The sequence below is a fragment of the Columba livia genome, chromosome 3 (genome assembly GCF_036013475.1).
Source record: "Columba livia isolate bColLiv1 breed racing homer chromosome 3, bColLiv1.pat.W.v2, whole genome shotgun sequence".
NCBI classification, from domain to species: domain Eukaryota; kingdom Metazoa; phylum Chordata; class Aves; order Columbiformes; family Columbidae; genus Columba; species Columba livia.
The window spans coordinates 14,997,571-15,069,659 of record NC_088604.1 but is presented as its reverse complement, the minus strand read 5'-3'; the positions used below and the strand labels follow the sequence as shown (position 1 = coordinate 15,069,659).

The window sequence follows — 72,089 nt, the reverse complement described above, 5'->3', positions numbered from 1 at the left end:
GAAAGGGGGAAGAAATTAGCTTTTGAGCCCACATATTTCACCTTGTTAAGGTGAGAGAAGTGATGGATGGTATGTTGAGTAAAGAGCTTGAATGAAAGGAAAAAACAGAAGACCTTAAAGACATGGAGAAGCCTGTTTCAAAGGCATCACTACAGAGTTGAATCACATGAACAGGAAAAATTGGAATAGGAAGGTAGAACAAAGGCAGAAGTACTATCTGCCACAGTCCTTAGAAGACAGCAACAGGTAGATTCACTCAGGATGTCATTAGGGAAAAACAGTTACTGAAGTAGAAAGAACACTGCAGAGTACAGAGAAATCCTGGGAAGTGACTTCTCTCACATCCAAACTTTTTAAACTAAAGACTTCACATTCAGATGTGAACAGTCAGATATCTCACACTCAGATTTCTCTTATACTTCTGCAAGATCCATTTCTGCAAATTAATTTCTATTGAGTTGTAGCTTATATCTACATGTGCCATGACCACATCATGATCTTTGGTCCAAGACAGCTGTTCAGGGATAGAGTGGAACACATAGATGATCATGTTTGACTTCTGTCAGCAATACATCCTCAACACGACAGGTCTGAATTCCCAGCTGTATCATATTTTTTTAGAAGGGAAAATAAATGCCTTCAAGTCCCTAATTTAAGTTATTCCATTGACTACTTTCCCTCATGAACAAAACTTCATTATACTTTCGTAAATCTGAACTTGTCAATTTTTTTCCTAGTCGTCTATTGCCAGAAATCTCTTCCACATTAGGTTCTCATAAGACACAGTAATCAATTTTTTTTTTGTTAAATGAGGGAAGCAAGAGATTTAAATCTTCCACTGTGATTTTAAAGTAAAAACAAACCAACAAACAAGCAAAAATTACTAGCTCTTTATGAGTGACTTTTTTGATCCATGACTGATGCATAGGTGCAAGAACTGAGCTAGAACTACAAACAAATTATTATCTCTTTTTTTAAGTACTGAGATCATCTATAAGGCCCTGACAGCTCCTATCCTTCAGTAGAAACGCAATCTGATAATATCAGGAAGGGCGTAAGGTCTGAAGACAAGAATCAAGTAAATGGAAGAGAAAAGTATGAAGTGGAAAAATGGCAACATTGGAAAAGACCAGGGAAAACATTAGATACAATCAATGGGTAGTGAAGCATATCTGCAAGTCAAGGCAGTCGATAGAACAGCAAATAGAGAACAAAGAAAATGGCTCAAAATACCATGTAGAAGTGATGTGCAGCTGAAATAAGGTAGGTACAACATTAGAGTGCTGTGTCAGTCTGTTCTAAAAGTACTGTCATATTTAAATAACACAAACTGCACCAGAAGTGAGGACTTAAGGAGAAGAGCATTGCTGGTGGGGGCAAGACTTTGGAGGGTGCACACATCTGCTGGATGGCAGAATTTTGTTACTATAATACAAAACAAAAAACTATTCCACTTAATACTGTTTCTGTCTGGTTTTCAAGCATATTTCAGGTCTCCTTGCTTCCCGAGTTCTTATGTATATTCCAGTGATAGATTTGAATATTGTAAATAAAAAAAAAAAAAAAAAGAAAAAAAAAAAAGGCTTTTAAATGACTGCCCTCTTGCCAGAGAGCAAAATTATTAATGAAGAATTCCAAGAGATGGTCTCTGAGGCATTCTGCTTACCATTCAAAAGGAAGCTGGGAAGAGAGGGTGTAAACAAGTGTATTGCTACCCTTCTTTGAGCAAAACATTCACTGTGTGTTCATTTCAGATTTCCCTCCTTCCCAGGGCCTGATCTTTACAATGGCTCAGATGGCAAAACTAAAGCCTAAGAGTTCTTCACAGTCTCAACTGCTCATGGAGCTTCCCAGAGAAGCTCATCTGTCATGGTGTAAGGCTGTCTAGCAGAGACTATGCTTCAAGCACTTGTGTATTCTGATACAATAAAAGTGAACTCCACTTATTTGCATATGGCAGCAAAAATCCTTCAAAGTGAAATGTTGGACCCACTGAAATCAGACCTCAGCCTTTTTTCTCTCTCAAAGGGCCTCTCCTCTGAGGTCCAGCCACAGTGCAGAGTCATCCTGGGTGCCTACAGCTCTGCAGCTTCTACAGCAAAGCTATGAACCCAAAGGCTGATTGCTACTAGGGCCAGCTAAGCTAAGCTCTACAGCTAGCTGAGTTGCAGCTTTCTGGGATGAACTCCTAGAGCAGACTGTGCAGTATGTGTGCACCTACCTCCATGGGCTGTAAAGACAGCCCTGAGCTGCCTTGGCAGCACTTGCTCTCCCACTATAGCCTAACTACTAGGGGGTCATTCAGCCTACTCAAGACTCAAGTCACTCTTACCTTAAGGTCTTCTACCTGCAAACACCACACAGCATGGAAAAAAGCAGTAAGTAGTTGAAAACTATAAAAGAATAGGAAGAAAGGAGAAGTCTTAGAGAGTTCAGAGTTGGAGATACAGAGCCTTTGGAAGACTAAAACAAGCTTGGTCAGGAGAGAAGGACCGTGACAGGATGAGCTTCTCTTGGGTGAGGTGTACTATCTTTGCTCTGATCCCACACTGCTCTCCTTCTCGACTTCTCCTAAAGGGTTCTCCTGTACTCAGCTAGATCTTTCAATCACTTCCATAGCTCTTTCCTGTCCTCAGTCCTCTTCCTCTTGAACTTGTTGTATACTGATCTTTTTAGGGACATACTCAACCTATAGGAAATCCAGGACCCAACCCAGAGTAATCTTAGCTGGTTTCAGAGCCCTCTCTTTGGCTACTCAACTGTGCCTAGCCCTCCTTCCCACTCTACTCGGGGAGTATTTCCAGAAATACCTGCTCTTAGGAGGACGATGTTTTTAAATCACATTAGCTATTTTCAGCTAGTCAGGGCCTACTCTACTTAAAAGTATATTGCACCTGCTGGTATTTAAGGTATCTTTAAAAAAGGAAACAAAGCACTAATACATGCCTCTGCCCATCTGTTCTTACCTCCACATGGACTCACGGACCATTTAGCATCTCTTTCTGACAGAACAGTAAGAAGTTATCTTGTTATGACAGAAGATTAAAAGGAACTAGATCATACTTGGAGGCTCTCTTTCACAGGAAAACATTTTTAACACTGTAACAAAAGTCTCCAGTCAGCAAAATTTGTGAGCAGCAGTTTATATTTCTGTAATGGTACTTTCCTAGGTCTGGATTCCGTCTCTTCATATTTTTGTTCTGTTTGGTTTAGCTGATCCCGGTTACATAACTGTTCTCTTTATTCAGTAAACTTAAAGGTCAGTATAACATAATGTCAAAATCAGGATTATAACACGTGAAGGGGCAACATAACAAACTAATGTGCTTTGAGCTAGTGAGCCCATGTGATGTGGCTGACTAGTTCCTTCCCACTTCCTATCTGTAATTGTCCTGTGACTTGCAGCTCACTGGTATTATACAAGATGGAACAGAAGTATCCATGCCACTGCTGAGAGTTAATGCTTTGAGACGCCACTAGTTCCCAAGAAAGGAATGTTTTTCAGATTACTGGAAACTGTGGAAACAAGGTATGTAACAAAAATACAAGGGAAAAAACAAGGAACAATGGTTGCTAGGAAATTCATTAGAATCAACAGGCACGGTCATGCTCTTTCAGCCCTCAAAAATGTATCTGAATGAAGTACTGGATGTCTTCCAAGATAAAGTAATAGTAACAAGGTAGTACAAGCATATATCTCCCATACATTGTGGAGCCCGCTTCTACTGTATGTGTTACAGGACATCCAAGTACAAAAAATAACAAAGCTGACTGTATATTTTTAAAGAAGTAGAACAGTAAAAAGTCAGTGAAGAAGTTCCCAAGTACCACAAGAAACTCTCATGTCCTTTAGACAAATGATGAAGTTTCAAGAACTAAAAATGCAAACAATAACACTCTATATGAATTTAAGAATCTTCACCTGAAAGGAAAAGTATCAGGATAATGGGTAATTTCCCAGTTCTTCAAAATGATCAATCCTGTATGATTTGCAGTTTCGCACAGGAAAATATACATTGGCTTATGAAAAGGAGATACCCATTGTTTTAAGTAGCATGTTGCTATTTAACTTCTCCTGTTCACTTCTAGTCATCTGCAAATTTAGTCTAAGTTCACATTAATTTTGGCACATGCCTTTCAGACTTCTTAGAGTTCACTGGAATTTGCATATGTGTTTGAAAGTTTTGCAGTATTAAGAAATAAAGCAGATTAGAGAAGCTATATTTCTTTCTATGAGTTTTACAGTTCTAGACAAATTAGTAACAACTCATTTGCCATTGAAATTTTAGAGATGGCCATGAGCAAACATGAGCATGGTAAGATAAGACAGAGAACAGATCTTAGGCAGACCAAACTCTAAAGATAAACTCAATCATCATCCTTGTTACACACTTTTTTTGGTAAAAATATCAGAAACATTTTTCCATGAGTAAAGCAACATCCATATCTCAGCACAGACACAACGCTGTCACATTACACTCTCGAAATCATTGCTATTAATCTGGTTTAACATCACACCTCCTATCTTTAATAAACAGAAAAGTTTGTCACTTTGTCCACAGAAGGTCATATTCCAAAACCACTCAATTTTGCATGTGTTAAAGATAAATTCATAGTGAATGAAATCCTATTTTAACATATCACATGAGTGGACAGAATCACAGCTCTTCCACAGTAGGGACAGCATTTTTGTTGACTATGATTTCCAAAAGCTTGACTGAAAGCTGAGCTAAATCATCTGGTAGTAGGCCTGTTTTGTTATTTATTCTGGTGTGTAATATATTTGCTTAAGCTAATGATTTGAAAAACTATAATGCATTGTCTGTCTGTGATTTTTTTAATGAATCAGCCCCAGATCATAGCTCTTGTTTTTGTTCTTTCTTATCAGTGAGAGATGGAGTCAATGGAGGGAGATGATGACAATAAGCTCTCTAGAACATACCAAGCTGTATGATTCAGCAGTGTCTTAACAGACTGTAATTAAAAGGCAGCCAGACACACATTTTCAATAATGTGAAGGAAAGTGTTTTCTAATTGCTGTTTTTTTTTTCCAGTTGAAATATACTTGCTTAACCTATAGTGCAATCCATCCCTTCCTACTATTATGTGACATCAGTGAATACGAAGGTTTATTCAAACTCTGTACTATACTCCTCCGACCATTTTGTACAAGGAAGCTCCAAAGCATGTGTTAGCATTTTGAAGAATTGTCTCAGACAGTCTACACAGTCATTTTCAGTATCTTTACTAAAAATTCAGAAGGAATGGACAAATCCATTTGAAATTAGGTCTGAGAGCATTTAATAATTATAGAAGAGAATCAAGAGAATCAAGTCCCATGTGGAGTATATGCATCTATTTACACCTCTCTATGTAGACAGAGTGGTTTATTCTCACATACCCTTGCAATGATACCTTTACATAGAGCCTACTCACAGTTCATATCAACTCTGAAGCATTTGGCACCATGTTGTATTATATTTAATGTGAATACTTACATTAAGGAAGGCTATACCAGGAATACAGAACAGTAGTGTAAAAGCATTGCTTTCTTTCAGTTTCTCTCCCTTCTTAGTTTGCTATCACCATATTACTCTGTGCAACACAACACTAATTTATATTAAATTTTAACTTTGCATTCTGTAGAGCATAATTGAGTCTTTTTTTTTTTTTTTTTCTCTCTATTGTTTTTATTTTGCTGATTCCAAATGATCCAGTTGCTGCTCAATCTTGGGAAGATGTCATTAATGTGTGAAGGGTTTTTTTCATTCACGAGTATTTGTACACATTAATACATTTAGGTTTGGACTTGGTCTAATGTTCCAGAACCACACTTTTTATGACCTTTGCTGAAAGAATTCTGTTGGCTGAATTAACCGAAGAATGCTTGTACTGCTGCTGATTCAGGGGATCTTGCATTTTCAGCCACTTTTCAGCGAAGGCCTGGGAAATGGTTTCTAGATAGAGATTAGGACCTGAAATTAAACCAATAAAGGGCAATCAGCACAAAGAGAAATATAACGTTTTAGTGATTTTTTTCCTCACAAGTATAAAATAAACATTCCTTTTAAACAAAGGGATTCTATCAGCTGTAACTTAAACATGTAGAATAACCATACATAGTAAAAAAAATAAAAAGGTGAAGAGTTACCCAAGGAGGAAGATAATTCAACATTGGTACTTTGACCTGCATTGATAGTACTTAGGTTTCAACAACAGCCTAATAGAGGCTTCTATTTTCTAGATACTTTGTCTTCAAGATGATTTTACCGAGGAAACCATGATGGAGCTATAAAGTCTTAGTAAACATTATTCCCATTATTAAATTTTTCCTGTGGTCAGTGTTGACTGAATAAAGCCTCAGGTTGTGGAGGAGCCTGCACAGAAAAAAAAATATTGCCGCAGCTTATTTTGTTCCTAACTAATGGGGGGTAAGAGAGCTCATCTGTATGATGAGTCTACTTAGCTAGTGATGTTCAGGTCTAGGCTTTATTAAAAAAGCCTCGGGCTGTGGAGCTGTAACAGGTAGATTAGGTGAACAGACCTCTGCTTGGTTTCTGGTGCCTACTTTGTTTGCAGTCAGCAATAAATATTAAAGATCATCCTGGCAGACCACACAAAAAGCCTCAGGACATATCTACAGTGGGGATTTGTTCTTTTTGCAGTTGTTGGTAACCACCCTGCAGAGCTGCTGCACCAACACTGTCCTTAGGCTTGACAGGCAGGGCTGGAGCATGAAAAAAGGTAACTTCACACTGGCTGCAGGCAGAAGAGCAAAACCACTGCTTGTTTTATACATAATGGGTCTGTCTGGGGCTGTGTGCCTACAGACACAGAAGAAAATGACAACCTGCACATGCAAACAGGGACAGGAACCCAAACTGGATTTCTGTACCCATTGATATAGATTTACCTCTTGATTCACAGTTTTCCTGGCCCTTCTTCTGCACACCTTCGAAATACTGAGAGTATCTAATTCTGAAAGCAGGCTTGGTCCTGCTCCTCATGAAATCATTACAGTTGTTGCTACTAACATTGATAGGTGCAGGACTGGACCTGTAGCTCATGTTTCCTGAAATATTAGCTAGACCATGAGTTGCAGAATGCTACATGGTATCCCTGCCAATCCTCATCCCTCCAGGAGGTGCTTAAGTGGAAAAGAAATCAGCCTGGCACCCCGATCTGCATTAGCTTACTTGTGGTTAAGGGACTTCATAGACTTTAATTGAATGAAGTCTATAAATACCTACAATTTCTTGCACTTGGAATTGAAAAGGTGACTTGAAAAGGATTTTGCTTTAGTTTTGAGATTCTATTTGCCTTCTTCCTGGCTTCTTTAAGAACATCACAGTGAAAATGCCAAAATTTGTATTGTGTTTTTAGATTATGAGAGTTGACTGGTCTTCACATTTTTTTTATGTACAGGGAAGAATCTTCTAACTGTCTTACAGAAAGAGCACTAGCTCCCACAATTTAACAGCTGAAGGCTCAGGATACACACTGACTTCCTTCCTCCAAAGTACTACTGAATTAAAATAGATGTGAACAAGGGCACCAAAAGGTGAAGAAGCAAGAAATCTTCCCACTACTCTTTGTATTCCTAAATGCAGTTGAAAGCATTCCTCCCTTGGACAGCCTTTTCTTCTACCCTGTGTGAGTAAGTTAGGTGGAGTAAACATGTCTGTGCAGTGACGATACAAAGAGAGCCATGTATCATTTCATCCCAAGGGAATAAGCATCTGGTGCATCACAGATTTGCCAGAAATTATGCTGGGAGTCACAATACTATGTTTTTTAACCTTGTTTGACTTAAAACTGTTTTGTAATCAGTGTAATAGAAAGGTACCGCTGAGACACAGGGATTAGCTGTAGAGAAGAAAAACAGTAGTACACATGGCTCTTTGATGTATTTCTGTTTGAATTAGAAAGTGCCACTTCAACAGCTCAGAGAGCTGGGTGTAAAATCTCAGCTTAGCAATCATACTGTCCAGCACTTGAACTTCTTGCAAAGCATTGTTGAAGTCAGAAAGAAACAGACTCTGAGCAATTTAGAAGTGCAATAAAGGATTCAGTATGTAATAAATCACAAGAAACATGGATCATATAGGTGGCTACAGCTATCAGTAATGTCAAGCATGTGAGTAGAAACCATTTAGTACTGAAAAATAAATGTTTAATAAAAGACATTCAATGAAAGAACGTCTGTTCTTTAATTAGAAAGTGGAAGGGAATTGCAGCGAATACTACATATGACTTTAGGCTTTCCTTTTGTGTGATTCTTTTGAATTCTGGCTTACGAACACAGGCAGAATGATCATGGAGACCTTCTGTCTGTGGAATATAAACTGTGATTTATCACCCTAGAAGAACAGCCACTGTAGAAATGCCTGTTTCAACATTGTTAAAAGCTGAACATATTTGGCAGTGGAGTAAAGAATTAGGAATTCTTTAAAACCCATCTTTTGATCCAAACTTGTGTTGTAAATAACACAGCAGCTGCAAAGGATTATCAATTTCTACCATTAACTTGGTAGGCAGAGGCTTTTCTCTCTATGAAAACTTGCTGAGTTGATTTCCTAAGAGCAAATAAAAGCAAACTATATGCTTTTTATTATTATTATTTTAGTGGATCTGATCCTACACATATTAGACTAGCAAATCCTTCTTAAATAATAGAAGTTTTTCAAAAATTTGAGTTACAGATTCGTTGCTAAGTGTAGACTGAATGGTTCCTTTCTGCTGACAGTCAAGTTGCATGCCATCAGCATTCCATGGAAAAAGAGAAAGTGTTTCATTTGCAGTTTTACAAGTTAAGTTTTAAGGAGAGAACATGGCCCAAAACTCTCCACTTTGTGCCACATAAATTCAGAGAAATCAGGTGGTCTGTCTGAGAAAAGGGCTGATGAGGCTAATTTTGGAAAGCTGCTTTCAGCTGCATCAGAGAGAAAGATCCAGAAGTTTAACTTAAGCAGAAAACCGAAGAACTGTACTTCCTCAGGTACAAGCCAGTGACCAGTTCAGCTGTGGCCAGTTCTGTTTCTGTCCATATTCAGCTGCATCTCTTTCTTGCAGTGCCAAGCAACTCAATTCCTGGTTCATGGTTCAGACTACAAAGAAATACAACTCTTTTCTCTCTTCTAAGGGACTGTTCTTTCCTTCTAGCAAAGGCAGAGCCTTCACTTTACCTCAGAACCTTAGTGTTCAACTAAACAAGCAGAGTTCTTTTGCTCCAAGAAGGGATTAAAAGCCACACCATTGCTCACTAGGAAAGGACGCTCGCCACCCAACTGTATGTGGGTGCATAGCAGACATCTCTCTCCTCATCAGTTTGATACTCTGTGGGCCTGTATTCATTAAAGATAATTGAGTAAAATTACTTTTCAGTGTGAAGACATGAACTTATTTTTCCAAAAGTATGAAACAAATTGTTCTTGGAGCAAGGACTACAAACCAGGCTGTCTCCATTTTCTCAGTAACCCGGGCTATTGACCATACACTTGGAGAAGCTAACTGCACTGAACGTGAGAAGATGATTCTTTTTTTCGCCTATGGTATCTTCAACCTCTGTCATGGTCAGGCACTGATGAAGCTACTTCATGATCCATTGAAATTTCTAGGAATTAACCACTTCATACATTAAATTTGCCCCCTCCCCTTTTCACGAGCCAACAGTTTTGCTTATAAGTCAAATCTTTTTAACTGTCAGGATCATCAAATTACCTCATAAAACATGAGGGTTTGGGCGGAAAGCCTGCAGGCACTCTCCTGGCAAGATTGAGTCCTTCCCATGCCCAGTAATGAGGACAGCCAGGTACAATAATATGCTGAAACCATACAGGAAATGTAATTGCTGCTAAGAAAGGTTTGCCCTACTCCTGGCAGCAATCAGAGGTGAAATAGATCCTTTTTGTTTCTACAGAAATTCAAAGACTGCCTACACAGAGAGAACGCTGGGTCTCAGCAGAGAATTAACAGGAACTGTAAATCTAAGGAATATAAGGAGCTTGGTTTTCTTCTTTTCTGAGACCCAGGGAACAAAGTAATCAGCAAATATTTGGTATATTTGAGACAACAAATAACAAGATGTCTCTTTTTCCTTTGATATGTCACAAAAAAACTTTGCCCTTCTTAACATTTTCCAACACATTATTCTAATTCTGGCTTCTATGATTTTACCCTGAACTCTCACTACTCAATAAAGCCAACTTTCTCCTGCTACATTACTATTTTGTAGCACATGTACCTTGCTATCTGCATCCACAATAATATTGAGGTAGTTGGGGTGGATGGTTTGTCCATTAGTAGAAAAGGATAATCTTTCTCTCTCTCTCTCTAAGCTGCTTTGGGTCCAGTCTAAGCATTTTAAAATGTATCTGGATCAAATGGTGTCTGAAATCTAGATCTCAATGAACAAGCTCCGTGTGACAAAAATCCCTTTTTGTCAGGAGTAGAGGCTAGACATGGTGTGTCACCCATTTGGTTTGCCATCAGTGGACAAAGCCAAGGCATGTGTTAAAGTAAATTGGTAGATCCAGTTAGATATGCTAGTATGATTTTTCCAACAATTTTGTTGACTCACTGCGATTCAAGAGCACTATATGCAGCTGGGCAGAAAAACAAATGCAAGGAATATCCTATAGCCTACGTAAAGATGAGATACCACAACACTTATCCCTTGACTTTTCTGATTATCAGCTGGAGATCAGAGAGGTCACCCTTCCTATTTCCCTTTCTTTCAAGGTAAATCAAGTGAGGTTATGCCAGTTTTCACCTGATGTGGATTTGGCTCGCTGAATCTGAGACAAATGGCTTCAGCCTTGGCAGCTATAGTAAATACTGTTTCATGTTAGTTATGTATACCTCACACACTTAGCTCTAACTTACTGTAAATAGAAGGAAGAGTGCCTTGTTGTTGAATAATTTATTACATATTAAATATGGCCTAAGGCAATAGAGTTTTCAAGTTCCACAAAGGCCTTATATATTTCCTGCTGTTATAATTATGTAAAGGAAATACTGACAGTCTGAATTATGAAGTATAGATTATCCATTCAGCAACAGTTCAAAGATATATTGTTTGTGAGGGTAGTGAACAAAGACAGGGGATTTCAAACATCGTGTGTGCTCTTATGGTAGGTACAGTATCTACTTGAATACCTCCTTGTTGTGTAGCAAAGCTGCAGAACATGAAGAGACCTTTAGTTACCCCAAGAAATGGGCCTGGCTGACACTACTGACTCATATCCCCTTTAGAAAAAGTTTGGGTCTTTTTTCTTTTTGTTTGTTTCCTAGTCTCATTTTATCTTTTTTTTTTTTCATGTTTAATGAGACATAAAAATACCTTTAGTTTATTGAGCATCTTTCATCCGAGTAGCTCAAAGAATACCACATTAAGCCTCACAAAACCTCTGTGAGAAACGCAAGAGGCACCCAGAGATTTTTTTTTCTTGCCATAATGTGTATGTATCTCTAAAGTGGAGGGTAGTAACTCTTCTGAGAAGGACTGTATCTTACCATTAGTCTCAAACTGAATATTACATTGATCTCATCCTTCAGGGTGCATGACTGACCCTCAGTTAAGAGAAACACTTGTGCTTAAATTAGAAGTGAAGATTTATTTAACATACTCAAAATTCCAGGTGATTAAAAGCTTACTTTTATATCTCAAAGAGGAATACTTTTTAGGAAATCAGGATCAATGGATTCTGAAGTCTCAGTAAGACCTGAATCAAATAACAGTTGAGATGGATAGCATTTCAACTATGGAGAAATTTTAAGAAGAATACATTGCAATTCTGAAATTACTTCCATCATAGTTCAATATGCATTATAAAACTTATGAAGTACATTATCTTATCTCTGTTTTAACAATGGGGAAGCTATGCATAAACAGATTATATGATTTGATATGATAGGCTGGCAGCAAATTGGCATGGTACAAACAGGAAAACTGTGTTGGCTTCCTGGCCAACCTTTCACATTGGGTTGTACTTCCTCTCATGTACTTTTTAGAGAGACTTATATGCTCCCTTTTGAACCTAGGCAAATATATCCAGTGATTTTAATGCTGCAAACTCTGATTTGGGGTTATTAAAAAAAAAAAAAAAAAGTCATCAGACAGAAGTCAAAGTTATTTTGAAAATTATGAACATGTAGGATTATCTCTTGATTATTCAAGACCTATTTTTTGTGTATTTATGTTTCTTTGCTTTTTAAAATAAATATTTAATGGAAGGCTTTCAGAAAACCCACACTTTTGGTAGGAAATTTGCTAACTTTTCCAAATCCTCCCAAAACATTCCTGGCCAAATGGAATTAAGAAACTTTCTTATGATACTTTTAAGTGATGCATCATGATATCTGTAGAGATGATGCATGAAAAGAATTATGCATTTCAGAGGATGGAAAAAGAAATTCGACAATCAATGACATGCCAACATTTTAACACAAAAACTACTTGTGCTGAGTGACATTCATTATCTGAATGCCAGATCAAATGCACTTGTTCTATATATGGCATAGATATACCATTAGTCATGCAGTCATGGAACTTCACCCTTGCTATAACACTGTATGAAAGAAAAACAGGCTAGGAAAGCAATTTCAGCTGTTATAATGAGGGTAAGTTTGATTAAGTTTAACTGAATCAGGAGTACAGTCACTGGGAGGGGAGAGTGAGAGAAAGCATTCTTGGTACCTGTGAAAAATAGCAAAACAAAGTGTGATTGGACTAAATATCAGATTTAGGGAAGAGGGCTTGATTTGCCCATATAGTCTCTCTGTTCTTCCTTGTTCTTAAGCATTATGTTTTAGTATTTAATTATATTGATCATGTACTACTTTTTTTTTTTTAATTCTGCAGAATCACTGCCTCATTTAGTGGGTGGTACTCAGTAAACAAGGCAGCTGTTCAATATTCCTTTTTATCCACTTTATTCACTGTGTGTGGTCTCATGCCTTATTTAGTTCACACAATCCCAAATCGGCCTTGGGTCTGGAATTATTCACCAAATAGTATGTGATTATGCAATTAAAGACTGTATCAAAACACACAAAAGAGTAGAATTAGGATTGCACACAGTAGAATTTGTTAGTTGAATTCCCTACATTTTGAGTGCTTGATTTTTCAACCTCAATAATCTTCTTTCAGTAGTTTTGTTTTTATTTTTGTTAACCTTCGGAGGAAAAGTCTGTGGTGGACCTTTGTAAGCCTCAGCTACTAGAACTGCAAAGTTGTGGCCTAAGTTGTGAATGGTTTGCTGTGTGGAGCTAAAAAGCTTTAATTCTCAGCGTATCCCCAGAAAAGCCTCAGGACTTTCTCTGCTGGGTCATTGCCTGATGCAGCAGTATCATTCTTTCCTATGCTATTCTCCTAACGGAGCCTCCGGAGAAACAACCTCACCTTTGCTGGAGGAATAAAAAAGGCTCATTGTAGATCCTACCTAATATAACACCGTGCCTTACGCAAGAAAACCCACAAGGGTCTGGAGAGAGATGACGCATTCCGTTCAACAGGCCACAGCCAGATGGCGACGCCTTGAGTACGATGGCACCCCTGATCACAAACTACAAACTGTGCCTGTGGGTTTCTGGGGCCATTCCTTCTTCCTCACTCAATGAACAAAGCATGTAAGCTGGCCCTCTATGATATTAGTGATAGAAGACCTATCCTATCACCTACTTAATTTCCCCCATGGTTTTCACACATTTTCACCTTATTCCCACGGATAAGAGATCTCAGTGTTAGCAAGGCTGTTTTTTCATGCTGTTTTGTTTTTCCTCTTCATTTAATCCAAGTCTAATTATACCCAAGTAAGTCTAATTATATCTTCTAATAACAGACTAAGTAATTTCCAACCCTTTTTGGCTTTTACCCTGTTCAAATATTTAAAAGCAGGGCCAGAATCTCCTCTCACTTCTACCAGGCTATGTCAGCGAGTAAAATTTAGTTTAGACCAATGGACCTGCAGACTCACAGTAGTAGCAACATGGTGTGAGAAGAGGGCAGTGTCTCATACACTAAGACAATCCTAGGATACAATCACTTAGGTAATTCAGGCCTAAATTGATTCAATTGGGCGATTTTCCATAACCCTAAGGCTTTGTGGGAGAGAGGAGGTGGGAGTAGAAGGATTAACTCATCAAATGGTAAACTGATTAATTTGAATTTCAGGTGCAGAGGCTTTGGTAAATGAATGCACAGAGGACTCCCAGAGCCCACTCAGAAGCACCAGGTTGTGTGTGCTAGAGCAGGCTGTTAATTAATTATTGTCTCATATGCTGTGTGGACTGTTAAACCACAGTTACTCTTGCACCAGGGTAAAGCTGGAAATGCCACCCTTGTTCTTGCTTTACATGACCTGGTGTAAGACACAGATGAATGTTCATCTAAGTTGTGAAAATTAGCCTGTGCTCTGGCTGCTACTCACATCTTCTATTCCTCTTTATGTTGGCTTTCTTCCTACATGTATTGCAAAATCCAGTGTGCTCCACTTACCAGCACTGTCTCCTCTTCCTCCTGTCTCACTTCAAGCTGTGAATAAACAAAGACAGCTGGATTTTTTGCCACTTTACACATTAAACAACTGGGTAAATTTGCTCCAAAACCACCCACCCAACACCACACCTCTCCAGTGGTCTGGACCTGTTCCCACAGAAGGAAATCTAAGTAATCCCATTAACCAGTATCTAATATGAAATATCCCATACCAAAGTTGAAAAGATAAACTAATATTAAAGGAACCTTTCAGTTGAATACAAGCTGAAATTCTTGTTTTGAAGTAAACAAGCAGAACAGCTGAAGTTCTCATTTCCTACCATTGCAGGGGAAGCTTACCCTACAAATTTATTAGGAAATTACATCTTTGGAATAGGATGTTGAAAAAAAATCTATAAATATAATTTTAGTCAATATTCAAAGATTTCTAGATGTATCATAGGAGTTCCTTTGAGGTTTCATAAAGATTGGTCTTCAAGCATCAATATCACAGAATTGTTGAAAAATATAATATGAAAATATATTAAAAATACAGCATTTCCACTTTTATCTTTCACTCAGACTGAAATGCTTTACAATATACAGTTAAGTTATTACATGTCTAAATTCCAATTAATTGTACACAGTTTAATTTAACACAGTTTTTAAAGAATTGTGGACTTTGTATATTTTCTTTTTTAAGTACTTTTGTTAGAGGGATTCATAAGAGGAATGTCTGTTTTAATATAGATTTGTGTTCCTGACTGTTCTCTGCAGACTTGGAGTTGACTGTTCTTTCACTGAGAATTCCACAAATAACTTCCTTCTTTCAAATTAGCTGTTCAAATTTCACTGTTTTCCAGGGACTGAGTTTGCAGAGTTGACACTAGCAAATATTATTCTTCAAGGAGGCTTTTTTTCTTCATTTTTCTCACCCAAAAAATCTGAATACAATGCACCTTTGGAAAGTGTGGTAGCCCAAGTATGTAAAAATATAGAAATGCATAACTATGACATCTGAATATCATGGAATGTGCCACATGAGAAAAAAAATGCATTTTTTTAGGAGCTGATGTGTTTGCTTTGGGACTACAAAGATTACTACATTCTCATCCTAAGTGTATCACTATTACTTCATGTCACCACAGCACAAAGCCCATAGTATGTGGGCACACTGACAGACCTAACCTGGTTAGATGTGTCTTATGTTAATCTCACCTCTGTTTTACAAATGTAAGCATTGGGTTTGGAATAGTTGTTATTTTTTTTTCCATTTGTGTTACTCTGTGAACAGTGAATTTTTCTCTAGCATTATGGAGATCATATCTAGAAATTTCTATAGAACCCCATGATTCTCTTTCACTACTTAACATGCACCTAACATACCTTTTTAACCACAAAGTCTGGAGTGATTCTTTGCCTGAAGGTTTGCACATGGTTCTACAGCAATTCCAAATTCTGCAAAGTCTAAAACAGATGCTTTAGTCTTTGAGTAAAAATTCTGCAGGTCTGCAGACTAAGTTAGTGACAGCTGATGAACTGATAAAATCTGTAGGTTTATATATGGATCATGATAAATCTTGCAACAACAGAATACAGTGTTCCAAAACTTTGGACACGGCATTAACTTTGCACTATTTTATTTTCCAAAAACTTTTTGTATTCATTCGGTTCATCATTTTTATGGTTGGCATGGTAACTGCCTAAAAATGTGCTAGAGGCATTACAGCTCTAAGCTTTTCTTGTAGCCTATGATGCTTAATCAAAAAGTTTGCAATACATCCCAGTACTGTAAGTGGTAAAGCTAAAAATATTGCTCTCTTCAGAGCACAAACAACTGCAACATGCTTTTAAAAAGAGTTTGTGCTTACAAAGAAATGGAGAAACACCAGCACTTACCCGTTTATCCACTTCTTCACTTTAACAGCATGCAACAGTCCTGGAAGTCTTGAATATCTGATACTGAGGAAATTTTTCCTTTATAGCACTATATACTGTTAAGATTGAGGTAAGTATGTAGGTTGAAAGAGTTTACTCTCTTTCATATGTGACAAAGATACTATTTAAAGCCATGATACTGCCAATGCATAGGGGGATTTGCACAAAAGTGAATAGTAACACATGGACATGACTTACAATGGCAGTAACTTCTGTTCAGCTGGCTACAGAATTTAGGTGCAGCCCTTATAAATCATGTGGGTGGCCAAATATTTTCTTAACAAATTACTGGCATTGTGAATATTCAATATTTCTAAGAACACACTGATGCAGACTTAAAGAGGGAAGATGGGGGCTGTGAAATCATCACAACACTTTGATGCAGAAACATGTAATGCCAACAAAGGGCCAACTGCACATAGTTATCTTCCAGATAAATCTGAACCTGTCCAAAGGATGGTACCAAAAGTAGGGCTACCATAAGAACAACTTGCATGAACATGGAGAATTACTTGCTAGAATGAGATTCCTTGAATTAATAAGATGCACAAAGAGGTTCTAGCTTTTGCTCCAGCACACAGAGCAAATGACTCCTTGAAGGGGCAAATGACAGCCCTCACATGGCTTGTTAAAGCCTGCAATATCAGTGAAAATTTTACTTATCGGGTATACATTCCTTTTTGGTACTATTATATACAAGTCTGTAAAACAGGGATCACACCATAATTTCTTTCTAGAAGATGATCATAGTTCATATTTATGCACCCTGAACTACCACTCCTGCACTCAGCACGAGGCCAGGCGAACTCTGCTACTGAAGCAAACAAGTGCTTTTAGAAGGTGTGTGCCTGGTTTCTAGGGCTACAGACCAGCCGTGCATTCCCTAGCACACAGAAAAAAGCGATAGAGATATTTGCAAGGTGTCTTATCTCTCCTAAGATCCTGGTCTCTCTGTTCTCTCTTCTTTTTCTGCATATTTTCAAACAGAGATATTGTATTTACTCCTGTGTAAGAGTCATGTCTAGCAGTGCATTGGTGGCAGCAGTGGTAATGGTGGTGACAGCAACTGTTGCTGACTCTGAAATTGTTGTTTGATTTGCCAGAAAATCCTATGCTGTAAAGCCTTACAATCTTCATATCTGGCAGTTTCAATGTTTTGATGCAAGTCAGAGGTGCTTAGAGCTTCTGAGGATCAAGTTTATCTGAGGTGTCATGTATGACTTGGGTAATCTGTATTTGAAAACCTTGCTTTTGGAAGGTTTGGCCTTGTCACTCACTGTTGTACTCTAATGAGATAAAGAAAGGCTTTTTGACTGTCATGTACAGCTCTAGTGAGGGTATATGCAAGCCTCTAAAATTTTTTTCTGGTCTTATGTGATCAACAATTTAATTGCAAGAGAGGAAGGTTGTTTTTATGGTTCCAGCTTTTTGGATGTAGTTACACTTTCCTCCTCTGTACATCACCAACTTCTTACCCCTTGTCCTATCATTGTTTGCCACCGAGAAGAGCCTGGCTCCATCCTCATGGCACTCACCCTTTATATATTTATAAACATTAATGAGGTCCCCCCTTAGTCTCCTCTTCTCCAAACTAAAGAGACCCAGCTCCCTCAGCCTTTCTTCATAAGGGAGGTGCTCCACTCCCTTAATCACCAGATCCACAAGAGTAAACAGGTTCCATCTTCCACAAGCTGAAGTAAAGACACATACATGAGAGTGATGGTCAAACACAAACACAGAAGTGCTCAAAACCTCCAGTGTGTTTAATACGTTTACTTTTGTAGAGGAAACACCAGGTGCTTCCTTGCAAAAGAAACCTTTGTTCAAACATGTAAGAGCGGATGATATACTGGTGTGAATACAGTCTGTTTGTACTGGACTGTAGGAATACGCTCTCAATCAGCATCTTTTCAGTTTTTAAAAAATATAAGTTTCTTTTGGGAGCAGTTTTACGGTATTACTAAGTATTACTTTATCATAAGATGGCATAATTCTGCTCTTTATTAAAGCTATAAAGCTGCTGAAAAAACATTATTTATCATTTCATAAATTTTTACTTTTTAATCTAGTTTGCTAAGGAATAGGGGTCAACATAATCATGATGCACTTACTTGCCCATCAGTCCCAGTGTCATTCTTTCCACATGGTTTTACAAATTTATTGAGAAAATTCAGAGAAAACAAACTTGTTCTTAGGCCTTACAATGTTTTTAGGTATTTTGCCATTCCTCACACTGTGCAGTTACTATTTCATGAAAACAAAGCATACTTTGCAGTTGAATTGCTCTTTAAGCAGAATAAGTTCCCAGTAGCTGTGTGTCTAACACCAAGCTTGAGTTCAAGGTGGTGGCTCCTTCAACTCAAATGAAACAAGATGGTGGCTCCCAGGACGAGAAGAAAGGCAGTGATCCCTTCTTCGCAGGACTCTGAGTGACCAACTCAGTCCTTCGGATTACAGTGCTTTAAAACCACTGCCTTTTGCTTACATACACTTACAATACACCTAAAGTAAAAAACAAACAAAAAAAACCAAAAAACAAACCAAACAAATAAAAAAACAGCCAACCAACCAACCAAACAGGTTTTTCTAAAGTTTCAATTATTATGCTTGTGAATACGTTTTCCATTTTAAATATAATTTCATATATATAATATGTGGGACACTTTGCCATGGGGATTGGAGAGGTTATTTCAACTTCTTCCCTACTTTGCAATTCTTCTGTGACAAGATTCAACTCAATTTATTTGGCTTCTTCAATGGTTAAGACTTTCAGGAGTATGACTTTCTGTTAAATCATACCTGTGCCGTGGTAGTCAGAAAAGCCTCTCTCCATCGATAGGTCTGAATGCTGCAAGACAACCTGAAACACAAACAGCCCCAGACCCTGCAGACATGTAACCAGGTCTACCCTTAACAACATCAATGTGAAATTACATATGTGAGTAAAATATGTGGATATGGGCCAGGGTAACATCAAGGGACGCTTGCCAGATCCTAATTGAGCAATAAGACAGGGTGTAGACTCTGATCCCATGCTTTGGTATGTTGCTAGGCAAAGGGCAACAGCCCTGCACTATCACTCAACAAGATGTGCTGTCATTGCACAATAACTCCGTACTGGGTGCTGGGATGATTATAGAGTGCTATTTTCAGTGTATAGAAGGTATTTTATGTATGTATATTTTATTCTGCTGACATGCAGAGGAAATAGCTGCTTGGTAAATGTCATGTTATAGTAAGTGCATAGTCTATTTTTAGCTTGACAACAATGTGAAAGGTGCTGTTGTTTACAGGCCACTAAAGGTGTGCATGGTCTTACATTAAAAAGCTGGATGGAAGACTTAAAAAAAGCAATGCCTTGTTCCTGCGATGAGCTGTGGGCATGCAGAATGCTACCTATGGTGACACTGAGGAGCGAGGTGTTCTGGAACCTTGCTACATCTAACAATGAAAGTATACCTATAGCAAAAAATTCCCAATACATTTTATGAGGAAATCCAGGATATGTAAAAATATAACACTGCTCCTTGGAAGACAATTTCTCATAGGAAGTAGCATGAAATTGTTTTGAGCTTCACAGTTATCTTGTTTGCTTTGCTAATCCTCACAAAGATTAATAAAGGAATGATGAGACAACAGCAAACTGTAAGCACAGGAAGCAACTATTGCCTAAAGCATCTGGATATGATTATGTAAACACAATGTAATAAGAAAGCTGGGAGATTTAACTTTTGAAATCTCTTTTATTCCCTCCTAAAAAAACACCCTCTTAGAATATTTACCTTATTCCCCATGTATCTTGCAAGTTGTTAAAACACTGGAATTTTCACTGCAAGTTCCTTGATATTATTGATCAATCTGCCCTAGATTTGATCTTTTACCCAAACTTTTTCCAGCATGTGTTTTGATATCTGACCCTTTAATTTGAGAGAGAGGTAATTATAATTTGAAGGGTATGTTCTGAATCTAACTGCCATATGTACTATTTTCCTCCTATCTGCTGTCAAATACAACATTTTGAACATTTATTACATAATACGGTTTATTTTTCTCTGTCACTGAAACAGTGACCTCTTCTTTGAAAGCAAGAAGTTGAACGTTATTTACAGTGAACCAGGTTAATCACCCCATTTGACAACTGTGCCACTCACTAAAAATTTCCAAGAGATGACAATTTTAAGAATACTGTCCTATCTTATATAAATGTTAGTATTTTTAATATCCATTCTACTAGTTTTTAGCTTTTTCCTCCCTCAGCAATTCCATTTGATACAGAGTGATAGCTGTACAGACTAATATTTTTAACCCTTTTGTTCGAAGTAAGAACTCCAGTTTTATTAACAAATCACTGAAATCTGTACTTTGTATAAAAGATAAACCAAACTCATTTTGACCTCTTTGTGGTTCTCTCTCCATAGATAATCATTACAGAACTTCTCATAAGACTTCTGGGAGATTCTGTGATATTAATATCTGGCAACTGATGCAGGGACACCTGATAATGTCTAAATTTGATCCTTTTCTCTGATCAAGTGATTCAGGTAAACAGATGCAACAGGAAGAATTTTGCATCTCCTAAAGCTGACCCACAAAACCCAGCATGTTGAAGGAGGCCATCCAGAGCAAGTCAAAAGGGACCCTACTCATCTTCACCCTTTGGCACATAGTCGCTGGAGCTGGGGGTGTATTAGGCACGTGTGTGTAACACAGCAAGCCCCACATCTTTCAGGCCTTACTTCAGGTAAGCTCATAAACAGCCATAGAAATTGTGCTATTTGTTATGGTTTCTGTAGCAATCTACTGCTCTGGATGCATACTCAGGAAGGAGGGGACCTGCATTTGGTCTGAACACGTGCGGATCCAAATTTTCCATAGTTCAGGATAATGCTGTGCCCAGGTCATACACAACACAGGCTCATCCTTGAACTTCTCTTGAAGCCAAGCCACTGGGAAACCCCAGATGCAAGAGACACTGAGAAAGATGCAGAGGAAGACAAATGGCTCAGTAACTTGGGCACTTCATTAAAGCAAAAGAAATATGCACCTCTTCTGTCATTTTATACCCATCTAATAATGTAGAATGACTGAAGAGCCCAGAGGGGAGAAGGAACTGGACTGGTTCTTGTTGGGCACTTCTATAGTATCTCCTCTAATACAAAGAAAATCCTGCCTCAGTAGCTCTTGGCGAAAGATGGTCATTGGAGGGGACTCTTCTGTGAACTTAGGTCTCATCTCTGCTAAGCATGTGCAAAAGGAGAATATTTCAGTGGCAGGAGGCTAACAATTTGGCCTGCTAGGTTTGTTCCACAGGCTCACCAAAAACATTTGTCTGGTGGTATGACCCCCTATTTTTTCCTCTAGCTCTTGCTGGTTAAGTGCAGAGCTGAAAGACCCTACCAATGGCACACGAGTCTAAACACAGGCTGATTTTTGTTTGCTTGTTTTCAAAACACCATTTTAGCTGAAATTTTCCAAAAAGAAACACATAGAAGAGGTTGAGGCAGATGTCTGGCAGGGGTATTTTCAGTTCAGTTGGTCAAAGTCTCATAATGTTATAAATAACAAAACCCAACATTCCTGTTGACTAACACAGTTAACTAACTTTGCTCATAATTGTAATAAGGAACTACTGAATGCCAGACTGTTACAGATTTGCCCATAATATTAAGTTATAATAGATAATAACAGGTATCAAAATGGACATCTGTTTCTCTGAATTAATATCATCCTTTTGTGTTTTTTTTTCATTTAGATAAGACACCAAAAATGTTAAAAGCAAATAGTCATTCATTATATAAAGCAGCAGCTGAGCGGTAGGTGGAGGAATAGCTTTTTGTTCCTACTCCTAAGCAAACACACATACAGTTTCTTTTTCTAAATTCATTTTATTTTGATGGCAAAAAAATGATCTTTAATGACACAGTTTCAACAGGTAAATCTTCTTTGCAGTTTTTCCTGTTTAATCTCTGAAAGCTGATATAGCCCATTCCAGTTCCCCCCAGTATCAGCTTTATTCTCTTGAAAGAACTTTCTCTCTTTTCAGTGTTTCCTTAATGTTTTGAGCCCTTAACAGAAATGGCAATCTTCTTAAGGTGCTGGCAGAAACCATAAAATTCACCAAATGTAAATCTTGTGTCTAATCATGTATCCCACTATCAGGACCACCCAAGAGATGCAGGTTTGTCACAGACACTATATTTCTTTACGTGATTTTCTAGGATTAGAAAGGAAAGAGAATTTGAGGTGCTGATTAGTTAGGCTAGAAAAAGGTTATGAAGATCATTCTACCTAGATAACACAGTCATTTAGTTGTTTTGGAGCAAATACAGTCAGGTCTACTTGTTTATTACAGTCAGTCCATTTATCAAGGTTATTTGATTTCATGCAGCCATCCTGGTGTTGGGGAACTTCCTTTGAAAATTTATGACCTGCCTTTGTCTGAACCCCCTCTCTGTGTGTGCTGGCACTGAGTCCTATGCAAGACTGAAACCCCACAGGAGCTGGAGCTGCAGCTCTTAGTTATAAACTTGCACCCCGACCAAGACTTTGGGAGCTGAAACCTCAATTACTGCAACAAGCTGCCCAGGCTGAGCCATGAGGGCACACAGCTGTTACCCCACGATGGGATGGAGAGGGCAGAGCATTCTCCAGGAACTGGTCCAGGGACAACTGCTCTGTTCTGAAGTGAGAGCCTGAAAATCAGTTGTGAGCTTCAGATTTAATATTTTTCTTTTCCTAGGGAAGTGAGAGCCCAAGATGGGGATGTCTCTGGAAACTGTGAAGCGTTTGATTGTTTCAGCACAGGCTGGGAGTTGCCGCTGTAGCACCTATTGAAAAAACAGGGGTTTGCATCACAAGAGCAGGATGATACACAGTGATACTTGAGCTAAGTCCCTGCTGCTTCCCAGTACAGTTCAAGGTGATGACTAGTCACAGAGCAGCTGGCATCCCACTATAGGAAAGATCACTTCTTTCACTGTCTCGTACTGTAGTGATTATAATCTGCCAGATCAATCTTTCCTTTCCTTGAGCTGAAACCTTTGTGACTGACAGAAGATCATATTTGGAGGCTCCACAGTTCTGAAATTGGCTTATTCTGGAAATCTGCCAGTGTCACAGTCTGGCAAAGTAAAGGGATCAGAATTACACTTGGCTACTCAGTCAGTCTTGCAAACTGTTGCATCACCGCTGCAGGATGTTACAAGCTTTTAAGTTTAAGGGACAGCTCTTTACTTTAGTTTTAGGATTGTTTCCATTAATATCTGCATACCTAAAAACTGGAAAAAATACACACTTTTCAGAGCCATTACACTTTGAAAACATGAAATTTCTTCGTTCAATATTCATTTGCCCCACTTAGCGAGGGAAGCCAGGGAAATAAGTAATGTGGAATCCATGTGAGTAGCAGACTGGGGACCCACATTGAAAGATTAGATGACAACAGTTATGCATTCATGCCTTGTGAGACAGAAATAAAATGACTTTATGTTCATTTCCTCCCCACACCTCCACCCTTTTGTAAGGTTAACAGAAAGGATTCCTGTAGTACACAAGTTATTTTAAGATCTTGAACAACTTACAAATCTAACGTCTTTTTCCATGTGTATAAATAACCCCACCTGTTGCAGTATCATATATATGTGATCATTAAAATAGATGCAAGTAAAAAATAGTACTATACTACATTTCAAGCTAAAAATTATTCTAGGAACAAAGCACCATTATGAGACATGGGTTTTCCCATTTCAAAAAGATAGAGAGAATTCTCTGGTCTGAGGTGGATTTTCCAGTGTCAAAAACCAATGTATCATTAATAAATAATGCCCATCAATATTTTCAAAGTTACTGAAAACTGAAAATGAAGAAATTTTCCTTGGCCAAGCTCTTGAAGATGACAGACAATGTTGTGTCACTGTACATAGCAGGAGTTGCCAAAGTGGTGCCAGGGACAAGACAAATTTGTCTCAGCTTCACAAATTCATGTGTCCCCTTCTACTGTTTTATCTGAAACAACCACAGTTCACCAGTAGATAATGAAGTGGTTTTTACCTGATTTTCTATAGAGATCTGAGACACAAACTGAGAAATCTCAAAGATATTTTGTGATAAAGTAGGTACATGACATAAGACACAAATATCTGCTCCAGACTCTTTGCAGACTGATCCTAACTACATTCCTAGAGCACTGCATGGTGGAACAGCCATACTTCAGATGTGAAAGAGATTCAAGACCAAACTTCCTATAAACTGTTCCCAGCAAACTAAAAAGCCATGGTGCAAAGTTGGTTATTTTTACAGCGATATTTTGGCTTCTTTGCGTGGTGGCCATATCACATTTTCAGCACCTAGAAATCCTCCGGTTATGATAGTGTCTGAATGAAATGTTGTTACTGACGTAATAGTTATCTCCTCACCCTGTCGCTTTCAAGTTATGACTTAATGTTGAGAAAACTGTGGGCTAAGTGAGTGAAATAACTTCAGTACCTTCAAAGGATGCGGTTAGAATAGTCTGTAGGGGTAGGAAGAGAGTTTCCCTTTGCAGTTGGTAGAGCAGCAACAACAGAGTGGCTTTTCAATTGCTTCTGTATTGCAGCTCAGGGCTTTTAGCCCCTTTCTGCTGTACCCACACACGACCTGGTGCAATCATTTAAAAAGCATATAGCAACCTCTCAGCTCAAGGAGTCCTTTCAAAGCAAACTTTAGTCATCCAGGGGGCCACCAATCTGTAGAGTCTGTTTTTTCTATCCCTTAGATGGAGTATCACATTGGCTCTGTCGCACTGGGACCACCCTACGCCCATGGTGGAGAAACAGGATTTGCTTTTCATTAATTCTGTTACTATAAAAAATTCCTGTAGGATATTCTGTAGCTAGAGCACTGAATCATTTCTGAAACTTCCTATTCAAATATTTGTTTTATATGGCAATGGTATTAGTAATGTGCAAGTTTTATGCACTGCTATTTCCTCCCACACCCATTGAAAACTAACAAGAGCCAGCCTGTCAAAATAAGCATGTGAATTATAGATCAGCTATAACATGCTTCAAATAGCCAGTGTTCCAGCCTAGGTGATACCATATAACTCTGCTTTCCCCGTGCTTGTAAAATTGCACAGTCTACAATTCAGAAAAGAAAAAAAAAAAAAAAAAGCCTATAAGCCAAAATCTGGATATATTTCATCTCACTGGAGATACTTAAATCAGATGCTTAAGAATGAAGAATTTCCTCCTATGGCCGACAAAAGAGACAGAAAATTTCCTTTTATCTCATCTAGGATTTAACTTGTCCTTAAGGAGGGCTACTGCTGGCCACTGATAGAAGACAAGGTGACTCTGATTTCAACTGCCTCAGTTACATACTTCAAGAAGAAGAAAAGGAGCCAAAGCTTGTAGGAAAGTTGAGCTGTCTCTTTGCAGTCTGGCCCCTTTTCACAGACTGCATCCATATGTTGCCTTGGAGGCTGGCTCTGGCATTACTCTGTGGTGCCAGCTGCTCCCAGTACCTAGTCCATATATTGTCCTGTAGGCTATATTCGAAGTGATCAGGAAATGGGAGCAAGTAATCTATCTGCAATGTTTGCTCATGTGGGGTAATAAAAATAAAAGCTGACTCTGAGGAGCTGCAAAGGGGCTTTATGCTACAGAATGACTGCTTAATAAAATGGCAGAGGAAATCCAATGTTGATAAATGCAAAGCAGTTCACAAGGGCGGAAAATAACCTTAACTGCATGACCCAGCAATGGGCTCTGATCTCGTCTTAATCACTGAGGGGACACAGAAATCTCGGAGTCAGCCACAGTCACAGACTGCCACATTCAGCATAGCAATTAGCAGTGGTCAGAAAAGCAAGTCAGTATCAACAGTTATTAAAAAGAAAAACAGAACAAACCAGAAGCCAACAGTGTGTCACTATAAATCCATACTGCTGATGTATTCTGAATATTGAGTGGGATTCTGGTTTCCCATCCCAAAGGGTATAGCAGAAGCAGCAAAGGAACAGTGAAATGAGATCTTTTATGAGAAGAATTATGAAAGAGACCAAGATTCTTCAGATGGGAAAAGAGATGTGATATAATACAGGGTCTATAAAATCATGAATGCTAGGGAGAAAGTAAGTACAGAATTACTATTTGCTGTCTCCTCTAATGCAGTAAAGAGGGGGTATCGAATGAAATTAGGAGGCTTGAATGACACAAGTTCAAACAAAGAGTTACTTTTTCATATATACAATTAAGTTATGGAATGCCTGGCCACAGGATGCTGCGGTTGCTAAGAGCACATGAGGGCTCAAAAGCGAATCAGAAGAATTTGCTGAAGAAAAATCCCCTGATGGATATCAAATAGAAAGGCACTACTGCTGGTTCAGAGAGCAAATGTGCTGCAGATCACTGGGAGAGGGGCCTGAGACTGCTATGAGGGTGTATCATTATATGCTTGCACCGTTCTTGTCCACCCACGGACATTTACAGTTGGCCTGTGTCACAGAGCAGATACTGTCCTAGATGGACCACTGGTCTGACTTTGTATGGTCATTGTTATGTTTTTATTGTACCCACAAAATTCCTATGCTTGAAGATGAGAAAAGATCATTCTAAGTAAGAGCATATACCTTTTTGTCTGGTTGATATCATCACTTAAGCAAATGGAGGGTAAAAAAATGCTCATGGAAATCCAAACAGGAAGCACTTTGCAAACAAAGCAGCACAGGCTGGTGCCTGCAGAGCTGCTACTCTTCATGCTCCATGGGACCTGAAAGAGACCTCTGCTATCTGCAGCCAGAGCACAGATGCAGAAGGACAATGAAATGATCTGAGTTTTTTTTCTTCTCCAGATTATGGTAGATCTGATGTTTATCATTTGAATGCTAAGACACACCTGGGCAGTAGCAGCACAGTGCTGAGTCAGAATCACAACAGAAAATAACTCTCCCTGGCTAATACATTCTGATGAAATCCAGGCCAGCACTCAAGGAAAACTCTATGGTTTTAGTGCTCTCACGGACTTCAGTCTTCAGTGCCACAGCATGGTAACACTGACAGTATAGCATGAAGTAAGGCTTTGTTCCAAATGACCCAAAACAGGCTCGTCTAACCAGACCTACCTCTGGATGTAGGGTGACCTTTCTGATTAGCCTTTTAAAAGCCTTTCACTATATATGGCACTTTCAGTCTTTGCAAGTGCAATCTGAAGGGAGAGCAAAGGGATGTCTCATGATGCAAGTACTAAAGCATTCTTGGATTTTAAAGTAAAAATACACAAAACAACTTCCTGGCTCAAAAAGAGCTGTATCTGGTATGGGAAGATTCTGCTTTAGACCTCATCCTGACAGGGAAATATTAGTAACAAAATTTAGAGTTTGCTTAGGTGGAAGTGATAATGTCTTAGTTTTATGGTTTATATGCTTTTCAAATGCATTTTACATGTAAGCAGGATAAAGTCCTAACCAGCAAAATTTATACTCATTGCCTTAAAAGAAGAGATGTATTAGTCAGCTTGGAGAAGAAAATTTAAACTAACAAAAATGTGAATAATAATGTACAGCAACTCAGAAAAATTTAATTAGATCTTCAAAAAAGCCAGAATTAGGAGAGACAGTCACACTGGCTAAAACTACCATCCTTCTGAGGAAGGACTGGAAGAAAGTTCGTATTTTGCCAATACATCTGCAGAAAAAGTAGGGCAACCAGGTAATTATAGGCCTGGCAGTTTGACGTGTATTCCAGGCAAAGTGATGGAGCTGCTGATAGGAAAGTCAATTAATGAAGTATTAAACCAGTGCTATTTAATTAATGACAATCAACACAGATTAATGGAAGAAAGATCTTATCAAATTAATATGCTATTTTTATAAGGTTACAAATTTGGTGGATAAAAGCAATTGTCATAATATGGTATACTTTGTATTTGGATGCATTTGCCTTACAGCATTACAAAAGATTCTGACAGAAATCAGACCTAGTATGATGAACACACCTGGCCAACCAACTTGTTTTAAAACTCGCCAGCACTAGATCTAACAGCCTAATGTAACGTGGACCTATCAGAGAGTGGGTTCTGCAGGGACTGCTTTTCAGCTTTGTGCTTATTAATAACGCTATCGGCAATGTGGGAAGGACCAGTGTCTTTGCTAATAATGCTTTTCAACAAACCAAAATCTGGAAGTGGGCACAAGTGGGCAATGACTTTTTGGCATTGCTTGAGGAGTAAGTGCGAAAGAAGTAACAGGTGTTTTACTTGCAATGCAACGTAGAGGATCTATTTAAGAACAAGCATCTCAGGCCTTAATCCCATATGACAGGTTTTCCTTTGGGAAGCTGAGACTGAAAAATGAACTGGAGGTCCTGGCAGATAATCAGCTAAGCCCCAGAGCCCTCTGAAATTGTGTTGCCAAAAGGGTCAATGCAATATTTTTCTGTATGCAGAGGATAGCATCAAAGGGAGTAAAATTGTTGTATTACTTCTGCATTTGGCATTGGTAAAAGCTACTGCAACTATGTCAGTCCTGATGTCAGCAACTCAAGAAAGATGTTGGCAAATTAGAGGTAGTTCAGAGAAGAACCACAAGAATATGAATGAAAAAGAAGTCTGTAAAAATTGAGTGACTCCACAGGGTAAGTCTATTTAGATTTAGTATATCAAAGTGAATGCTAAGTAATAACTTGGTTATGGTTTGTAAGTTCTTTCATCTGGAACAGACACTGTCTAATAGGGAGTTTTTGCTCTGGTAGAAAAATATCCAAGGAAATCCAACAGAAAGCTGAACGTGCATAATTTCAATTATATTAAAGCTAGGCAACTACTACTACCATTTACCATTCACTGTGATAGACCTGGATGCTTTTCGTATAGTACCTTCTCAAGTCCTGCTCTTGTTCAACAGGAAACAATTCCAGGTAAGCTAATGACCCATGCTGAAGAGTCAGAAATGGTCATAAGATGACCATTTATGAATGCAGCTCTGTAAACTATATCAGCATACATTTCTAAGTAAATAAAATGAAGATGTTTCTGAGTGAAGAATGGGATCTGAATTTAGCTAATGGGAGTTTCTTGTGTACATCAAGAGGTGCTTTGTGAATGACGGAGTGGTGTTTTTTCCTAGCTCTGCTTTGGGAACCTTCTCATTTTTTGGCAAAACAGGACTGCAGTGAAATTTTGGAGAACAACTCCTACCACATTACCCAGTTTTCATGTTTCCATCTCACATACGCCTCCACCAGCACCATGTTGATGGGTGAAACTGAGGTAGCAAAACCTGCCTAAGACGGATCTGGTTCAGGTTATGTACTTGTCTGGAAAAATTAGTTCCCAAGGCAGCTTATTCCTAAAATGAAAAAAAGGATGTTATACCTTCCTAAAATGAAAAAGACCTTAATGGCAACTAGAAGTCTGAGTCTGTTCAATCCCAAAATATCAGGAATAACTAGTCATAATATTTCACAGCTTCTCTTGTATATGAAGGTTTCCCTGGTATGTGCAAACACAGCACTTCTTTTCCTGATCTTACATCCATGCGTGTGCTCTACTTACCTGGCCCATTACAAAAGAAATAAACTCACCCTTTTTCTTCTCTTAACATTACTAGCATAGCCTAAAATGTGGGAAATATGAAACACACATTACTTATACCTGACTAGTGAGGGAAAGCTTTCCTCAGTTAACTTCATAAAGCCAAAAAAAGGGGCTGTTCAGGAGATAATTCCATCACACTAAGATTGATTTCAAGTAGTGAAGGATAAAAATTATATAGATAGATATACATAATACAACCAGTTTTTAGCTTCTGGGAATGGTGCCATCTGCAAATAATGAGTTAGTGGTAACAAAGAAATGTAAGGTCTGTCTGGGGTACCCAACAGCCCAGTCTTGACGGTCTGATTTGAAGGGGAGTGTTATTATTTAGAAGGGCAATTTGCTTTTGCTTATGCTGAGACCCAGCAGCAATGCATCTGACATACAGATGGAGATTTCTAAACTACCAAGAATGGCCAGGCTGGGAACATAGTGTGGTCATAGCCACAGCTAAAACCTGCATATGTAATACAATCACTTTGAAAAATCTAATACATTACTGAGATTTGGAACCAGAGGGAAAGATCACTGATTCTTGAGCTTTTCTTCCTAGGCAGAACACCCTCTCATATGCAGAGATTTGTCCCGCAGAAAACTAAGACATTTCTTAGGTCCCAGATGAATAAACACATGTAAACAAACCTCACAGAACTTCAGCTAACACCTTTTTTTCTTTACAGTTTCTGTACAATATGACAAGAAGGCAGCTTGCAGAAATGTTGGACCTTCTTCTCTGTACCTCATTTAACTGGCTTCTGTACATACTTTGTGGAGTTCTCTTTTTTATTGCACTGTAGTCAGTTGTAAATCTTGCACTGAGTTATTCAGTAATACCTTTTTATATTGTTTGAGTGAAGAATGAAGCCTAAGGCTTAATTCTGACTACAGATATGGCACATAGGTATTTATCCTTACATACTTTGTTGTATCCTTATTGCACATGCATGTAAGCCCCACATGTGCAGTTCATGCAAATTGGTACATTTCTTGTCAAGTTACCTCTTGACAGCAGCTCATTAAAAACAAACAAAAAAAAAGGACTCACATACCAAAATTCAAAATTACACCATGTTTTAAAGAACAGATGCTTGTGTTCATGTCTTTGAATCACCTTTATTGATGTATGGGGAAAAGATTTGTCCCATTACTGTCCCATGATTTGTCATTTTCCTTAGCCTTCCTTACTAACATACTAAAGTTTCAGTGCAAATGATCACAAAAAAATAGAAAAACATATCCAAGTTGGCATGGGAATCCAGCCTTGACAACTGGTGGCACGGTACTTGCAAGCATATTTTGAGCTAGCTACTTGGATTAATTTTGCTGGAACGAGATTGTCTTCTCAATATGACAGTTCTCAACATTTAATAGTTGTTTAATGTTCCCAATAGGCTCAGTCCTGCACTTTATAAATCAGAGAAAATAAAATGAAGGTCTTTATTTTACCACTTCAAAAATTATTATCCTTTTTGTTCTGGCTTGTGTTTGTATGCTGATAATATATTTTCTGTAAAGGGACAAGGAGCAAACTGACCTGGAAAAGGAAGTCTTTTTTATGTAGAGCTTCTTTGATCACTCACAAGACTTGTGTTCTGATCTAAGCTCATTGACATCAATGGAAGAAAGACTGCTATTGACCTGGGGGGAAGGGTTGGCTCCTGTCCACACGGAGTTCATAGACGCAGAAACAGATGCTAACAGATAAAACATAGTGAAAGTCAGAGTTGCAGAAAAGATACTTTTCTTTGCACAAGCTTAGGTTTATAACACAATCAGATGTCTTTTCACTTAATATCTTTTTCTTAGTCCCTGACACAAGAAACTCCAATTTCTACATCTATTGTTGCTGTTTACCTGCAGAGAAACCTTGGATACAGAAAAGGGGAGAGCTTGGTGCATACTTTCCAAAGGATGAAAATGGAAGGCCTCCTCCACAGACACTCGTGTGACATTGAAGAATAGGAAAAAGGGGAAATAAGACTCCAGGGAAACCTCCCCCTCAGCTGCATTTCCCACAGGAAGAGCCATTCCAGAGAGGGAACTCAGCACTGTGGTAATGGACACAGTCATCAAAGAAGTGGATAATTGCAGAGTCCACTTAAAAGATAAAGAAACTTCTAATGGGATTTTCCCTCTAGGTGACAGTTTCCAGACAAGGCAGGTGAATACACTGTAGTCCAGAGATGAAAAGTCAGTCAGTAAATACTCCTAAAAGGAATCCTCCCCAGCTCACTTGGGGGACAGAAGGCAACCTTCATTCTGACATATATCAGTATCTCCAGAAAGGAGAGCATGATAGTTTTGTCATTTGCCATTCTGCCAGCTACTTCTTTGGTACCATTGATACAGTAACTCTTTTGTATTTCATATTCAGGAAATTTCTGTCATTCAATTGAATGAGAAAATATAATGAAACCATACTTTCCGCTACCAACACAGTTTATTTCAAACAAGAGTCTCCAAGTACTGTGAACATGACATTTATGCTTGGACCAGCCAACGGCATCTCTTTAGCCCAGACATTCTGGCCAACATGTTTCATGTCAAGCATCTCTTCTCATTTGGTTAATGCCTCCTACGCAAGCACCACAGCTATGCACAACAGTCAGCAGTTAGACAAAACTTTACTGCTGTCTTTGTCTTCAGGCTTTGATTGGACTTTTAGAACTTGATTCATTTTAACATCTCACATGTTACATGCTGACCCTGCTCTACAGTTTCAGCTGACTGACACACATTCGTAAAAACAGGCATAAGATTATGTGCACCTAATGTCTCTATGAAGCACATGAAGATTTGTTAATTCAGAGCTTATTCCTTTAACATTGGACTAAAATGGCAACAGATTCACTGACATGTCTGAGAACAGAAGCAATGTTTACAAAGAGGTAGGTTTGAGGAAGGATGCCATAGGAAAGAAAAGTAAAATTATTAAAATATAATGGCAGAGATAAATTGACCCTATGGATAGATAACTGTGTCATTCCCAGCCACAGTATATGTATCTCTCAAAGCCTTTAAAGGTAGAATGAAATCCAGAAACTGAAATTTATAACCTCTTAATTCCAAACCTGAATATTTATCTTTATGACAGGTGTATCCCATTCCACCCTGAATCACTTCTTCAGTTTCTGTTAAAAATCAGGAGTTTACAACTAGAGGCTTAGAATGAACTAGACTTTTCATCCCTTTCCCCTTTTACTCCTTTATCCTGTTGGGCCTGGAGGCTCTGGGTAGCCTTTCCAGAGTTGCTAGGGACTGTGGCTCCAGCTGATGCTGGGTAACTAAGAAAGTTAAACAGAAAACATGGGTCTAGAGAACAAAGGTTGATGCAAGAGCTTAGGTCTCTCATGCTGTGTCATAGTCAGGAGTATGCAGGGGGAGAGGAAAGAAGAAATTGTGCAAAAAGCCATCTACTAAGAAAAGAATGTTTGATTTGGATCACAGGATGTGAGACTGGAGAATGTATTGCATAACTTGATGGCTTGTCCTTATTTGCAGTGATTCAGTATCTGGCACTGATCATCCCATTTCTAAAAATGGTATTGAAAAGTGACAGAGTACTCAGAGGTGACGGGAATGACTGAGGAATGGAAGGAAAACACTTTTAGTTTTACAGCAGATAGCAAAGACGAGATCTGCAGGTCATCCTACAGGTTGTTGCAGATCACTGAGTTTGTGTCCTTCCCTGTTACCCAATGGACATTCACTGGGTCAAATCCCAGAAGACTCTGTTGCCAGAGGCTCAGTTTCTTCATGCCAAACTTACTATCATAACAATCCTTTCTTGGTGGTATTTCTTTTATAACTGCAGAGCAGGGCACATAAAGCTCCTTGCATGGAGGATGAGATATGAGGGGAGTGCAATGCTGTGGAGGAAGGGCTACCCCTCACTACAGCCATTTCTGAAGACTCCTCTGCCAAGACCAGCCCAAATGAAGCCCTCATTGAAGCCCTTTTCGGAAGTGTTTCTCTCTACCCCAAAGTGGGCACCTCCAGGACAGCTCTCTCCATTAGGGTCATTTAATTATTAGCATGCTCATTTCTCCCTAGCCTTTGAAAAAAAGCACCATCCAAACCCACAGGTCCTTACCCCAAAACAACTCTTCTCTCATTTCTGCCCCTCCTCTGTGCTGATGTGGGAAAAGGGGAGCCAAGACACAGGGAGCCCCTTGCCATCGCTTTGCAAAGGCTGCACCTGCGGGACTGAGCCCTGCTCACCCTGTCTTCTTCCTGCTGGTTTATGATGGGTGGGTTTCTTTTCTTTGTCGTCGTTTTAAAGGGATTCACAACCAACACTGTCGAAATGGAGGGAGTAAACGCCAGGGTCGTTATGAGTTCAGGAAGCTGCTCAACAAACTTTAATATATATCCAAACTCCTGTTATTTAAACAATAAAAGGGGAGCGGGTGAAAAAACTCTAGCAGACTGCAGTGGTGCTGGGCGGGGACAGATCGACCTCATTCATGGCTTTCTCTGTGCAGAGCGAAAGGGTTTACGTTTTCCTTCTGCTTCCTCTCCCCCACACCCCCCCGGCTCGTTTTAATTTTGGGATGGATTAAGACAAGCCTGGAGTCGGGAGAACTCCTCCCACCCGACTGCACCGGGAAGGAACCACTTTTGCTCCCGTAAGTACGCGGATACCCACGCTGCCCGGGAAAAAAAAAAAAAAAAAAAAAAAAAAAGGATTTCTTCATTGAGAAAAAAAGCTCAGCCGTCTTGAGCTCCGGAGCCAGCACATTTGATAAAGCACCCGACATCCGCGCCCGGGCGGGGAGCGGGGCGGACTCTTCTGTTAGGGGAATTTATTCCATTCTTGTTATTATTTCTATTATTTCATAATTTGTTATTATATTAAAATTAATGAGTTAACTTCTCAGCCCCAACCGCAAGGGCAATCCTCCGAGGGCTGGACCTGTCGGAGCTCAGGCAGCAGGGAGAGCCGCGGTCAGCATCACACTGGTGCACACTAGTGCACACCGGTGCAAAGGGCCCGGACTCGGCGGGCTGCCCCCAGAGCCCCCCCGGCACATCTCGGCGGGGCTGCGGAAGGACGTCTCACCTTGTTTACCCCGAGCGCGGCCGGCGGCGGGGGGAGGCGGCGGGTGCCCGGGGCGGGGCGGGCGGCCGGGGCGGGGCGCGGCGCGGTGGGCGGCGGGGCCGGGCCGGGCCGGGCCGGGGCGGGCGGCGGCGGCGGGGCAGTCAGCCTGCGCGCTGGGCACCGTGCGGGCGTGCGGCGGCCGGCAGCGAGGCACGGAGGCAGCCAGCGTCCCCGCCACGTAAGTAGCTACTAATACGCCGGGGAGAAACGGTGCCTTGCTGAAGGGGAGCGGCGCGGCCATCCCTTTCCTTCCCCTCGTCCTACCCCCGGAAAAGGAAAAAAAAAAAGACTGAAACAAAATTTGCTCCCTGTTTTTTTTTTTTTTTTTTTTTAACGATTCCCATTTATTCCCTATCCCCAGCCTTTCACTTTTTGCCGCTGCAGTCCCTGCAGTGAGAAGTCAGCCACCTTCTCGCTGTGCTGGCTTTTCTTTTCTTTGTGCGTGAACTACATTAAAAAGCTCCGAAGAAAACGAGTCTCCACACAAAAATCCTGCTGTGCGATGGAAACGTGAAAGCGTTCCCCTTCCCTCGCCCGTGGTTGCACTTTTTGTTCTTCTATCGAGGCGGCCGCGATAACAGCAGCACGCTTCTTTTCGCCGGCGCGAAGCGCTGCGCGCTGCCCCACGTTCCGCCGCTGTTCCCCCTGCCTGCGCGGCTGCCGCCGGTGCGCGGCCCCATCCGCTGGGGCGGCCCCGCCAAGCCTCCTGCCACGCGAAGCGCTCTTTTGTCGGCCCGGCCTCTGCCCGCTCCAAGTTAAATGCTCCCTCGCTATTTCGCGGGGCATTTTCGGAGCGCCCCGGGCGCCAGCGGCGAGGCTCACACGCCATCTACAGCCGGGCCGCGGCAGCGCGGCTCTGCCTCGCCGTAGGAGAGAAACGACGGTCCCCGCTGCGCGCAGCGCGTTTCCTAACCTTTTGTTTTCGCCCGCGCTGCGCGCCCCGTGGGAGCGGCGGCCGCCGAGGCCCGGCCGCGCCGCTCCGAGCCGCCGCTGCTCCCTCACCCCGGGCGGCGCTGCCCTGCCGCGCCGTTCCGCACCGCTCCGCGCCCGGTCGCCGGCGGGAACAAAGGGCCGCGGGCTGAGCGCTCTCTCCCTGTGCCCAGGACGCGGCGCTGAGGCTGGTCGCCCGCCGCCGCCGCGCTCCCGCCCCCCCCGCCACACAAAGGCAGCCGCAGCTGGACGGGCGAGGGACCGTGCTCCACGCCAGGGCTCCGGTGCAGCGTCTCGGCTGGTCTTCTCCATACTCATGAACATACAAAGGTCAACCCCTATCACGATAGCACGATATGGGAGACCGCGGAATAAAACCCAGGATTTTGAGGAGCTCTCGTCCATACGGTCCATCGAGCCAAGCCAGAGTTTTAGCCCGAATCTAGGCTCGCCGAGCCCGCCGGAGACCCCGAACTTGTCGCATTGCGTTTCTTGCATCGGGAAATACTTATTGTTGGAGCCTCTCGAGGGAGACCACGTTTTTCGAGCTGTACATCTGCACAGTGGCGAAGAGCTGGTTTGCAAGGTAATACCTTTCCTCCTTGTTCTCTCCTGGGTCAACCTGCTGTCGCGGGTTGGTTTCCTGTGTCTTGCAGGAGGGCCAAGCACGGTCCTGTAGCTCAATTATTAAACAGTTGAGAAACAAAAGGCAGGCAGACAGGATTAAAGGCGCATCCTGTAACTTTTCCCTCTCTCTAGACAATGGCCACGTTAAAGCCATGGCTCGGAGCCAGTTCTGCCTCTTACCCGGGGGATACTGTTCTGGAAAGAGATGTGCTTTAAGTAGGTCTTAACGTGAGTTCAGATCAGGAGAAAGCCTCATCTTCCCCACTCTCGCTTTTCAAAATGGAGTAGGGAATCCCCAGCTAATTTTAAGGTGTTGGGACCTGCCGGCTTCCTCGATTTTTCCTGTCCCTTGTTCTGTGAGTTGGGGTACAGAAGATGGAGAAACCAGGGGAGATTGCCATCAGCTTTGTCTTAAAAGTGATTTAAAATAAAGCCACATTGAATTAATCAGCCTGAGCTCCCTCACGGTGGAGGTTGTTTGCAAACAGCATCCTCCCCCATTGCACAACTGAATAAGAATAAAACCTGCACACCTACGGTTTTTAGAAGAGCAGACAAAATAGCTATCCCACTCTTTGTAGCGTGCCTGCATTTCGTTGCTTCCTCCCAATTTGCTTCTACAATTGAAAGGTGAACTGTGGGAAAAAGAAACCCACATGCGTACATGTCTGTGGAGGGATGTTTTTCTCTTTTTGGGCTGAGGGAATATTTTTCCTTTGTTCCTAAACTGCGATTCTCATTGTCTGTAGTGAGCCAGACTTATGTCCAGCAAACCGAGGCAGTATCTAGTAGCAGTTTTTATAACTACGTAGCAAATTGCAACCTTGCAACACATCCTGCAGTGTTTGTATTGTTTCCAAAATACAGAATCGTGCCATTTGGCTATCTTGGGCATATTTCTAGAGTCAAACTAACTGCAAAATGGAAAAGTAGACATATCACTTATTTGTAGTCCAGGGATTAATGATAGTATTGCTGTTTCATACTTTCTCATACTTGATTCATAAGAAGTTATGGACTAGGCTGTAGCAGAGAAGAGAAAATAATTGTTTCTGATTGCTATATGTGAAGATTGAAGTTCAGAGGGCGATTTAAATATGCTTACTGATTGAGTTATAAAACCTGATGCTTAGGCAACCTAGGACTTTGTGTGGTTATTTAGGGGAAAAAAGGGCCCGTGACTTTGCAAAGGACTAATGTTGCATGCTGAACTGAGTGCTTTGTTACTAAACTGAAACAGAACATGAGAATTTCTAGAATGAAAGCCCTGCTCAGTGCAGTCATACAGTGCTGCACTCTAGGACATTGGCATCTTTTCATGAAATAAACAGATCCCACAAAACTGCTGCTCTGCATGAAATTATAGGTGAACTTGCACAGCAAGTAGTGAAGCAGGGGCTATGCTCTTCTTTGTTTCCTGTTTGGTTTGCAGGATTAAGGCACTGTTTTGATAACAGTATGAACAGCATAACTGAGTTCATACTGTCACTCACAAAGAGTGGACTTTATTTTTTTTCCTTCCCTTTCAGCTGTATGTTTTTGAGCTCATCCTGACATTTGAGTAGTATCAGTTTTTTCCATATGTGCGAGGCATTACTTCTAGCTGTGCTCCAAAAATATGATCTTAGCCTGAATTGCTATTTTTTGAATATGCAGTTGTCAGTCCTGAACTCATCTTAATTTAATGTGTGTTTTAAAATGCCTGCAGTATCCTGACTACTATTTTTCAAGTAGCCTTCCGGCTAAGAGACCTGCTATCTGGTATCTTATTGAAGATGCTCTTAGATATTGCTTTCAGAAACATTGGTTTGGATAACAGACACATACTGATGATTCTCAAGATTCATTTGGCTGCACCCACTGACTGTACAGATGCTGTTATTTGCTTCAAGGCTTTATGGCATCCAAACAATGGTAACTTCTCACTTCCACTTCCCAGCAAGAACTAAATCAAACTGCAGCTTATTGGACATTTGCTGAATTAAAGCCAGGGATCTTAAAAGGTGGGGTACAAAGAAGTCTTTTATAAAAAGGTATTCTGGACTGTAGCAGCATGATAGCACTTCTCATCTCCCTCCCCCGCTTTCAAACATAGGACTGGTACATATCCAGACCTACTTATTTAACATAGTCTGAGAACCACAAAATGTAACTAATTTATATCAGGATTTTCTGACTAGGAGAGAATTGTGAAGAGGCTTTTTTTTTTTTGTTTTTTTTTTTTTTTTCATGAGGGTTTGAGCTACATGAATGTTCCTGCTTAAAATTTATTTTACAGCAGTAGCTTTGTAGAAGAGCCATTCACTTAACAATGTAGTAGTTGCGAGTTTTGAGATCCAAATGTCAATCAGTTCTCTGGAACTTACAGACCAGGGATTTGAGCAACACCCCCTCCCCACCCTGATTCTGTTTCCCTGGCGCACCATGTCACCAGAATGCCTCAGTGCTAATCTACCCCCTGTAAAATGTGTTGGATCTCTTTGGCAGTCTGCCTTTAAGGTTGTTTTTGCATGTGCTGGAGTACAGCACCAAGGTATGGGGTGAGGAGAAAAAGGTTTGTGGGGAGGGGGTGCCCCAGTTTCTTGTGGTTTGGGTCATGTTCTGTGGAAAGAGTTTGTTAGGATTGTGGGCTGAAGCATTAAATATGACTCAGGTTTTGAAGCCTGAGGTAAATTCTGATTGAACTGTATCTCTCAAACTCAGTTTTGAAAGCTTTTTAAAGCTTCAAAGAAAGCAGGAAGGTTTGCTTCTTGGAGAGGATACAAATACCAGCTATTGGAGTACAAACGCTACAACAGAAAAAGAAGAAAAACAATTGCAGTTTAAACCAGTTGGTTAGAGACCTATACCAGTTCTCAATTTTTATGTTGGGTTAGAATGACACATGACTACCTTAAATTATTTTTACCAAAGTAACAAAACACCCAAGAGTAAGTTACATATTAATAGAATTTTATGCTGGTGGAAATGCTAGTCCCTTGTTTTGTAGTATCTCTTGAGCAGGTACAATTAAAAATAAAAACCACTCCTATCAATATTTTGCTCATATTCTCTTTTAGCACACTGACTTCTGTTATTCTCAATGAAGTCTTTCTTCTTATTGTAATGTGGGTATTTCTCAGTTGACTCAAATACTGATTCATTCGTCATCACTAGATTATAGTAACTTTTTATATTTGGGTTTCCCGGCAGCCTTTTTAATTCTTTCAGCTCATTCATAAGATCAGTGATAATATACTTATAGTAAAGGGACACTTTGCTTTTAATGGAGTACTTGATTGAAATGCAGAGAGTTCAGGGTGGTTTTGTCTTTGCCTTTTGAAGGATGTTTGTCTGCACTCCAACAGGCAGGGCTATTTTCTGATCTTATAAACAGCCATTGTAAAACTGAGACTTTGAAAGTGAAAGTGACTTTGCCGTTTGTCAGAGATGAAAGAAAGGCAGGAAGTAAATATGAATAGCAATAGATGAGGTTTTAAATCTGAAAATCCTTAAAGGTCTAACAGGTTAATAAAAACAAGAGAGAGAGAGAGAGGCACGTGTATCAGGTGGATTTAATATGTCAGTTTCTCTCAGTACAAATCTACTGGCTGTATTCTCTATGAGTTTATTTGGATGGAAAATAGAAGATAAGCATATTTCCTTTTGTGTACTGCCTTTATAAGTTACTGGTATACACAGCTTAATTCAGATTACATTCTAAATTTGATCAGCTATTAGCTAGTGAAACTATTCTTGCCCCAAGTTTTGAAGATGAGCTTTGCCTGTCAAGGTTACGTGTGTGTTCTGTGTGGGGTTGTATAGTCTGTTTTGTCGTCAGTGCCATGAGCTTGTGACATCCTGTTTACATTGGTGCAGCTTTAGCAGCAGCATAAATTGTACTTAGAAATGGTTCTGCTAACAGAATTAGATGTACAATAACTTCACTGTCCTTCATGTCTCTAACCCTGGCTTTACTGTCATTGTTTCTGCAGGTGTTTGACATTGGCTGCTACCAGGAGTTATTAGCACCATGTTTTTGTCTGCCTGCACATAAAAATATCAACCAAATTACTGAAATAATTCTTGGGGAGACAAAAGCGTATGTGTTCTTTGAAAGGAGCTATGGGGACATGCATTCATTTGTTCGTACCTGCAAGAAGCTTAAAGAAGAGGAGGCAGCCAAACTCTTCTATCAAATAGCTTCTGCTGTTGCACACTGCCATGATGGAGGACTGGTACTGCGAGATCTCAAGCTGCGAAAGTTTATTTTCAAGGATGAGGAAAGGTAAGAGTCTCCCTTACTTTACAGGTTGCAGTGCCTGAGGTCAGGTGTTCAGAGTTACAGGATGCTGTGCCCTTCATTGACACCATACTATTCACTTGTGGTACACAAGGTGTTTGACTTACTTTATTTTCCTCTGCAACCTCATCATGGGATGAATCTGCCATTTAGCCTTCTGGTTTAGGCTTTGGAGTAAAGTTAAGTATAGAGTGCTGTTTGCATCTTTGCCTGGCCTCTGCAACTCCAACCAGAGGAGCACCCTTGTCCCTAAGGAGGGGACATCTCCTGGAGGAAGGCTCAGCATAGATGTCTGTAGAGTTGTGCCATCATAAATACTGCTAGTGTTAAAAGAGGGAAGGAGTGAAAGATCCAGTATGTTGAAGAGGGTTGGGAACTGAAACGTCTCATTCCATCAAGGAGGCATGAAGAGAAAGAGCAGTGCAGTGGTTAATGATGATACAAGCTGGGGAGAAGGGCCACCAGTGATATGAAGGGCTTCTTTGAGGATAGCTTCTTCCTTCCTGTGCTGGGAAGGGTCTGGAGGCTGCGTCTGAGAGTATTATGTGGTTACTAATGACAGTATAACTGCCTTACTGTGTGGGTGCCTGTTTTTAGTATCAGAGCTGTTGTGGTTCTTGGGGAACTACTTTTTCCGTTTTGTATCTCCACCCTGCATGCTCTCCTCTCAGTGCTCAACTATTGGGGGAAGGAGCATGGGAAGACATGGAAAAAAATAATGCTGGTTGCTCTAGCTATGCTGTTGAGGTACTGTTTCTGAAGCTGAGCCATAGCTATACTGTTGCACCTCTGGAAACTTTGTCTCTCTGTCCTTGTGGTTTCCAGTTTTCATCATGTTACATCATATATTCACTTGCAACTTCCACACAAAGCACTAGAGTAATGAACACTGTTAAAGGCTTTCACAGAGGGATTACATTGGAAGATGACCATTAGGAAAAAAAAAAAAAAGGCAAGTAAATGGAGGCAGAGCCTGCCTTTGTTGCTTTTTCATGTCTTGGTAGTAGATGGGGAATTTTTTTTTCCCTTTTAGTTAAATCCTATAGATTGTCTGAAAGCTTATTCAAACTGTTGCAGATTGAAATGGATGTTCTGGAGAGCTTTGTTAAAAATAACCAGTGCATATCAATTCCATTTTGGGCTGTTTGGGGAATTTATAAGCAACAGCTGGGGCACGTAAGTTTTCTACAGGCTCAGTAAGTCTGCGATCTGAGAATTAGAAAAAAGCAATACACAATTTAGTCAGGAAAGAGAAGTTCCTGGCCTTAAAATAAAAATTCTAAGCATCTATCCTGTTTAAATATTCTGTACTTAAATTTTGTTACAAGCTCAGTTTTTCAAAATAAACTTTGCCTTTTAATCTCTCTACAAACTGAAAAATAAGACATATTTTCACTTTTTAATTCAGTTCAGGCAGTTCTCAGAAAAGCATATAGCTATTCCTTATTTTTCTACCGTGGCCCAAAAATATATGATTACACATTCCTCATTGCAAATAAAAAAAATGTGAAATGAAACTAGCTTAGTGTCCATTCAGAGAGAAATGCAAAGCAGATAGATGTAAACTGCACTTTCACAACTTCTACTCTGAGTTTAATAATTAAACACCATTATAGCACCCTTGATGTAGACAAGAAGGAAACTTGTACGAAATAGTTGAGGGAGGGATTGTTTTCTGTTGTAGCTGATAACGTCATAATGTTAAAATAGATTTTTTTTTTTTCCCTGGGGATGTAAATAAACTTGTGTGGTTTTGTATGAAGGACTTGGAGAAGCCCCAGGGCTCACTCTCACTTTCTGCTGGAAGCGAAGGCAGCATGAGCCCCGAGCAGTGTGGCGGGCGCAGACATGGGCCCTTGCTGAGCACTTTTGAACTCCTACCCTGCTGCTCACCAAGAACTGAATGCAAGACCAGGCACAGGGCCAAATCCTTTAGCCACCCAAGAAGAGTGGCGCATACTATAATACCAGTGTTTGCTTTTATGAATGTTTCTAATGTAACCGTAATCTGCAAAATCACACAGTTACTCATTTTTGAACAGTGTCTTCTAATTATACAATAATTCACTTGAAAGGTCAAATACAACTTGCTGGTTATTTTGAAGATAATCATAATGCCATTTTCTTCTGGATGTAATGTTGATTTGTAAGTAGAGAGGTATTGTAATCCTTCCTCTGCTAAATAAACAGAGATGAAATAGTGTGAGATAGAAATAGAACCAAACAGCGACTGTCTTTTTTCACATACTCCAATCATCAGACTGTTTTCAGTCATCACTTCCAATCTGGTGCTGTATTGAAACTGAAGAATCTTCGTGGTCCTTGTGGGCCCAGGGAGGTGTTTGTGTGCTGTTTGCATCCCCTCTAACCTGGTGTTTCCCTGAGTCTGCGGGTGCTGTCACCCGCTTGCTGAGCAGGCTGCCTTTCAGAATGTCCCATCTGCAGCAGTGCCTGGGAGATGGATGCTCTGTGGTACTGGTAATGAACCAAGGAGGAAGAAAAGAGATGAAGATGATATTTTGAGAAATGTGTGTGAACTTTGCTGCTGCATGTCGCCTGTTCTTCAGTGGAGCTCTTTCTCAATAGTTCTTTCCCTAACTATTTCTTCAAGTCTGTTTTTGTGCAGTTCACCTTTAGTACCTACTCCTTTTAAATTTTCTCTTCTTGAAGGTTCTCACAGCTTTTATTTTGGTAGAAGAAAAGATGGGAAATCCCGTGTGCGGGCAGTACAGGAATGGAAAACTCAATTCTTTTATTTTTTTAGTAAGATAGTTGTCTGCTCTCAGCTGAGAGCTGCCAGACTGGAGGAGCCAGAGAGAATGTGAAGGATGTATGGAAGCAGTTCCATCCGTTTAAAAAAGAAAATAAATTAAAACGTTTCTTAGTACATACTCCTTCCATTGATCCTAATGATATCCTGGTAGTTCAATATGAAATCAGAGCTCCTGGAGTTTTGCAGGCAGCATTGAAACTATTTCCTCCACATTCCCATTACCTAAATTACAGCTGAAATTTGCAAAATTTCAGGCTCCTGATCTAGCAGCAATCATGAGTGCTCTTTGCTCCTCTTGATGTCGTGGCTAAGAATACATGTTATTTGGATGCTGCAGATTGCAGGCATGGGATGTTTGTAATGAACTGGGAAGTAAGAAGGTGAAAAAAAGTAAAGTTGGAGGCTGGTAGTGCTGAGCGTTTTGTAGGGATCCTAATTTTTCTAGCGGTGTTCTATTTATGTGCTAAATTGAAGGTAGACTGTGCTGATGTGTTATGTCTTACTATGCATATGTGTAAATAAATCAGCACTTAAAATGAAATGTAAAATTCCACAGCACAGAAACCAACAAAACCAATTTGTTTCAAGATAGTTTATCTATAGCTTCTTTTAATCCTGAACTGCAGAAAATTTGAAGATGAGGTAAATCGCATCCCATGAAAATTGTGTGTGCTGTTGCCAAGCACCTTAGGTTGGATTGTTTGTTTATTTTTTTCTTTTCTCCATTTTGTTTACAAGAAGGTTGAGGGGTTGTGTTTTTTGGGATGCATGTGTGTATCTGTAGTCTTTTAGTAGTGAAATTTCAGAGTTGAGCTCCTTAAACCTGCAGCTGAACTTGATGAAGCAGAACTTTTAAGACATTACAGCATGGCTGGAAATGTTTTGTAAGACTGGGTTAGCAAGCAGCAGCACATCCATTAAATGAGGCCAGTGACTTTCAGAACACTGAAAATATGGGAAACAGCACTGACTTGTCATGCTGGGTCCCGTTGGACTTTCTAAAGTACCTAGAAGATTCTTAAATATTTTTTAAAAATGGGTCCTTAAACTTTTGAATAAAGCTGGAATCCAAAACAGTGAAGATGAGCTAAGATAAAACATGCAGTTTTGAATGTTTTCTGCTTCCATCATGTTGGTCATTTTTTCTTTTCCTGCTTATTAAACCAGGACTGTGTTCATGTTGCAGGGCCCTTGCTTTTGATGATTTTTTGCTGTGTTCATGTCATGGTATTTACAGTTTTCCTCGTACAGCCTGTCATCATAGTAGGCCCTTGGGCAGAGTGATTGTGCCCTTCTCCTAGCTGGTGTCCCATGAGGATGTTGCAGAATGGCCAGGGCTTTTTGGGTTGTGTTAAAAATAGCACCACACACAGTCTATAGCTAATGAAGCACTTCATCAGTCCGATATGTAGCAGATGTTTTGAGAAGGAGTCACCTCAAGTATCTCAGAATTAAAACAACTGTTTCTCTGTTGGTTGTTCCAATGGTTTTCTTAATATAAGACCATTTCTGCTGTCAGAGAATTAATAATTTCTTTAGTGCGTTTTTAAGCCTTTAATTATATTAAAATATTAGCTGTCGTAGTATTTGAAGCTTAAAGACCTTTTGTATTCATCATACTTGTTGAAGGGAAAATTAAAATAATTTTGGTATTTACATATTGTAATTTTCCTGTGTTCTTTGTGTAAATATGAGAAATGGTAGGCAGGTGGGATTCAGTAAAAATAAACAGAATTTGATACTTTTTGCTCTGCACCAGGGGAATGCAGACAGTACAGTACACTAACTTTGAAAGCCTGTGTTAGCATAACATATTTATTTAGTGCTCTTCACATTTTTTTAATTCTGTTTTTACTCTAGAATTTCTCAGCTTTGAGTGGATGAGGCTTTAAGGTGACCTAGTTAGGTAGTTTGAATCCTAGTGATACAAACCTGATCCCACAAAAAACACAGAATGTATATAGCACATACTTTTTCCAAGGAGACTTTTCATTTTCTTATACTTAGTGGTAATTTTCCTCCCCAGTGTTTGTCAAATTGTAATGCAGTCTGTTGCTTTTTCCCTGTGGTGCTAGAACTTGTTGTTTTATTTACAATTCAGTAGAGAACAGATAAGTTAATGCTTTTCCTAAGTCCTAGAAAGAGAGTCCTAATGTGGAAGAAAATTAAACAAAATGGGAGTTCTCTTTAAATAACAGAAGATTTAGAAATAAAACCAATCTCTGCTTGTTTTGTCATTTAAGCACTTTGCATTACCCTGAATGTGGTCACAGGATCAAAGAGCATAATTTCTTCAGTGGTGGAGAATCATAGGTCAAATTTCAACCCAGAAATTACTGTTATATTGCATCTTCCTAGAATATGGGGAGGAAAGAGAATTTCTTCACAGACAGCAAATCTCTGCTGTCAGACCGGATAGAGAATGAAGCAGTTGCACAACTGTTCTCTGCAGAAGAGTTTGTGCTCCCTTTTGCCTTCATGCAATTTGATTACAAAGGCTCTCTTTTCTCGCAGTGTTCCTGGGAGAAACAAGTTTTGGATTTGTCGGGTATGCAGTAGGCTTCCCAGGGGGGTGTAGAGGCTATCTGAAGATGTTGAACATCACACCAGCCCTGTCAAGTGCTTAAATCTCCTCCCAAGGGTGTGGATAGTCACAAAGGTCAAGGGCTGTGCCTAAGGTCATGAATGAAAGCAAAAACCAGGGAAAAGTTGGCTGCTGGCTGGCCCTGAGTTGAGGATCAGAGCTCTAATGGACCTTGAGTCAACTCCAAGGCCCTTCAGTGAGACCATGAGTGGTGAGAGCCTTTGCTGTAGCACCCAGTTTTGGAGTTTGTAGCAGGTTTTGCCTTCAGACTGTGCTCTCCTAGATATCTGGCTCATAGTTGGACATGTATCTTTTCTTCTTCACTCTTCCTTCAGTCTTTGCACTTTGTAGCCTCAAGCACTAGCTCTGCTGAAGGGTGGTGTGAAGGTGCAGCCTTGTGCAACGCTTGTAGCAGGACTGGGGCCCTGCTTGGGACCTGCCTTTAGTCAATGCTGTCCCTATGTCCTGTCCACCATCCCTGGCCATACTGTGTGACTTTTTGGTAGCTGCCTCTGGCTGAACACCGTGTTATATGTTGGCTGTTGTGCCAGATGTGGTTGGCATGTTTGGGTGCCTGTTGCAAGAAGCCCATCATGGGACTGATCTGTCCGATGATAAGTGCTATGCAGCCCCTGGAAATAGATGTCTCTTAAGACATCTTGCATTAAGAGTTCAACACCTGGTTGTTTTGAAGACTTAAAAACTTCCATCCATGGACTCAGTGCAAAATACTCCATGTTGACGTTTGAGCAGAGACTGAAGGCATCTGCGTTAGAGGTGAGGAGGGGGGGATAGGCAGCTCAGCTAGTGGTGGCTGTAGTGAACTGTCATGGTGAAATTCTTATGTAGCTTTTTCTTCTAATTGTCCTTACTATCACAGTATGAGATTATACTTCAGGTTTGGGAGAGAGAGGAAAGTTGGATATTGTAAACAGGAACCAACCTGGGGCATATTCAGTCTTAAGCACCTGCGTTTTGGTAGATGTATATTGTTTGGAGACAGGCTTACAGACATCTAAGCAAAAGGTTTCCAGTGGGTTTGTGAAATAATGGCCCTGCTTTATCTTGGAGGTGCTGTGTACCCACTGCACACTCAGCAAGTGTAGGGCTTTTTTCACAACATGCAGTTATGTTAACAAAATAAGATTTTGATCTCCTTTCCCTGTGGAGCTTCACCATGCACTGTAGGAAAAGACCTAGAAGAGATGGTGAACACAGCATACAGTTGACAGCAGAGCCTTTTAAAACTCTGACCTTCAGTGTGATCCAAAAAGATAAAAGTGAAGGAGCTGCTGTGAGACAAATGCTTATGGAAAAAATGGGCTTCTTGCAGTTTTGAAAATGAGCCCCTCTGTGAAAGGGTCTGCATGGAATTTCAAAGCTGTCACCCCAGCACACACATAGCTACCTACATTTTGGGGAATGTGTTGTCTCCTTAGGCAATGAGGGCAAGGAAGAAACTAAGTATATGGCATACAGGAGAGGCTGTTCCCAGCAATCCTATTGGAGTGTTGTGGGGCACTTGGGGACCCAGCCCTTCCTGGAAATGTGCAAGGGGGTGGTCTTGGAGCATTTTTTTTACAGTGGATGTCTGTAGAAAAGAAAAAAAAAAGCTAGCTTCAAACAGTTTAAAAACCCTAAGTTGCTGGGTCTTGCATGTCAGCAAGGGGTTGCGGGGCAGGGTTGAGTGTGCTGGTAAGCATCCTTTTAGAGGAAGGGTGGGAGATAATGTAATTTTTAGAGGCTTCCTCATTCTGCGGAAGTACCAGTGAGGGAATCTTCCCATAGGAAAAAGGTTCATCCTGTAAACCTGTACTGCTTGCAAGTCCCAGTTGTCTTTCGAAACATATCCTTGAGCCTGTTTCATTATGCAAGAGGCTGTTTGTCTGACAGCATTTGTGCAGGTTTTTTTGTTGTTTGTTGTTTTTTTTTCCCCCTCAAGTTGTGTAGGATGTTGTGTGGTGAACTCCCAGGCTGTGCGCTGTTATGCACTGGAAGGAATCTTATGGTGAAAGGAGCAGGATTTAAATTGATAGCATAACATTTCCCCTCTGATCCTGTGAGCCTCAATGCCCCCGGAGGAGATGGGGTAGTTCTGAGTTCAGAATGAGTCTTTGCACCAAGCTGCAAATCATCTGCATAGAGTTTCATTAGCTGCTTTCCCCATCTCAGTGTCTCTGTGACAGTAGCCTACTTCTGCATTATTTAGGAGAGATTTCTTTAGTTAAAAAAATCAATTAGCAAAAGATAACTGTTTCCAGTGTCGAGCTTCCCTTTCATTTTTTCCCCTCCTTGTGACTCTTTCCCTCTTGTGGCATGATTGCATTCATACTCATCTCTTCTTTATGATGGGGTACTAGCAACTGACCTTGATTAAATGACCTGTAAATTATTGGCCACATAGGAGCAATCCCTGATCTACTGGCCAGTTGATGGCTTGAGTGTCTCTACCTAGAGAAAGGCTTTCCTGGCCGCAGTCAGAGTAATGCTGAAATATGAGATTGTATTGCTTGGGTGCCTTCATTTTTCTCATATGTAGTGGGGGGAATATTGTGAGGCACCTCTTCCCTTTAGAATTTGCCATTTTATATTTACCTGCTGTCACATTAATAAAATGGCAATTCAGATGGTGATGACAGTTGTTTTCTGGTCTCTGGCGGCATGAGGCTGCTATATATAATCTGTAAATCCAGATCATCTAATTTTGAGCCAGCCTGAATAGCAAGTGGATGGTGTACCTGGAGTGTCCATAGTAGGATGGCTCCTTCCATCTTCTCCCAAAGCAGCTGATCTGGCTGTTGTCTGGGGGATAATGCTGTACTAGAATTGTGGGTCTGGCCTGCTGGTAGTGTTCCCAAAATGATAACTTTTGCTAGCTGTGGTTCAGGTGTTATTTCACACACAAATGGCTTCAGGGACAGACTAGGAGCAACGGCTTTCATTGATTCAGGCGTGGGTTCTTTTACTACTGACTGTTTATTCACTGCAGTGGAGATATTTTCCTCTGAAACCCTTGGACATTCAGTCAGTATTTCTGCTTTAAATGTTCCAGATTTTTTTTTCTCCTGCTTTATGAGCTTAGAGCCCTCTGAATAATTCCACTCATTTTGGTATGGAAATTGTGTTTGCTTTTGGAGAGCAAGCGTGAATTCTGGGTTCTTACAGCCCTGGCTTCGTTGTCAAAAGGCAAGATAGTGATTTGCCACTAGCCCCTGAGCTCTTCAGGGAAGAATAATGCGAATCACACTGAAAAAAAGTATAGGATGTGCAACAAAGCCAGCTGCCAGAGATGGGTGCTAACTCAGGAGGTTGCATTGAAGAATCTTCTGGAAGACATTTAATTGATTAGGTTTTGTTACATTACTGAAGAGCAAAGTCTGAATGCAGTCAAGTAATGAATGGCATATTGATAAGAAATTCAGAGTGGTATTGTTTTTCATGGGTTTCCCTGACGGTTTCTATGGGGACAAAGACGCATTTCCCGTCTGAGTGCTGCTGCTGCCCTCTGATTGCACTTCTGTGGTTTCATTCACTAGTAATGGGAAAGCATTCATAGGCAGAATAGCTTCCCCTTTTTAAATAGCCATGATTCAGGGTTGTATTTTTTTTAATGCATTAGACTAATGCAGTGTTTTATCAATGATCTGATAGATGCATAATGCTCTTTTTCCAAGTGCTTATTCAGGATCTGCATTAAAACTTGAAATTATGTACTGTAATTACGTAAGCCTTGACAAAAGTCTTTGTTGCCCTACAGTATGTGTACAAAGTGATTCTCATCCGGCTTTGGCAGTAGCTTACATTTGAACTTTAGGGATTAATTTTGTTGCAACCATTTGAATGGCCAAACTCAAATGCTGATGCTTTTAGAAAACTTTTTTTCTCTTGTGGGGGTCCTTCAGTTGACTGATATGAGCTCATTATTTAGAGAATGAGAGGTTTTTTTAGAAATGTGACTTTTTTAAAAAAAAAAGAAAATTATTTGTCCTTTTTCTGCTCTGTGATGGGAAGCGCTTCAAAGCTGATTGTGATTTCACATCTCAGTGTTTGGTTTTCAGTCTGTCTCTTGCCTGCCAAGTGTTGAATTTAGGTTTGTCCAGTTGTTCTGCAATTGGACGCACTCCCCACCCTTTGCTCTGGAGGTTCTGTGTTCTCAGATACTACTTGCAATTTTGAGGGTCTGTTTGTTGTTTTTGGCTTTTATTCTTTTTCCTGGATATTTGATTTCAGTGCTCCCTCTGAGAGACAGTGCGTTAAGAGGGAGATTGCTTCTCATCCAGGGTGTCTCTGCAGTTCTGTATATCTAAATATCCCTCTTCCCCTCCTAACCCCCATGCCCCCTAGAAGAAAAAAAAAAAAAAAAAAAAGAAAAAAAAACAACAACAAAAAAACCCAGCTCCCTGGTTTGCCGAAAACAGAGCTCATTCAGACAGTGCTTGAAATGTGGAGGAAGGGAAAGCCAGCCAGAGCTGGAAGCTCTTTCTCACAGAGATGGGATGCTGTGCGCTGGAAAATAGAAATAGCAGCTCCTAAGCCAGGCTGCTCCTTTTTGTTTGCCTGAAAAAAATGTGAAATGACTGTGAGATTTGTCATTTACACCTGTGTATTACCTAGTTGTAGTCTGATTACAGATTTCGTTCTGCATGTGAGGCTGAGGTACATAAGCCTTGGGTCACTGGTGCCAGCAGGTGGGGGGATTTGCCAGCCCTGGTGCTGGCTGGCAGTGAGGGGCGCTGGCAGAGCTGTGCCAGGGCCCTTGGCAACAAAACCTCCTCAGCGCTTTTGTGCCCTGGCTGTGCTGAGTGGGCAAGCCACTGTGCCGGTGAGCCATTCCCTTATCTTGCTCCCTCCTTGCTGTAAGCCTTGCGAATGAAAACAAGAACATCTGAGTTGCTTCTGGTCGCAGCTAGGAGGGGGAGAAATTCGTGCTGGGGCCATGCGTCTGGCAGTGTGTGTGAGAGAGATGCAGCTCCTGCAGTTTGCCAGGGAAACAAGTACCTGCGCAGAGTGGTGTGTCCAGTGCCCGTATCTCTGCTGGAGCACCGTCTTGTTGCAAAGGAGCCATTTCCTCGCTTGTACTTTATACACGTGGGTGTCTCTGAAGGTTTTGGGGCTGGCAAGGAGGGAGAAAGAAGACTGAAGGCTGTGTTTTTGTTTAATTTGGGACCTTTTGTTTCCTCAAAGCCTGTCAGCTCAGCAGGATGAAAAACCTGGTTTGAGTGTTTGCTTCATTTGGTCACAGCTTATGGAGGAGCAGGCAGATAAGGGCCAGCTGTTGTTCCATTTGCTTACTTAAACAAAACCTGCTGTAGCATGCGTGGAGGGCTGCAGGTTGCAGCACTTTGCAAGAAAGCAAAACAGGGACAAGGCTTTTGTATGCTACTTCTGGTTTATTATCAAGAAATGTTTTCTCCTCTTGGGGAAAAGATTAATTTTTTTTACACACTTTGCAGTCTGTTCTTTTTTGGTTTTGTACTGCATCTGTTGTAGAAAATAAAAGTTTAGGGAATTCCAATAATTTTCTGTCGCATAAAAGCCTGTCAGTGAACTGTTTCTCTAAATTCTTTGGCGGCTCAGAGAAATGTAAAATAGGATGGGAAAGTAAACAATGTTTCCCTGTGCTATTGACACTGGGATGGCAGGGAGAGCATGTGTGGAGGTGAATTCCCTCCTGTAAGTTGTTTATAAATAGCATGCTCTGCCCTGCTCCCTGTGTGTGTGTTCTGCTTCTGTTAGCAGGAGTGAGTTGATGCTTTCCTGTCTGGCAGCTTAGTGACTTAATGCACATTTGAGTAGCTGGCCTCACTGTTTTATTGCTACACATACTTTTCTATGGAAAACCTGAGGTGGGCAATGCAAATGGAATCACAACTCATGTCCCTGCCTTCCCTTTAATTTCCTCCTCTCTGTTCTCTGCCTTCCTTGGGGTGTTGTTTTTTGTTTGTTTGTTTGTTTTTTCTCTTGGCATTTGTCCTTGCTGCTCGTCCTGTGCTGTGCAGGTGCAGGAAGATGTTGAAGCTGAGCATCGTGAAAGAACTGTTCTCTGGTCAGTCTCCTGTTTTGGACCCTCTGTGGCAGTTATGGAGGGGAATTACTGTGGTCTTGATAATTGTAGTTTAGTTTCTCCTTTTAACCAGCTTCCTGTGCAAGGTAGTCCTGCTGTAAAGTATTGTTTGAGTGCTAATGAGGGGGCTGTCCATTGCCAGGAGAAGTGCCATTAAGCTGGCAATAGGTAATTAATCAGGAAGCAGGTGTGTTGCTCAAACTCCATCCGCAATGGAAGAGAAAACACTGGTCTGTTTAAGGAGAAAAGAAGCTGCCTTGACACCCTGTGCTTGCGAGCCAGGTATTCTGAATTCTGTATTTATGACTTCCCGATTTGAGGCACATTGCCAAAGGGGCTCTTTGCTAGTGAATGTCTCTAGCTGTTGAAATGGTCCGAATGCCATTATAAGAGTTTACAGCACAGTTACCTTTGGAGTACTCCATGGAGTAAAATGCTCTTCTGTTGGTTCAAAGAAGATAGCACTGAGCTGCCCTGGAACCAAGTCTAAGCCAAAGCTGGCTCAACTGTCTTTTGCAACTTAAGTCCTAGAAATGTTGTCTTCAGTAAACATTCAAGAAACAGGGCTCTCCTTGTCTGCTTTAATGCCTGTTAAATGATGGGCTTCAGTCGACAAATGTGAGCTCTGCTCTCTGGGTTGAAGTTCAGTCCCTGCCTGTGAATGTCTGTGGTATGGGAACATGGCCATGGCACAGGGCTGAGAGTGGTCATACAGACCAGTGAGGCTGAGGGACGAGGACAGTAATACCCAAAGTTGAGTTGTGATCCTGAGTTGTTGAACAAAAGCCTGCACCATTGCTAGGTTACTCTTCCATCCAGAGGCACTGTTGCATTGTAGTGATTCTGCTCTCAAAGCCAACCATTGCTGACAAAAAAAAAAAAATGCATAGTTTATAGATGCTAGCAGTGAGAATTAAAAGGAAAGAAGGGTTATGTTCATCTAGTGCTATGACAAGCAAGTTGGGCATCATTTTTTCTGCTCCTATGTGACATCCATAAGAGAAAAAAATTCTCTTGCAAAGATAATTACTGCAGCACAATGACAAGTTCACAGTGCTTTGCAGGCAGGATGAGTTTGCAGTCTAGCTAATGCATCCCTGTCATTTTTCCATAAGCCCTTTGGTGGCCTCTCTGAGGAGATGCTCTGGTTCATCTGGGTATATCAGCTTGCTGTTAATCTCGGCATTCAGCTCACCTGATTTCCCTTTGCCCAAAGATCTGTTCAGGAAGACTGAAGTCTCTTAAAATTGCTCTTTCTTAATGCTGAGATAAAGAAAAATGTTAGTTGATCAGAGAGATGATCTTAGGTCGAAGTGACAATTTTATTCCTGTTGAACATTGTGGAATTCCAGTTGCAAGTAACTGCTCACCAGTGTGAATGTGTCAAAATAAGGTTGTCTAGTAGGGCTAGACTTGTATTTGGGCATGGGTCCTACACAGGTACATTAGAGTACAGCCAACACAGAAAAAAAAAATTTAGTATTATGTCTTCTTTTGGAAATCATGTCTATGTAAAGTTTACTGAACACATGAATATCACAATTCATTTTATCTTTTTTAAGACCTTACTAATGAGTTTACTGGACATAACTGTATTTGAGATCTTATAGCTGTGTGTGGGGCAATATTCCCTTTGTCTCTAGTATCTTTAACCAGTGTAGAAGAGACAGCACAATTATCTGTGACAAGTGCTGTGAGTGCGTTTTTACACTGATGCACTTCTGCAGTTGTTGAATTTTGTAGAGTATTACTATTATAACCATGTAATTGTAATAGCTTGGAATTTGTATTTTGATGTTTGCTTACCTTGATTTTTTTTTGTTTGTTTGTTTTGTTTTGTTTTGTTTTGTTTTCCCTGCAGGACTAGAGTTAAATTGGAAAGCCTAGAAGATGCTTATATTTTAAGAGGAAATGATGACTCTCTCTCTGATAAGCACGGATGCCCAGCCTATGTGAGTCCAGAGATCTTGAACACAAATGGCAGCTACTCTGGCAAAGCAGCGGACGTATGGAGTCTAGGTGTCATGCTTTATACCATGCTAGTTGGACGCTATCCTTTCCATGACATTGAGCCTAGTTCCCTCTTCAGCAAGATCCGTCGTGGGCAGTTTAACATTCCAGAAACTCTATCCCCTAAGGCAAAATGCCTCATACGTAGCATACTGCGTCGGGAGCCATCAGAAAGGCTGACTTCACAGGAAATTCTGGACCATCCCTGGTTTTCTACAGATTTTAATGTATCGAATTCAGGATATGGTGCTAAGGAAGTATCAGATCAGCTGGTGCCTGATGTCAACATGGAAGAAGACTTGGACCCATTCTTTAACTGAGCACAAAGACTGGTGTTCAGAAGGTACACAACCTGGAGATGGACACATGAAGGAGCCCTTCCTGACCGTGTTAAGTCACGTCCTGCATCAGCCTAGCTTGGTAGCAAAAGACACTCAGAGGTCCTCAGATTGAGAAGGAACCTCCACAAGGAGCTAATATAACAAATGTAGCATGGGGACAGACTGGGGGGGCGGGGGGAGCTTGCTATCAGGTTAGATTGATTTGGAGGAGAAAAGGCAGCATGGAGCAATTGTAGCTTCTCACCTTTTTGGAGCCAAGGAGGCTGCGCATGCCAATTCTGGTGCAGCTGTATCACTCCTGTTTCTGTTCCATTAAAAATAGGGGTAACTCAAGACAAATAGAAACTTCTTTGCCTCGGCTCATATCTTGGCATCGCACTGTTAGATATTTAACTTCAGCCATTATTCAGGGAAAGTACAATTGGCTAAAATTTTTTTAATCAGATGTCTAGCAATCAATGGGATTAATTTAAGAAAAAATTAGGTGCACAAAGACTGACATGAAAAGTGGGTGCTAAAAACAAACAAAATTTCAGTTCATGTCTCTTGATAGCTATTTTCAACTCATTTCTTCTAAATAAACTACTTAATATTCTTGTCAGGAAATGACATTTTAATGCTTTGTTCCCTTAAGGGGAAGTAACTGTCATTTAACAAGCTGTTCTGTTTTGTGTCAAATGGTTTGTTGCAGGAAGCTATTATAACTCGAACTTCCAGATGCATTACTGCTATAATGGGGAAAAAAATAAAACTATATAACTTTTTTAAAAGATACGAGATACTGGCTTCCATATCTGCCATGCTGCACATATATGACTAGAGAGGGCAGAAAGCCCTTAGTCGTGTCTTTATCTGAGAACCGATCTCTTCTTTAACTGACTGGCCCATGTGTAAATAGAGGGCTCTTTATTACTGAAGAAGAGTATTGTGTTGTTTGTTTTGTTTTAATTTTGAATTCCCCTCGACTTGGGAAAAGAATTGTTTGGGTTTGATTTTTGTTTATGTCCAGAATAAGAAATAAGAGGGTATTAATAAGCTGAACATTTATATTACAGATATTCCTCTTGAAACATACACAGTAATATGCACCTTTTGTATTGTCAAGACTTATTCTATTTATTGAAGAAAATGTCACAGTAGTGATGTATTAAGCCAGTACTTCAATTACGGGTTGACTTGGGATGACATGTTACATGCTGTAGTTAACACACTTCTTTTCTGTTCAGGTATTTCTGTCCCTAAATAACTTTTTATTTAGCTTTTTTTTTTTTTTTCTAGATAGCTTTATTTGATTTAGACTGGCAAATGTTTTTATTACTGCTTTTATATTGCTGTATGATATTGAAATCTCTTGGCATAAATATTTGTGTTTCCAGTACCTCAGTTGTTCTGATATTACTGCCTGTATATGTTTTGTGAAGTGGTCATGTTTTTTGGGTAGGTACATGTGGACTCTGTAGTATGTAAATGTTACTTGAATTTGTGCTTAATTATAGTATGTGGCATGTGCGTACAGCTACTTGGCATTTGACGTATGGATGCTATTTGCCTGCCTTGCAGGAAAGTTATGGTCCCACTCTCAAGAGGATGTTTCACAGTTCTTTATCAAGAGACAAAGCTAGCTGCAGCTGACCTGCCTTGGTTCTATTTTGGTAACTAAGAATATAAAGGAGTAATGTTTTTACACTCTGAAGATGGTGCTGTGTCAAGAAGGACCTTTTTTTTTTTTTATTTTATGAGTACCTTATAGGAGGAAAGATTGGTGATGTGCATGGTGGGGTTTTACTGCCTCTGGTGCTTTGTCATGTATTTGGTTTAATGTTTTTGTCCTAATCTCTTCAATAAATAAAATTGTGCATATTTAACTAAACTTCAGTGGTGAATGGTGTTCTTACTGTGTCTGAAGTGCTGCAAGAGTTTGCTCTGTTAGGATAATTTAGCTGGGATTTTTTGTGCTGCTAATAAGCTCTTGCCAGACCTGTGAGCTGAGAAAGCTTAGCACTTATATTTACAAGGTAACACTGTAAGCCTTTTCATCAAAAATTTTACCATTGGCTATGAATGAAACTGGCTTTGTTTATTTTCTTTTGGCTTGTCCCTACCACTTAAGTCCATTTGCCTTTTTCAAGTAGGGTACTGAAAAGCAGTAAGGACTATGTCTTTTGGTGGTGAGAGGTTCTTGTGCTGATGAAAAGAGATACCAAAATGGAGCAAGCTGGCACATGTGCTTACCAAAGTCTTAGAGAAATGGGCATCTTGCACTTGCCCCTCAATTCCAAAAAAAGATGGGTCTGAAATAGTACCTCTTAGTTTGCTGTCTTTTATTTAAGGCTGGATTCTGTTTCTGCCATTCATCTTGGATAATAAAATACCTGCATGTAGTGAGATCACATAGGTGCCACATGGAGTAAAAAGGTGCTTTGTGAACATGAGGCCGGATAGATGAATCCTGGTCCATTAAGAAAAGACCGTTTGTAGGGGCCTTCAATTTGAACCAGGCTGCAACCTGTTTTCAGCAGGTCTGTGGTTTCAAAGAGCTGTAGGTAGCTAGTGATCATCCTTAAAGAAACACTCCCCGGTCCCGGACCCCTCCACTTCAAAATAAGAGTATTGCACCTAAACTGCTAGCACAGGGATTGCTGTCAGGCTGGCTAACTGTAAAACATTATTTCATCCTAGGTAATTCCTGGCATGTGTTGAATATATCAGTTGGTAGGTTGAAAATTAAAATTGTTGATTATAGCACCAACCAGAAATGTTATTAGCATGTAGAAACACTTGAAGATCAGTTTTTAAATGTTCTGTATGCCTGCAGCCAGAGTTTAAATTACTTGAAACTCTTTCAAATCAAACTCCCACAGTAAATGTGCTTTATAGAAAAAAACAGATTGTAATCACTCACAGAGAGAAGGGGATGAGGGAGCGCTGAGGGTTTCCCTCTCCCCCACTAAAACTTATGTGAATGGCTTCTGTTCTGTTTGGGTGGAAGTAGTTAGACCTTATTTTACAGCAACCTGCACGCTTGCTTTTTCACTGCCAGTAATTGTATGAAAAATGCAGCTGACTAATGATTGCTCATTTGCAGTGAATTTTTTATTTGAGGCAAAAGCTTTCTTGGTGTTACTGTGGAGGAATCCTTTGGCAGCTGAAATCAGCTTTATAATATGCTGAACGGGTTCCTCGTTTTTGGAGCTTTCTTCTCCCTATAGTGAAACCTGTGAGAGGGATTTGTGATTCAAACAGCTGATTCCTGGCTCTGCTTTATGGGCACTGCTAGCAGAGTACGAGTATAGGACTGTATGCTGCAGAAATGCCTCCACAGCTTTCTCAGCACTGCTTGACTCTTGATTTGGGTAGCAACTGCAGTGGGATGCAGGATTTTGCTGAGCAGAGACTGATGAATGGGCTCAGCTGCCTCCTGGTCCTGGGGAAAGGGATGATCTCAGAAATGTGCAGAAGGAAAAGCCATGTCTACAAACAAAAACATTTCACAGAACATGAAACTATGGCAGACTTCAGGAGGACAACCCTCCAGCCACTCTGTCTGCTCTACCCCACCTGATTAAAAATAAATAAAATTATTTTGCTATCTACTGCAGCATTTATTTTGTCAATGTAGCACTGTGTGTGATTTCAAGCTACAGGGTTTTCTTCAGGAGTGCACAAACAAGTGACTATTATTCCTTTGGCACCATGACGTCTTATAAATTGATCCCTTAGCCTTATTGAGGTGTGTGTTTGTTACAGGGATAAACAACTCAATTAAAAATGTATTCTCTTAGATGAAATAACCTTGGTAAACCTGTGTCTCTAGGAGAAAGAAAAAAAAACATGCAAGCCCAACATAGCCCCAAAAACCCCAAACCACACTTTCCTGGCAGTCAGAGAGGAAGGGTATGAAACGTGATGCCAAGGAAAAATTATTGGGAAGGGGAAAAAATAATGCTTCTCATCCTGAAATGATTATGTTGAAATTTGGAAATGTATGAGTGAGCTCTGTGACTAATATCATAATGGATACCAAAAGAATTAGTAATGATCAGTTCTTTATTCTTGAAGTTTTGTCTAAGGTTTCTGTGACAAACTTGCTAATTTAATAAGTGACAGTATAGCTAAAAACTTAACTAGCTTGTAACTTTCCTGTTCTTTCAGTAGAAGCAAATGTTGAAAATTGGTAACACAATGAGACAAATTGAAATCAAAGTGTAAGTAAAGCAGGGTATAAGTGACCCGTAATGTGGTGTGATTCCACTGGAACATGATAAACTACTGAGGAAAATTTCTTTCAAAAAAAAAGAAAAAAAAAACTTAGACCAGTTCTGACACTGTCTTTTGTTTTTCAGAATGTTCTTGATTCTTACATTCTCAGTACCAGTTTCCATGCTTCCATTTCTGCTTTTTTGATTTCTGAGTTAAGTCAGTCCAGGTTATTTGCTTGAAATTTTGCTCCTCTTGAGATACCTCCCCAGAGCCCTCTGTATAAGTTTGAAACTCTAGGCCATATTTGGCTTGAATAGTTTTAAGGATATTGGTGAGCGTATGTAAATGTGAGGAAAAATATATTTGCAGAGATGGTAGTGTAAATCCTGATGAATTCATTTGATATTATTTATGTTGATGTAAATCAGCGGAATTATTTCTTAAGCGCCTAAAGGAGACTGACTTCTGTGCTGAGAGATGTCATTTATTCTAGTTGTTATTCAATTTAAATCTGTTTTGACTCCTCAAGAAAAATGGCTCAGCACAGGAGTGGATCACATTGTTCTGGTTCTCCTGCCTCCTTCACACAACTTCCATAGCCTGCAGGGGAGAAATAAAATAATCTTGGTGTGGCAGCTTGTGGAAAGTAATAGGTTAGCTGCTGCATTTATTTCTGCTCAAGAGATTAAACTGTAGTTGCAAAGCTGGTGCTGACATCATTCCAAGCACACAAAAAGCTGACGTCAGTTGTACTGTATATTGCAAGGTGTTTATCTTCATCTGATTAGGTTAGCAAAACGTGTATTGCAGAGCCAGCGCACAAAGAAGGAAATGGTGTGTTTGTGCTTCCCACTCGCCCTCTGACACCAGAATCAGTCCTGGAAAGACTAAAACACTTTGTACTTGATAAGGCCCCTGTTAAAATCTGTAGAGCTACCATGGGCTTGACCTTTTGCCATGTTAATCTCAGAATGTGTTAAACACATACTGTTTGAGGTGGGCGTTGGGCAGCCCCTCCTTGCAGAGGGGTCCAGATCTGAACTTTTGTTCCGCCACAAAGCCAATCAAAGTGGCAAAGTGAGAAAGTACATTGTGACACAGCAGTGCAAATACTGATCTTCTGTGCGCTCATCTAAGTGTGTGTAATCGGTCAGCAAGGAAGGCAGGAAAGCTGCTGCTGTGCTTGCCTGCTGCCCTTGCCTGATGTCCCTGCAGGATGCCCCTGCCTGCTGCCTGCAGTGTGCAGGAAGCGACGGGAGCTGCTGCGGGAGTCTGAGTTACACTGTGTCTGCTTTCCCACTCTGCAGGAGTGTGCTGGAGATGTGGAGGGCAGCAACAGAAAACAGGTACCTTCTTCCTCTCTGTAGCTGTGACCAAATGTACCCTCAAAACAGCCATTTCCAGCTGTAACTGTAAATACCTGCACTAAGAGGACACCTGGGAAGAGCGTGCTCTATGGGTCAAGCCAAGTTCTTCAAGGTATGGGGCAGAGCTGGACAGGTTTCTGATTCCTGCTTGTACTGAGACTGGATTTAACAACCCCCTCGTGTTGTGCAATACAAATATGTCATTAAGTATACACTTATGTTCTATGCTTATCCTTAAAAGGACAATTTCAGTGTTTGCTCTGAGTACCTGGCTTGGATATTTGCATGTGCTTCCACAAGAGGAGTCTCATTGCTCCGTAAGCACTAATGGCACAAACTAGTGACCTCTTATCTGATGCAATCACTCTTAGTTTCAGTCTTCTTTATTTTTCTTCCAAGTTAGTTAGTTCATTTTTTCTCTCATAACAATTTATGGTTAAAGTTTGGTCTAATTCAGTCACTGGAAATAAGGATAAAATTTAAGCATGCATTTTATTCAGAATTAGAATATCGTGGGTTGAAAAGAAGTTCCATTTCATGCAGTTTAATTTTAAAAGTTCAATGTCAGCCTGCCAGTAGAGGGGAATTCATGCTTACTGGTCACAAACGGAAATTTTATTACTTCATATTTTGTTGTATTCTACTCCCTCCTATGTATAATCACCATAACTATAGAATATTTGTAATTTCTAAGTGTCTGTAATTGCTAATTAAGAGTGTTAGTTTTCACATTAACAAGAAATGTCCATGTGAACAGCCTTTAGAGTAGCTGTAAGATGGAGTGTTTCTGTGGGTAAAAATTGCAGCTCTTCTGGATACTGAGTTTCTGACAGGGTTGCAGCTGCATTAGGGTAAAAAGATTCTACTACATAGAAACTTTTTATTAGAATAAACCTTGCTTCAAAAATTACATAACATGCCTACTCTCCTTGGTAGCTCAAATCGTGGCCAATCAAATCAACATGCTCAAGATGAGTAAGTATATGCATATTTTACCAGTTGTTACTTTTTACAAACTCTGTAATTCAGTCAAAGGAACAGATCTTGGAAGAGCAATAGCATGATTGCAACAGAGACTTTATGCCAGAGAAAAACCTTTTTTTTTTTTTTTTCTTTTCAACATGATGAGAAATGTCGACAAATCCATTTTCTACTGTGTAGAATATCGAGTCTTTCCTCTTTCTGAGGAGCTGCTAACATGAATAACCAGTGATCTCATGTAACCTCAGGACAGCAGTGAGATTTGTCAGAAACTTAGCAATGTACTGTCTTTAATTTAAAAAAGGAACATCAAGCAGCATGGAATGCATGATTCAGAGAAATTCACTGACATTTTACTATTGACTGCAGCTGATAAAACTGGAGTCGTCAAAAACATCTGATTTTATCACTACTGATTGATCAGGCCATGAGTATAAACCACATTTTATTGCAGGATGAATTTTTTCCAGGATAAATTTAGCTGTGTATAGGAAGCCAGGACAATGTCAAGGTTGCATTTATGTCCTCAGAGTACAGAAGATGCAGTGTGATTGTGCCCTTCCTCTCTTTATTTTTACTTTCAGAGTAGTCTGCCTGCATAGGTAAATGTAAAGGAGATTATGGCCTTTGCCCCTTGAAACGATGCTGGCCTGTTCCAGAATGGCTCTTGACCTGCCAAGGGTTGAGTGGGATTTTCAGTTCTACTTATTTGCTAGTTGAGCAAAGGGAAGCCTGTGCCTTATTTTTCCCATCAAGTAACCTGGGATTGTACAAGTGATTTTGCAAAATGGCTTGAAATCTATTGGTAACATACCCCCATGATTTTACTAGCATATTGTTCTGCTCCTTCTTTTACAGTTCTCCTTCAACAACATTGTTGCTATTTTCAGTAGTTAGCAATACCTAGAGAAGTTATGTTTTTAGGTTTCAGATAGTCTTGCCTATAAATAAGTCACAAATATAACAAACATAGCAGATATAGGGTATTTCATGCAAGCAATCATACACTTCTGGTTGTCTGTTTTCCTAAATTGCAGAACAAAGAGCAAAATCCCTCAGTCATTGTGTTTAAACAGTTTTATCTTCTGACTTTTTTTATACTCTTCCAATACACTTTGCTTTTGTTTAGGACAACTGCAATTGTAAGTGACACTTGCTACCTTGGAGTTTGTGCTGCTGGATCACTCAAAGTGCATTCAGAGGCCACCATGGTAAGTACACTGTAAAATAAGTGAGAAATGCATGTTTTATATGCAAAAGCTATCTCTTTCAGAAGTACCAGACTTTTCTAAAGAGTAGAAGGCTTCTTATCTTCTTTCTAATGGTAGGTGGTATTAAAAGGCTCTGAATGTTGCTGCTCCCACCCCTAAGTCATATTTCTAATATTGTAGCTGTTGGATGACAATTGTTCAGTGAAGTGGAAAAAAGTATCCAAATAAACCACAAATTCTAATATTTCTTCACAAATTCTCGATACCATCAATTTACTCTGAGTTTCAGTTAGCTGAATTGATAGCAGATATAACTGCTGGAGATGTAGGAAAGACCTTCTTTCAGGAGGTTAGTAGACAGGCTGTAGGCTTCTTTGTCTGGAGTGGAGTCATTGTGCTTTTGCTGTAGAACTAGACAGAAGACTGTGATATTTAGGGTAACTTTAAAGCTTGTTTCAAGATTGCTTTCATAACAAACATTTTCGCCGTCAGAGCACAGTGGGAGAGACTGACTACACTTCTGGAGTCAGTCTAGACAAGCCCAAGCTTTGTTCTGCCCCTCATCTCTTAAATCAAGTTCCTTGCAGAGGGGCAGAGAAACCCACTGCCAGCTTTTCATGTACAGGGAGGACAAGGACAAGATTCAGACCATCTAATGCTGTTGAAGATGGGAGTTACAGCTTACACAACTGGAATTTAGTGGTAGGATTTATCCAGCTAAATGTTGACAATTATATTTCTCTCCACTGAGTATAAAAGGAGCTCAGTGTGACTAGCTCAGACATAGATGTCCAATGTTAGATGAAATTAATCCTCCCTGCTTTCCAGAGCCTTAATTCATTTGCATACACAGAAATGTCTCATTCCTTTTGACATACACCAGGTATCCAAGACAACTATACAAGGCCTGCAGATGTGACACAGGAGTTATGGAAGAAGGACCTCTTCTGAAGAGGCAGCTTGAGATGTGGTGGGGTGCCCTCAAGTACCTCAAATGGCAGTAAGGATGCATGTCTATGTGGGCACCCATGTAGAGTGGTTCAGAAGACCTTAGCTTTTGAAGATCTAAGGTTCACAGCACTATTCTCTCGTTAGCTTGAGGGTTTCCTAGATGTCAACACTTGGGTACCCTTAAAAATGTAAATAAATGTGTAATTTATGTGGGAAAATGCTCTCCTTCCCTTTTCAGAAATGGCCACTGTGAAACAAGCTTGCAGATGTTGGCTCAGAAGGGTTTCAGGCCAAGGAGGCCTAAGCCTAATGTAATACATGAGTAAGTGCTCAGCCGTGGGCAGTCATGGGCTGCTTTGAGCCTTTTACATCAAACATTCACCAGACAAAACCCAGAAATAAACCCAACTGCAGAGACAGAGTAAATCATCATAATAAAAACCAGTAATAATGAATGTTGATATATCAAGATATACTGGGAGACTGAATAAAAGATGAAGAGAAAGTGCATTTATTTACTTTTTATAACATGTCACTATTTTTTTTCCTTTTGTTACACCTCCCTGTAGGATGTGCACCTAGTGAAATGGAAAACTGACATTCACTAAGTAGACAAACTAAATGCTTTCGAAAAGCATTTTCCATTTCCTTCCTTCAGTGTCCACCAGAGGATGTGCTCTCTGGCTGCAGAAGCAGCTGGTGTAACTCAGATAGCTCATTAAAGGTACCTCGCCATGCTTACTCTTGTGTACATGGCACTTTAACTTATTTGCTCTTAGACTTTCTCTCCCCACAACTTCCTGCAAAAACAAGTCGCTTTTTGTTTGAGAGAGATCTGCACGCTGTCAGAGAGGAAGATTCAAATCAAGCACAGCACAATAAACACAGCACTTGCAAATCTCTCTGGTTTTAGGCAGTAGGAAATGAGTTCCTAGCATTTGCTAATATTAATATTTCTCCAGACAAGTGTGTTCATTAAACAATGTTAATGTTTTTCTTCTCTTAAAAGCCAAGCTATGGTATGAGACAGCCTTGTGTTTAGCAGTTGCTCACTGAGTAAAAATCCTATGGCAACCAATAAATGGAAGCCAAAAAATGTTGCAATATTATTTTAGAGGACTCATCTGCTTATTTTTACAGTTAGCCTTGCATAACCTTCTGCATTTTTGGACTCTGCCTTATGTAGAATATTTCTTGAAGTTTCCATTTAGTTCAAATGTACACTGCACCTTAAGAAAACTCACTTATAAATGAGTTACAAATACTTTCCCTTTACGATGTTATTCTGCCCTTCTATAACCTATTTATGTACTGGCCTTACATGATATTTATTCAGTGTTTTAGTTTTGCTGAGGATCTAACACTAATTTTTTGGTCTGCAAAGCAAAGATGAAAAAAGTGTCATAGTGGTAGCTTGAAAGGTGTCTGCTTCCTGGGATGTAAATGTGCAGACACAACAAATGAAAAGTGTAGATCCCTGCCGATGAACAAAGCTGGGTTTGCAACTCGAGCCATCCTATAACTATCACAAGAGTGTGTAGGGTTTGGGATGGGTCTTTTTTTTCTAATTTCAGTGTCATCGTGGAACTGCATGTTTGTAAACAATGAAAAGAAGTCTAATGATAGATGTAAAATGACATACAAAAAAATCTATTTGTTGTCAGTGCAGCTCAAGTGTTTGGTGTATGCCCATCTCTGGCATAACTAAGAGTTATCAGAGGAATATCAAAGACTACATCTGTAAGATTCAGCCTTGATACAGATATGGTGTCTGAGCAATGATAGATTCCACTCTTTCCTCCCACAAAAACAGCAACAAAATCCTGGCAATCTGTTCATCTTTAGCCAACGGTATTGCGGTACACAAATTGCTTCAAGACAGCTCTCTACAGATTGGCTGGTTTGTGCCTGATGTTGCAACCCCATCACACATGACAAATTACACATGTAACTGTTGCAAAATTGTAATCTGAATAAATAAAGGCTTGGAACTTTTTCTGTGTCTATCCTCAGCAAGCAAGATCTTATATAAAAATGGGGATGGGTGAATTTGTGTGCTTGCATGTGTGCATAGCGGTGTGCGTGCACACACATGAACGGATAATCCTAAACGAGAGAGGGGGTGGGGATAGTACCATTCTGTTTGTCACACATCTCTGCACCAAGCTGGATAAGAAGCTGAAACAGAAAATAGTGACGTATTCCCCCATTACTTCAGAGCATCACAGATTATTTCTTCAGCTAGAAGAGCTGGGGAATGGTTTGGCACTTTTGTAGGCTGGAAGTCTGCAAGCTGCTGTGGCTGCTGCTTGACAGGGAGGCTGATGGCACTCTTCCCTTTGCCTTTTCAGAAAATCCTTACCCATGCATATATGCAGGTTTTGCAACTGAAAATTTGTTTTACCTGGTACATGTATAGAACAATAACAGGCAAACCAAACAGTTCAGTCCTTAGATTCCTTAAATACCTCTGGGTGTGTTTCAGCCCCCTGAACTAATGGATGAATGTCTCAGTTCCTGTACAGATCATGGAGACTCAGTTATCAAAGCCTCCAGAGCCTAGAGAGCAATTAATCTCATCCCAAAGTAAACACTGCTATTTGATCAGATGAGTTGCACCTTACACCCACTGCCTGGGAACTCTAGCTCAAATGTAGATGGCAACCTTGTAGTCACCAGAAATCAGGAGAGCTGTATCCTACTTCTAGCCTGGCACAAAGTCTAAGAAAATCAATGTAGTCCGTTTGGCTTCCATAGGCCTGAAACAAGAATGTTAAGCATAGGAAATAAAAGAATGTGTACAAACAGGTATTTTTGTACATACAAATATGCATTTCTAGATAATAAGGTACAGTATTACTATTCATATGCTAATCCTACTAAAATGTGTACTTAGACTACAAGTTCTTTGGGACAAGGACAGGTTTTTTTTGTTCTACGTTTGCATATAGCAGCATAATAAAGTCTGGATAGGTCTATCATTAGGGATCCTGACTATTGAACTAAACCTAATATATTAGAATGGTTGAATAGTTTTATGATCAAGTACAATATGTCTTATCTTATGAGATTGTCAGCCTCCTGTTCTTCAGACAAGGCATCTGCTCTGTTATAATTGAATTCTTTGTTTTTTTTGGTATGAAGGGAACAAATTTTATATATGAACTTTAGCTGCAACTGACCTAATATTGCAAAAACCCATTTCTCATAGAACCTAAGCAGGTTTTAACCCAGCTTTTGAAAGGAAAGCAAAATATAATAATCTACTTCAGCAACTGTACTCAGAAGATAATCTATTAAGGGTAAATGAAAATAGCGGAATTTTTTTTTTTATGGTCTTGCTCTGAAAAAAGGTCACATAAAAATCTCATAAACTGAGGTATTGTTTGTCAGTTTAGATGCTCCCAGTATACCTTGGAATATCAATCCAAGAGAAACCATCCAATATATTTTCCGAAGGTTTTTTAAACAAGAGTATTTTTAGTTATATCCAACACTGTATTATATTACATATTACACTATTATACTTAAGAGCAAGCAATCATCTTCTTCAGATTTATGAGAAAAAAGAAATAGAAGATTTTTGAAAAGTTTAAATTTACCAGTTTGATAAACATGTTTTACTGATTTATAAAACCAAACAAAGTGTGACGGTGTCAACAGCAATCCTTCCTGATCCACTCTGATGTTTGGTGGAGTTCTGCTGTGTTTACTGCTGTTGTTCATTTTATGAATACATCTATTTATGCTCAGACCTGACTGATAGCGGAAATACTGCCAGGAATGAGGCTTTTGTCATGAAGCTCTGGTTGCAAGGTGCTGGTGCTGCCACCCCAAGGAGCTGCCCATGTCAATTCATCTCCAGTGTTTGGACCCAACTTCAAATGCTCCAGAGCAAGAATTTTCCCAGGGTGTCCTGCAGCCTGCAGTGCTCCCACCTGGGCTCTCAAAGCACCTTATCACCCGGAGCCAGCACTGGCAGACCCAGATGGGCACCAGTCGGGAGCTGCCACAGGGGTCTCCACAGCTGCACTGCGGCTGCAGGAGCCATCAGGGTGTGCAGGGGTGTGTGGTTTATGGGAGCTCTGAGAGGTGATGCTATGGCACAGCTCAGTTTTGCCACAGACAGCCACACAAGATTTAGTCAGCTCTATACGACAAAAAGTGTTGCAAGGGCATACTCAGTATCTTTGTAATACAAAGATATGTGGCCTTCTGAGTTATAAACCAGTATGGTGTTTCTTGAAATAGGAAATGCTGTATTAAAGGGATATTGTTGAAGGTTGCCTGAAATTGGCACTTGCTGGAGCTTAATGCGATACACATTTAAAGGTCTATTAATTATGATAGATTAATTATAACAATGCCTCCTTCCTTCTGGGGTTTCTTCCACTTCATATTTCTACTTGAACAGCTTTCACAAAGGAGTGGTTCTGAATTAAGGTAGGAAGAATAGAGGTTATATATATTTTTTTTTAATATATATATATATATATATATATATATATATATATTTTTTTTTAATTAAAAAGTGAAACTAGACAAAAAGGAATGCAGGCACTCTCTTGTCCCCTCTCACAGCTGGATACATTCCACTTTCCTCTTTTTTTTTGTTTTGTTGCTGCTGTGTCACTTTTCCCACCTTCCATAGCAATGCACAGTTCTCAGGCAGTATTCGACACATACAAACATTTCATAGATTCACGCGTGGCACCTTTCCAGCTTGTATTGTGGTGCTCTCTACTCCTATCTTTTAAAAGAAGTTTTGTAGTTTCAGTATTTTTCATAAGACCTAATCTTCTGGAGTTATTTTTAATTCTGTCTCTAGTTTAAGCTTTGTATTTATGTCTTTCATGATTGTACAATAAAGTTAAAATGACAGAAATGCATAAAGTATCTTCAAGTGTGTTATTTTTTTAGAAGTTCACAGTTTTTAAACAACCTGTGTGTGATCTGAAGGCCTGACTTGTTTGTTATTTTTAGTGCTGAAGCCGAACTGAACTGCAAAATCCACAAGTGTTGTAAGCACAACTTTCTAATTACTGTGTTGTAATCTTATTTCATTCCACTGCTGAGGCCTTATATGAATGCTGAAAGGATTGCAGTGTTGGCCGGGTACTTTTCCTGTGAAAAAAATATTAATTTGTTCTGTGCCATCACCATTTTTTGGGGTATCTCTGCCCAAGATCAACTTTCACTGGTCATTCCAGGTGAGATACAGAAGGACAGAACAGGAGAGCAAACTTCTTTGTAATTTCTATAACTCTCAGAAATTATATCCTTTAAGAACAGTTCTTTAAAAAAATTGTGGTTTGGCGGTTTTAATAATATACATTATTGCTTTGCAACTCAGTATTCCTCTGCGAAGAACCCCCATATATCAGAAAGAAAAGATAATAAAAATGATGCACGTTATCAGGGAAATTTGAAAAAGACTTAAATGGCCATTTCACACCATGAACTTCAAGAGTAATGGTGTTTAACTCCCCAGAACTAGTGATCTTATTTCTGGTCCACTGCATGTTGGGGATAGGTGCCTCATGCATTCCACACCTGTGTTTGAAAATAACTGTGCTTGATGTTGAGTTCTACTATAATTAGGGTCACGGCACTGAACAATTAACCACATAATTATTTAATATTTAATTTCACATTGTATTTTATATGGTTATTTATATTTAGAAATAAGATACAATTATTAAAATATGTTTGATCTACATAAATATTGCATATAATAGCATATTGTATACACTACACACACAAATGCATATGTGTAGAGTTTTAGATTATTTATGTGCTCAGATAAATTTGTGTATGTAGAAAGGAAAACAGAGTCCGTTTTGTGGTCTTTTCTGTTCAGCTAGGTGAAGAACAAGTTGTTTCCATACTACACGACAGAGGGCTGTTTTACCAATCTGCTCCTTGTAGTTCCTTTCATATAAACAGGGTTAACCAGAGTCACCAGCAAGAAAGGAGCAGGTTGCAAATGCCTCATTGCATGTATTTTCCTTTCACATTGAGGAGCTTCTGGGGCAGAATGACTCGAGTGACTGATGGTATTAATGCCAACAGGAAAAATGATTAAAAAATTGATGGAAGTAATGCAGCAAACTGATAAGAACTTCAGTGTCCATAGTCATCCAGCATGTTCCTGATCTGAATCTATTAATTTTTCCCTTCCCTTCCCTTCCCTCTCATTTCTACTTCACAATTGATCCCTTTGTACTTTCTGCTGTCCTGGGAATAGTGCTGTGGCTCCTGAATCGTGAATTGAGGAGTGCAACGACCTGAAGAAGCAAATTATTGTTCTAGAAAAGCTACTGTTGCACAGATTGCCCCCTTTGAAATCCACAGCCTGAAAGGGATATATCCCCTGCTTCTACTCTCCAAATGTTTGGAGAGTCACACAGAAACTGAAAACAGAGGGGGATTTTTCATTTTCTTAATAGCCTCAAGACAGTTAAGGCTTTATGTTATACCACAACCAGTATCCCCAACTCTTACTACATACCACCAAACTTGAATGCACTGTAGCACAATTTCATTTAGATTTTTGTAAGATTTGGCTTTTTCAAATCAGCATATATTATAATGTCCCAGTCAACAGTTTGTCCAGCAGACGGCAAGTCACTTGATTTTGCTTTAGTATGTCTCAATCCGTTAAACAATAAGGCTTTTCTTTGCCGAAGTAGAACTGGTGTGCATGCAGTAAGAATAAACTCATTCTAACAGTTTTGCTGGGCTTTCTGTTCTATATAGTGAGAGTTTGTAAATACACTGTATTAAAGCACCTTTGGTAGCAACATGTGAACCAGTCTCATAAAAGAAGAATTAACCCCAACCACTCAGCATCAATCTACTAAGATCAAAACACATCAGGGAATTTTTGTGTCTTTTTTTTTAGCTTATTTTTTTACAGTTGTTCTATTTTTGTTTCAAAGACCATCTGAAAGCAGGACTGTGAAATGCTGTATGACAGGGAATTCTTATGATATTTTTCTACCTGAGCATGAGCTAGAAAGCTCACAAGAAAGATTATTTTCATCTTTCCTGTCCAATATAGTTAAGTACTATTTCCTTATGTGGTCGTCTGAATAGGATTTTGCTGATTACTGATCACCATCAGAAAAAGGATTAAATATTAAGCCATACATATCCAAGATACTTTTCAGGTGAAGGGACAGGTTTGCTCACATTAGCCCTTTGCATCTTGATTTTCACTGTTGTATTTCTCTTCAAGATACTGCAGACAAGATGCTGTAAGACAACATACACTTTAAAGGAGAAACTATCTTTGGCACAAAACTCCTTTTTAAACTAGCATCAGGATATCCCAGCTATTCCAGATTAAAATCAGGCCAGATCCTCAACTTTTAGGAGTATTCTCCATTGACTTACAATTTTATGTTTTACATATAGTGCTATCGCAATCACAAAAATCAACTTAACATAAACCACAGGTGAATTTTCTGCTTCTTACTCCTAGTTAATTCTAATCAGTTGCACATCTTCTGAGAACTAAAGGCTCTTTTGGTAAAATATCATAAGTGAATGAACCTAATATTTGCCAATATTGAGAAAAACTAAGGCTGAATCTGCCACCTGGGTTCCACATTGTTTTTTGAATAGTTCCATGGTGGAAATCTTGGACCTGCTGAAGGGAGTACAAGCCTAGTCATTGACCTGACTGGGACCAGATTTTCATTTTAGGTGTTCTAAAGGTCCATGAATTACTTTTCTTTCAAATTTATAAATGCAAAGCTGAAGATTTTAAAAAACTACTGTTTAAAAAACTATTTACTGTTCATCAGAAATAATGACTACCTGCTCTTTCAGAATTTGGTTGCTTATTAAGCAAAATGATTGGAATGAATCTTTTAGGTGTTTTATTTTTTCAGGAAAAGTGAAGAAAAAAAAGATGACAGTGATATATTTTATTTTCCTTTTTGTCTTTCCATATGACTGTCATATCTCATTCACCCTGAATACTGTGGTATGCATACAGATGGGTGTGAAATTCAGTCCTCAATATGCCATTCTCTTCAGTACCAGCGAACTCTGGGATGAGATACTTCATATTCAGCTTCCATCTTGCTTTATTTTACAGTCATCCCATGCTCTTAGTTATGCTCATTTGGCAGAAGCTGAATCTCTGCAAACCAGGATCTTGGGTCTGCAGTTTCTGTGCTCTGCATCTGTGTAGTTTTTGTGTTTTTATTTTTTTTTTTTTAGAAAAGAAGAACTGAGAAAAGAGTGGTCTTGTTTTTCCCCCCTCATTTCTGAAGGGAAATTGAATAACAACCATGGCTCTACATTATGGCCTTCCTTTCTGCTTTGCTTTAATTTTAGCCATCTTCTGCTGGTTCCTGTTGTACTTAGTTCCTGAACTCTCAGCACAATCAATGTTATTGTTCATGAGGAGAATGAGTTGTATAAATGTCAAGTCATCAACAATCTCCTGGATAATCGCCTGAAGCTTTTTTGTTTTCTTCATGGGACATAACCACAAGTACTTATTCATATGATTGAGTTTTACACACCTAAGTAGACCTATTGACAGTAGTAGTGAATTGAATTAAAAAAAGGTTATGCAATAATATCTTTTAAGCCTAAGAACGAAGTTTCAGTTGTCATAAATTTGTAGCTGATGGTATGAACTCGCTGGGATCTGGCAACGTATA

The 72,089-nt window shown here is 40.0% G+C and overlaps 1 protein-coding gene across 2 annotated transcripts; it reads left to right on the top strand.

Moving 5' to 3' along the window:
- Positions 1-34,499: 34,499 nt before the first annotated feature.
- On the top strand, positions 34,500-56,568 carry TRIB2 (tribbles pseudokinase 2). 2 transcript variants are annotated; one of them, XM_065055881.1, is made up of 4 exons: positions 34,500-34,614; positions 36,191-36,603; positions 40,619-40,911; positions 54,209-56,568. In XM_065055881.1, exons 2-4 carry the CDS (start codon positions 36,334-36,336, stop codon positions 54,675-54,677), a joined length of 1,032 nt encoding a protein of 343 aa, XP_064911953.1. In that variant the 5' UTR covers positions 34,500-34,614; positions 36,191-36,333; the 3' UTR covers positions 54,678-56,568. The 2 variants fall into 2 exon arrangements, with proteins under 2 accessions (XP_064911953.1, XP_064911952.1); XM_065055880.1 differs by lacking the exon at positions 34,500-34,614 and adding an exon at positions 35,128-35,265.
- The last annotated feature ends 15,521 nt before the right edge of the window (positions 56,569-72,089 follow it).

Bases quoted from the DNA above. Each gene is read 5' to 3' on its own strand.
- TRIB2 (XM_065055881.1), top strand. From the start codon at position 36,334: ATGAACATACAAAGGTCAACCCCTATCACGATAGCACGATATGGGAGA. The intron at 36,604-40,618 runs GTAATACCTTTC...TTGTTTCTGCAG, and splicing joins GCGAAGAGCTGGTTTGCAAG to GTGTTTGACATTGGCTGCTA. The intron at 40,912-54,208 runs GTAAGAGTCTCC...TTTTCCCTGCAG, and splicing joins ATTTTCAAGGATGAGGAAAG to GACTAGAGTTAAATTGGAAA.